At 40.1% G+C, this 72,089-nt stretch overlaps 1 protein-coding gene across 1 annotated transcript; it reads left to right on the forward strand.

Moving 5' to 3' along the window:
- Window positions 1-8,576: 8,576 nt before the first annotated feature.
- Window positions 8,577-36,467, forward strand: TES (testin LIM domain protein). Its single transcript, XM_030960515.1, has 7 exons — window positions 8,577-8,711; window positions 19,438-19,523; window positions 28,048-28,300; window positions 29,447-29,782; window positions 32,970-33,185; window positions 33,700-33,858; window positions 35,047-36,467. The coding sequence occupies exons 1-7, from the start codon at window positions 8,685-8,687 to the stop codon at window positions 35,236-35,238; spliced, it is 1,269 nt and encodes a 422-aa protein (XP_030816375.1). The 5' UTR covers window positions 8,577-8,684; the 3' UTR covers window positions 35,239-36,467.
- Window positions 36,468-72,089: the final 35,622 nt, after the last annotated feature.

Genomic DNA, 72,089 nt, shown 5'->3' on the forward strand with positions numbered 1-72,089 from the left:
AGAAGACAGGAATTCTAGAGTATGTCCTGAAACAACTAGCCCCCCATGCTTGCCTCTGCCTATTCATCTTAAAGGGCTAATCCCTAACCCCTTCTGGATATAATTTTGTCACAAAGCTCTCTCACAGCTATATTTAACAGTCCTCCCAATTCTGCTTCTGCAATGACTTCTCCCTTTCTCTCACTTTGAAGTTCCATGAGAACTTCTCTGCTACCAACTACACCATCATGCTCCTCTCCTTCTGCTCTCTCTCGTGTTTGATTTCTTCCACAGCCAGTTCAGGTCTCTAAATTCAGCTCACTAAGAGGACAGAAAATTAAATAATCACAAGATTAATGCATTTCTACTGGTTAGAGTTGAACTGGCTACTCAAGGAAAGTAATTAAATAATCACAAGATTAATATGTTTCTACTGGTTGCAGAGTTGAACTTGCTACTCAAGGAATCAGGCAAGAACCAGGAATGGCACAAGTAAGGTCATTAGACTGGGCAAAGGGCAGAAATTAAGGAAGAAGGAAAAATCAGAACTGCTGCTTTAGCCAGAAATGGATGTTAGATAGAACCAGATGTCTTCTCTCATTGCTCCTCAGCTACACAGCCACCTTTACTGAATTCTTTTAATCATGTAAAAATGTTTTTATTTCTCTCCAAAACACATTTGTTAATGGTATGCAAGTCATTATACCACTTAAAATCAATTTCACCATGTGGCAGTGTAAAGCTAAAAGCACAGGCAAACTGCTTGTAGGACAAGCCCTAAGAAAGACCAAATTCAGTAAGAAAATATAAGCATCCACCTGTGGTGGAACTTATGCCTCTGTAGACTCTTTGTCACAGGAAATAAAATCAGATTTTCTGAAAACTTTTGAAAAAAATTTTTATTAGTTGAAAAAGCAGTTTGCTCTGATTCTTGAGACATCAGCTGTAGTCCTGCATATTGAGCCACGCTTTTCACCTACTTCAAAGCTAGAAAACCTCTACACCAAAAGCTTCCAAGTCAAACAGCAGAATAAAATGGCCAAAGTGAATTATATGCCATGTATTTTCATTTTAAATGAAGGCACAGGTGTAGGAAAATTATCTCTGTGGCTGACTTATGACTCTCAGCTAGCATTCCCACGGCTGGATCAGAGCCTAAACTTGTATTTCAATAGAGGCAGCAAATGCTAGACTCATATCAAGGCCATATTATATTATGACATTGTTATATGAAGAATTAGAATGCAGCAGAAAGTCTTCCAGGACTGATAAAAACAGAAATGGCAAGCCCAAGCAGGGAGTTTACTTACTGTAGTTCAGATAATTGTCCTAATTTTGATTTTTCTTCCTGTATACCACATATACCATCTGAAATTACAAATCATGTCCCCTGAGCCTAGTCCTTTGACAACCTGTAAGTTACTGAATGATCTCAAGTGGGTACCTTTTTGGCTGGCCTAACAGTAGGTTTGATCAATAGAAAAAGCAAGAGTCTTTGATCTATCAAAGTGACAGTTTGGAGACCTATGACCCTAATGACAACTTCAGTCCATTTCATAGAAAAAATTTGTGCTTGCAGAACCAAGCCAGAAAATTCTTTTGATGACTCTGAAAGGAATCTGGTATGCAGAAAGTCTGGTCATCAGAGCCCTTTTCCTAAGACATTACAGGTTTGCTTTTCTCAAATTTGGGTGGCAAGTACCACAGGATACTGGATTATGAACAGACACATAAAGAATTCAATTATCTATTAATGTTCCTTAGCATCTGTAGTCATAAAAGCATGATCTCACATACTGTAACTACTTTCTTTCAATAGCATTAGACATCATCTCTTCAAGCATAGGCTGAAGTTATTAAATACAAATTATAGCAAAAGAGTTGCTCTGATTCTATCCAGATGGTACTTAAATTATCCTTCTCTAGACATATACAATCTTTATAAAAATTATTACTAATGGAAAATCTGAGAACCACAGAACCTTTGCTGGAGCTCTCCTGCATGGGAAAGAAGCCAAACAAGTGCTCATAACACTACATTTTCAGCAGAGCTGTGTAGGAAATTAGTTCCATTCCACAGTTTTTTGAGAGCAGAAATAAAAAATTGTCTCGCATTGCATTGGAACAAAACCAAGAATGTTCCAAGTGAGAAACATGACAGAAACAGCCTTATCCTTTATTGAACTAACTACTCCCAGAGTTGAAGTATTCCCCATGGTTACAGTCTTCTACTCTGACCTAGGCAAAGCAGCATCAGATATTGCACTTCTGCAACTCATGTAAATACCTTAGTCCTAATGAGATGCAATTTTTTTTTGTCTTCTCTACCATCATCAAAAATTCCACTCCTAGTATTTGAACTCCTGCAGAAAATTTTGATTTCAAAGAACTGCTCTGTTGTCATGACAAAATAAAAAGCTGTTTGCCTTAAAATTTCTAAATAACCATAGTTTTCAAAGTTTTGCCTCTGGATATTGAGAGACCTCTGACATAATTCACAACAACAACAACAACAAAAAATTATTGACTTAGATGAAGTCCATAGAGCTAATAGATAAACATCAGATTTTTGATTTCTCTTCAGATGGAAAATACAAGTATGTAGACAGCTGTTCCAAATCAAAGTATACGTGTTTCTTTTGCCCCAGGAATCCCAGATCTGGACACAATAAAGCATTATCAGTGAATAGAGGGGAAGGATCACCCCCCTCAACCTGCTGCCCAGGATATCCTATGTCTTCTTTGCTGCAAAGACAAGTTGCTAGTGCATGATCAACTTGGTGTCCACCAATACCATCATGTCCTTTTCTGCAAAGTTGCTTTTCAGTGGCTCACCCCTCAGCAGGTAATGGTGCCTGGGGTTGTTTCTCCCCAGCTGCAAGACTCTGCAATTCCTGTTGAATTTCAAGAGGTTTCTGTCAGCCCATTTCTCCAGCCTGTCCAGATCTCTCTAGATGGCAGTAGGACCCCCTGGTCTGTCACACCCACCTGTTTTGCATCATCAGCAAGCTTGCTGCGAATATGCTCTGCCCCATCACCCAGTAATGAGCTACTCACATCTACCAAGCCAGTTATCTCATGGATGCACCTCAGGATCATATCAGGTTGGTCAAGCATAACTTGGTAAATCCATGCTGAATACCTTCCTCCTTTACATGCCTGGAAATGATTTCTGGGATTAGCTGCTCCACCAAATGTCACAGGGATAAAGGGGAGGGTGAGTGGCCTGTAGTTCCCTTGGTCCTCCTTCTCCTGCTTCTTTTGAAGATAGGAGTGACATTTACTTGTCTGCAGTCTTCGGGCACTTCTCGCAGTCACCATGATGAATCCAAAATAACCAACTGGTCTCACAGTGGCATCATCCAGCTCCCTTGGCAGTTATGGATACCTCCCATTAGGACCTATAGACTTACATATGTCCAGCTTGCTTGTGTACGCCCCAACCTCACCTTCTCCCACCAAAGGTATGTCTTCCTTCTTCCAGTCTTTCCCACTGGTATCTGGGATATCTGAAGGCCAGTCTTATTAGTAAAGACTGAGGTGAAGATGGCAATGCCTTTTGTATGTCCCATGTCACCAGGGCCACTTCCCCATTCAGCAGCATGTCCACACTTCCCCGACTCTTCCTTTTGCTACTTGTGTACTCAAGAACTTTATCTTGCTTCTTTTGACATCCTTTTTCAGATTCAACTACAAGTGGGCTTTGGCTTTCATAGACATATCTTTGCACACCAGACAATGCCTCAGCATTCCTCTCAGGTTACCCATCCAGGTTTCCACCCTCTATAAACTCCCTTTATATGTTTGAGCTTTGCCAGGAACTCCTTTTTCTTCCATGAATGAAATATATATGGAAACTTACTATACAATAACCTTTTCAAAGAACAAGAAGTGCGTCTCTGGTTTTACTTAGTATTTTCGTGGTACCATACATTTAATTTCTTATAATTCATACTACCTTTTGAGTAGGTGTTTGAGAAGGTGTTGAGTAGGGTTTTTTGCCTAAGTAAATTTACTTCTATTAGAGATTTAATAATGCAGGAACCTTCTTCAGGTTGTAACTACACATGTTGTCACTGGGACTAAAAACCAGAGATGAAATAAAAGAATTAGCTCCCTTCTCCAATACATAATTTCTGAGTTATATCCAATAATTGACTTAGAAACCTAAAAGTGACGTTTAGTTTCTATGCTAGGTGACCTAAGGCACATAGAGGTCATAGAGCAGTCCCATAACTCAGAACAGGCTCCAAGCCATGAAGCATACTGAGCAAAAAAGAAATGATAAATCAGCAAACAGCTGTCTCCCAACTCAGATGAATTACCCATACTTGATAGAAAATATCTTTGCTTGTTAGGAAACAGAGACACCTTCTATCCCAATTCTTTCAAAGAAAAGAGCACAGCTTACTCTTTCCTTATAGAAGAGTTTTTTTCTTTTACTGTTTTCTCCCCTTCTCCTTATGCTCCTGAAACTGTCTACAAAGTGGACAAGTTCAAGTTCCACTTCTGGTTGAAGGAAGCTTTGATTTTCCCAGCAAGTGTCATAATCAAGCTACGCCACATTTTGCTTTGCCAATGTTTCAAGAACTGAAAAGTCACAGGGACAGTCAGGGAGAACAAGAAAGAGCATGACTGTAGCCTGTGTTAAGGGTTCTTTGGATAACAAACCCTCATTTGTCAAACTATAAGTTTACCCAACATCTGGCCAATGTAGGCCTTGGGACTGCTTAGCCACACAGACAGATCCACTCTGTCACTGCTTCAGTGAGCACTTTTTTTTTCTGTACAGTGGAACTACTCTAAAAGCATAGCTAATACAATGTAGCCAAAGTCTGGGAGCTAGTCCACAGTCCTAACAGATGGAAGCTGTAGTTTGATTCCCCATCATGCTGATGAAATTTTAAGACTTTGTATTCTGACTTGGGGGAAGGTTCAATATCTACTCAGGCTTTATAGAAAAAGTGGGGCAGAGCCTCTTCTTTTTATATTCTTTTAAAAAGGCAACAGCTGTTACCAAAAGCTTTACAAGGTTCTTAAATCTGCCTCTATTTCATGCATGGTTGGAAACTTCCTAACATGATAAGCCTCCATGTAGAGTGAAATACAGTGAAGTTTAGTTTCTAGAGTTACAATGGATGAAGCATGAAATAATTATCAAAATTACTGTGTCAATATTAACACTTGCAGTGTGTGAAATCTGAGACAATAAAAAGCAAAAGAATTAAAGTACAATGGAAAACCATGCATATGCTTACCCGGTAAGCAGATAATCAGTAATGCCTCCAGACTTACAATTTTTGATCTCTGCACCCAAATTCCTTTCTGGGTTTTTATCAGACCTGCCACAAGACATTTTATTTAACATTCCTTTGTTTTATTCAAATGGATACAAAAATACAAATATTTTTCCCTTCTCAAACTGAAATGCTTTTTTAAAACTAAATTAGTGTCTTAAGCCACTTTGAAGCAAGACAGATTCCTTATATTTATATCACACTTCAGATTGCATTTACAGAAAAAGGTCTTAAAAGCACAGTGTCATTTCTTCTAACATATAAAGCACTGAGAAAACAGCAAAACTAGAGGAATTTAACTGGAAGCTAGTCTCAAGTATTTGCTTGAAAAGTTTAAACAGAAGAACTGTATTAAATAACAGCTTTACTGGAAAAAAATTTTCAGCACTGCTCAGGTATGATACCTTCCATCTGAGGATGGACATATAAACCACCAATATAATCTACATATCTAATGTTTGGAGAAATGTAGTTACATTTATCATTATGGTATCTGAGTGCAAAGAAAATTGTAAAACCAGGAAAATTATCTGACAGACCATCCATTCCCTGCTGTCCTTGTTCCCAGAAATGTATATGGTAGAAGTATTAGCCTTTTCCCATCTTCTGCCTGCTGGCTTCATGAATGTTGCTGTGGGAAAGCTAGTGCTGGGATACATGGTGCTCTTTCCTTAGAAAATACTGATATTTAAAACAGGTATTGGATATTTCCAAGACAGTTATACTGAAACCCAGCTCTGTGCCCTGGCATATCAATGTTGTTCTCCTGGCAACTAAGTAGAAGAGTCTAACAGGATAATATTCACAGAATAGGGAATTATTTCTGCCAGGCAAATTAAAGCCATAGAAAACACAGAAAACAATTACAATCTCAAAATGCATTCTTTATTGGTCCCAGAGAAAGTGTGTTCCAACAGCAACCTGCTGGTTTGCAAACCAGAAGTTTTATATTACTGTCTGCATTTTTCATTAGATACACAAATTTGTAGGTTTCATATATGAATTTGCAGGTAGGAGAGGTGTTAAAAGATTACTATATTCTGGCACTAGATGACACAATTGAAATATGCACAAATCACAACCAGAGCATCTCCAACTCAAGAAGTTTAGGAAAAAAACAAGCAAATGAAATTATTATTAACTGAGCAGTGTTATAGCTTAGTAGGGAAAAAAATACATTATCAAAACCATTATTATGCAATTATACCCAGAGAGATAAGGATAAGCAAAGTACACTTAAATCATACAAGATTTTCTTTCACTTTTTTGTTTCCTAGAATGAAAACATGCTGCTACATCCACTCCCAAATGAAAAGCACACAATGATGACTATGATGGTTTCATTTCTCTGCTTAGTATGGTCAAAAATATCTATCTAGTCCCTGTAATTGCTGGCATTTGACAGCGCATTTACTGAACAGAAATAATCTCCTGCTTGCTCCTTTGACTGTAGTCTGAAGATGCCATGAGGCTTGATGGTACTCAAACTATAGGGTCCCAGGTACACCAACATCAACCACTCTTAACTTCCCCTTGTCTGTCAACCCCCAAACCACTAGAAATCAACCACTAAACCAAACAAAACAGAGTGAGAACCAGAAATGAAAACCAAAGTGTAAAACCCAACCAAACAAAATACTTGCAACAGTTCCTACTGTTCACCTCTGTAAGGGAGACACACACTAAGTACAGCAGCATTACTTGGTGGACTATCTTCTCTCATTTTTTCTAATGACACAGCTTGACACACTCTCTTAGTTTTTTACTGAACTTCTTGGTCAAGATCTGCTGCATAGATTTACCTATAGGAGCTGTTGGCCCATGGCATACATCACAATGCCAGTCCTAGCAGAAAAGTCAGTTTTGCTTTCATCTGCTAACAGACAACAAACAAACAAAAACATTTTTGCTTTGTTGCAAACTTCTTTCAACAAGTGGTGTCAGACAAAAAAAATAAATGCTGAAATATAAGTATCTCTGGCCTCTGGGGAAGAAACAAAATTTCTTAAGATCTACTCGAGAAAAGCTGCTAATTGTGGAGAGAAAACACTAGATTCTGGAAATGAATGAAAAAAATATCTATCAATTTTTTCACCATCACTTCCTAGCGTAGCTATAAAGTCTGTATGAATGTTTGCTACTTTTTCCAAAGATAAAAGAAATATGAAACATTAAAATATTTATCGAAGTATTCAGTCTTGCAAATGCTTCAATTTTTTGTCACTTTGCATTACGTATACATGATAGGCAAAATACAGTTTATCTTATCGGTGGCATCCCAGAACCAAACACACCCGTGCATACGTGTTGGAAGACTGGGATCAGAGTCTGACTTCTTCAGGGAAGGAGGTGGAGCCTGGGACCCAGCCCTTGCGGGCACGGCCCTGCCCAGGAAGTCGCTGGGAATCCGGGAGCAGTCTCGGCCCGGCGGGGCACGGTGGAACCTTGGCTGGCTCCTGCTCCTCCTCGAGTCAATAAAACCACAGAATTGTCAGGGTTGGTAGAGACCTCTGGAGATGATCTAGTCCAATTTCCCTGACAAGGCTGGGTCACGTAGAGAAAGTGGCACAGGAATGTGGCGATGTGGAATGTCTCCAGTGAGGGAGACTCCACGACCTCTCTGGGCTGCCTGTTCCAGGGCTCTGTCATCCACAAAGTGAGAAAGTTCTTCCTTACGTTGAGGTGAAACATTTTGTATTTTAGTTCATAGCCATTGCTCCTTGTTCTGTCACCGGACACCACTGAGAATAGCCTGACACGATCCAGCTGACAGCCGCCTTTGAGATATTTATGCATTAATGGGATCTCCTCTCAGCGCTCTCTAGACTAAACAGGCCCAGCTGCTGCAGTCTCTCCTCATAAAAGAGATGCTCCAGATCCCAAATGATCTTTGTGGCCCTCACCAGACCCTCTCCAGTAGCTCTTTATCTCTCCTGTGCTGAGGAGCCCGGAACCCAACCCAGCGCTCCAGATGTCGCCTCACTAGCGCCGAGCAGAGGGGCAGGACCACCTGGGGCCATACTCCTCCCGATGCACCCCAGGTTACCACTGGCGCTCCTGGCCTCAAGGGCACACTCGCATTATAGCCCAAGATTTCCTCTTTTCTCGTGCTTGGGGAGGCTCAGCATTTGCATGGGCGCGTACCCGAAGGCAAGAGCCGCACCGGCAGCGCCCCGCCGGCACCTCCCGCCGCACCGGGGCTGACTCACGGCCGGGCCGGGCCGGGCGGGGCCGGGCGGGGCGGCGCGGATTGGCTGCCGGGCCGGCGGCGGCCGGCGGGGATTGGCTGCCGCGCGGCCTTTGTTCGACTGCAGCCACTGCCGCAGGGCAGCGGAAGTTTGAGCGTGGCGGAGCGCGCGAGCGTAGACTCCTCCGTGGGAGCTGCCTCAGAGCCCGAGCCGCCCCGCCATGAGCCTGGAGAATAAAGTGAAGAAGGTAAGGGGGGCTGCCCGCCGGGCTATCTGCCGCGTACGCCGCTGTCCGCTCTCCGGGGAGCGGCGGACCCGCCTCGGCGCTGCAGCCCCCGCGGGGACTGCCCTGGGGTCGCCCCTGGGTGCCGGGTCAGCCCTTGCCGCCGCCCCGCGTTCCCGCCCGGGCCCCGTGGCAGCAGAGCCGCCTGCCGGTTATCCCGGTGCGCACACGGCCGGGCTGCCTCCCTGCTGCCGGCCCTAGGTAATCGCCGCAGCTGGTGCCCCAGGTGGGGGCGTACTGCTCTTCTGTCATGCAGGTGAAACATGTGTTCGGTCCCCGCAGTAAACCCCCGAGATCTGATAGTTGTTTTCATTTACGTGCTTTCATTACGTGTATGTAGTATGAAACTTAAATTACAAGCAGGCAAGTCGCTGTTTGTGGTTATGTTAGTGATTGATTGCAGACCTGTGATGTGACTGACTCCTTACAAGTGTGTTATCAGTGGTCCTGTGGATTACACCCTTGAGCGATAAGCCTGGGCTTGATTTTTCTTTATTTTTAAAGGTATATTGACTAGTTAGTTGCGTCAAACTGGCGAGAAACAAAAGATAAGTAAAAGAAAGCAATAGGTAATCCAATTGTATTGAATCTCTTTCTAAAACTAACCATTTAAAGCTTCCTATGCAAAACTGACTTCACGTGGGATACTCTTATAAATCTTTGCTTCTAGTTCTTTCACAAATTACATGTGGTGCTAAAGCACTGACTTTTTTAAAATTAAAAACTTATTTGTACTATCTGTTTTGATGCTATTTGATAAGGGGAAAAAAAGCTTTATACATGAGCATGGGTTAAATCAACACATAATCTCCATTGAGATGTGAAAAGTAGTCCTGTGAAATGAATGTTGTATGAATGTGTGGGGGGCTTATTCCTGTATTGTTTTATTTAAAGGTAGCAACTTGTTTTAAAATACACATATGCACTTTGTATAGCTGTGTGCTTTTCCAGCTTGCAGGCTAGGAACTGACCTGGGGGTGAAAGTAGTTGTGTAGTGTGGAAGGCTGCCTGTTAAGGCTGAATCCTAGCAATGGGTGGCCGTGAGTTACAGCCTGCTTCAAGAGATGTCACCGTGTGATAGTGTCACTTGGGTGAGGATCCTGCTTTGGAGGGACTGCCTATCTCAACCCCCAGTCATTACGCCAGCAGCATATGGGCAGGTGTAGCTAAGTACTATTGCTGTCTTTAGAAGCTGGTTGTGTGCACAGGGTTGTTCCCCTTCTGTGACTCCTTGAGTGCAATGAAAATAAGCTTCTTGAGTATATTTGCTTGTATTTTCTAAGCACAGTTTAATTTTAAACTTGATGGCATCATAGAGCTTGTTTGCTGGAAGCTTTGTGAGCTCCAGGAGGTGAAAGATGCATACTTGTGGAAGATTGAGCATTCTAATTCAGAATTTATTCATCTAAAAAGAAAAAAAATGGGGTGCGAAATGACTGATAAAATTCTGCTGATAACGGAGCCTTGGTTTGAGTGAACTTGTAGTTGCTGAACATCTGCTTGAAATTACTCTGTAATTATTGGGTAGTTGTGTGTGCTTTAAATTTATTTGACTATTTTGCCATATTTTTCTTGCTCATCTCTTACTTCTCTTCTTCATCAACTTTGAAGACTCCTGAAGACTTTTCTGACCCTACTCAAATAGACACACAAGCTAGTGCCACAAAAGAAACCAGCAAAGCTCTCTTATGAAAGCAATATTTCTATTCTGCTCTGCTTTAGTGTTAATATGCTGAGATGTCTATGATTTGAAAGCCATCACATTTTCTCTGCTTCTACTACATGTACATTCAGAAACCTGTGTCTGTTATTGTGCTGTCTCTCCTCCCTTGCTCACATCTTCTCATCTTCTTTTTCTTTGTAACTTGGATGAAGCTCATTTTCCAAGAGAACAGAAGACAGTCTCTGAAAGTCCCTACAGAGATAACTGGGAAGCTTTACTAGGTACCAGCAAGTTCAATACAAAATTCCTTTTTTTTGACTACCAAAATTTATTCAATCAAAACTTCTTAAATTTTGTACGCTGAATAGAATAACAGTTTCATGTCAGCTCTGGAATAACTGTGTGTCTTCCTTTTCTGTCCTTTAATTCCAATTCTCAACCTGTTTGTTTTATTATCTTTTTGCTTCTCTCTTTTTTTGGCAACTTCCTTCTTTCTTGAAAGGTGGAAGAACATTCTGAGAAGTGTCCAGTCAAGACTATCAGAACCAGTGAACTACTTGGCTTTTAGAAGAAACTTGTCCTGAGGTGAAGATGACTGTGTCAGATTTTTAGTCCATCAGCAGCAATGGGTTGCTTTCTGCATGCTGTGGTTCTCACCTGTCTTTGTCTTGCACCCTGGAGCAAAATAGCTTGAGTTCTCTTACAAAATGTACTTTATGTAACCTTTTATTTTGTAGTGACTTGTAGGTATTTGTTGCCTGGCAAATAACCTGCTAAATATTATGGAGTGGTGAGTGGTTAATCTGCCTGTTGGGCAGGAATTTCCTAAAGCACTGGGCAGAAGAAAGCAGGAATTGTCATGTCCCCAGATGAGTAATTCCATTGCATTTTTGAACTCTGAGTTTAGATGTTGGCTATTCTGTAGCCCTGGTGTTCAGCAGAGCAGAAGGAAATGAATGCCTGTTGGAGCAGCATGTGGTGTGGAGGCTCAGACACTCAGCTAATGCTGTAGAAAAGCTTTTTCCCCTACCCAAAACTGCTAATTCATAGCTGTCAGAGTAATATATTGGAATGCTTTCTGTTTCTGGGAAACCTGATAGATCAAGTTTCCAAGGTGACATTCCTAAGATCTCTCTAAGTGTCAGTAATCCATGAGTCCATTCTTCATTTTTGAAGAAACTTCTGTATTGTCTCTTTGGAAAGCTGCTATATACATTTATATCTACATGTCTGGGTTTGTATGAAGAAAAAAACACTCGGAGAAAGTCTGTTTTCATTGCTGATACTAGGTTTGGTGGGTTTTTTTCTCCAAATGTAGCAGTTCTATCATAGTCTGTCTGATTGGAGTTGCTTCCCTCTAGGACAAGACCACTAAGACTCCAACAATGTACCTGTTCTTCAGCAGGAAGAACTACTGCCTCACCTGCCACAATTTCTAACCCATCCTTTCAGCAGTGGATGCCTTACATACCTTCTGTCTTGTGACAGCAGTCCTGTTTAACATACCCTTCAGAAGGAACCTTAAGGGCACAGTTTCTTTGGCTCACGCTTTTAATTTAGCTTCTGCTTGGTTTCTTTCATGTGTTGTAGAACTCATCTTGCTGTCTTAATGAGTGGCCAAAGGAACCAGTACTACTGTGTAGCCAGATGTCTCCCTTGGTCTGAATCCTGGGCTCTGGACAGCCACAGCCTGTCAGAAACAGAAATTTCAGCATGAACTTTCTGCACTGAGCAATATATATGCAGAACATATGCAAATGTGTGGTCATGTAAATTTTGTAGTCAGTTCCCCATGCATTTTAGAGCTATTAAGTAACTGGCAAACATCTAGGCAGTGAACAGTGTCTTTTTGGCTGCCTTGTGAATACTAAGACTTTCCTGGTCTGTTACAATTTTCCTTTTGAATTTAGGGAAAACTGTACAGTTTTCTCCTTTTTCTCAGGGGAATTAGATTTGCTCTTGCATTTGAGGATCATGAATATAGTGTTTGTATAAAACTATTGCACAACAGAGCTGAAGGGTTAGAACGGGAGCTCCAGCTTGAAAAGTACTTGTGCAAAAAACAGACCACTGTTTCTCCCAAATACAATATATGCTGTGTTCTCAAACCTTGCTTTGAGGCTATAGGGAACATAAAGATTTAATGCTTTGTGTTGAATACTCTAGCAGAACTTTGTTCTAAGAGCCTGGATTCCTGCCCTGTCTGCCACCTCTGTGAACTTGGGAAAATGAATCAGTAGGTCACGGTCCTGCTTTTCAGCCATGCTGGCAGCACGGTCTCATGCTTCACTAGAGAAAATAAGAATCTGGCACTGAGTCTGTTCTATATAAACTTTCACAGTATAATACTTGCTTTATAAAAGGAACTTTGCTTGCAGTGGAGAAGGGGCAGGGAAGTTTGGGAGGAAGAGGTGCAACTTCTCTAGAGGGGAATTTGTGTGTGGTTATTTTTCGATGGCGTGAGACCTAGTTTGTTCTGTTACTGTTGGAAAACCAAACACTGAGTGTTTTAGACATTGCTAAGTCAACAATTGTATAGATCTTTGATAAGTGAATGGTGAATGAAGTATGTATAGGAGCAAAGTCAACTTTTCTGTGTTTTGCAAAGCATGATTTAGTAATGTCTGCTGGGCTGCACTTCCTGTTGAGGTCACTGTTTGTTTTGGTGTTACTGCTATGGAAACCCATTACAGTACATCTTTTTTGCTGTTTCATATGTATAGTAAGATCAAGGAAATTTTTTTTATTCAGGGGTGAGTTTTGCCTGAAAGTGGAAGAATGAAAACATTTATATAGATATGAGAGGAACTACTTCAGTTTTGTTCACAAGCTAACTGCTACCTGCATATGCTGTGAGGTTTGAGATTTTTTTTCCCCCAGCAAAGTTAAAAAATTATGTGATATGGCACAGCTGAACTAAACTTTTTGACTCTCACTATTTTTTTTTCCCATGGCAAAAGTACTTCCCAGGTGTCAGACTATAAAATATCATTAATGCCTGAATAGCAAGTCAAGAAATTCTTTGAATGCCGGACTGCATGATTTGTAAGATCAGATGAAAGCTTCTTTGATAAGGTATAATTATAAACCAAGTATTTTGCAGCAAGGAGGAAAATTAACTAACTTTGAGTTACAGTATTCTGTCAAAAAAGTAACAAAAATCTGATTCTGAAGTTGTTCCTGGAAAAAAAAGAGAGAACTGTTTCTATTTTTCTCTAAGTAATAGTAATGGTGAGTAGCAATTTTGAATGAAATTTTATTGGTAAAAGTTGCTTAAAAATACTTTTTTTACTTCAAGAAAGTATACTGAACATGTCATGCAAATTACTGTCTTCTTCCGAGCAGATGCAAAGTTTACAGTTTGAGGGTGTAGATGTAAATATCTATAATGTAGTATATTTTAAAATTGTATTTTACAATCTAAATAGATAAGTATTAGTTGTATTTATATAAATAAATATTTATTTATTTATATAAATAAAACATGCCTTTGTGTATTGATTGTATATATATATATATGTATGCATGCTTTTTTATAGGGATGTATATGTGTAAACCCCCCATATAAATAGTTTTTGCTGATGACAAAAGGTGGTGGGGTTCTTTTAGGTCCTGGCGGCCTTCAGGAAGAGCAGAGCTCTTAAGATAAAAGCATGTCACACCTGTTATCTAGCATCTCAAACTTGCTCAAATGAACAGGTTAAAGGAGTAAGGAGGCTTCTGTCATGACATTTCCAGAATATACCAGATCTAACTGTACTCCAGTACTGCTGTGTATGTGTTTCTGGTTTTGTTGGGGAGTTTTTTGTTGTTTTTAAAGTCTGTCTAACTCTTTATTTGTGCCTTGTTTTCAGTCTGAGGTTGTCTAGCTATAGCTTTTAAGAGCAGAAAAAAGCATGCACTTTTCTGCATGACTAAAGCTTCTAAAAATGAATGTGTAGGTTTTCAGGTCTGCTTCTCAAAACCTAATGTTAGAGGACACAACTGGGTAAGAGTGCTGATGTCAGAACAAAATACACGGAGTATTGTGAAAATGCCTCTGCAGTTCTGGATGATGGATAGTGTTGTATTGGAGGTTTACAGATTGTGTTATTGCGTGTGTCAGCTGCATTCAAACTTAGCTAGTGTAATGTTGGACTTTGTGAATAAACAACACTTGTTTTCTATCCAGCTGAGCTATCTTTGATAACTATTAGCCTTCTGAAGGTACACTATGTAACAGTGTCTTAAATATTTAAATTCTGAGATGTTTGATATTTAGTAGAAGATAACACAATAAAATAAATTCCTGTGACTTTTGTACTATCAGGCTACTGCAGCTCCTTGATTTATTCCTCTGCCTGTCCAGATCATCTTCCAAATATTTTTCTTGGATGCAACCACTTTTTGGTATCCTTCTTTGTGTGCAAAATGGACTTCTGTACCCAGGGTTCTTAATTCCAGTCAACTTTCCCCAAATCAAAAACACATATAAAAAAACCCCAAGGTCACAGTTGCCATCAATTTTAATAGATGTGTTAAAAACAAATGTAAAGTGATTTGTGGGATACTGCTCTTTGTTACAGATTTTTTTCCTTCTCATACAGTGTCAAAGTTTTTTAAGAGCATTGTCCAGATATTCATATGTCTTTTGTAGTGGTTTGTTCTCTTATCATTTTGGAATCATAAGAAGTATCATTGCTCTGTTTTTAAAGTTTAAATGCTGTAACCTATTTTAATTTTCTGTTTGTTGTGTTTCCCTGCTAGAGATGACTTCTGATAGTACAGAACATAGTGATATAGGATCAGATCTCAGCAATAGAGCATGCACAGCAGTGAGATTTCTTAGGTTTTTTTCAGGGTTTTTTTTTGTTTGTCCTTCTTGCTTTACCTTCTCTGAAAGTGCCTAAAGCACCTTAAGATGTACTAGAAATCTCTTGTTCTCTACAGGTGCTTTCCCACTCAAACACCCAAATAGATCAGTAGTTAACTAATCTTCAAACCAGAACATTCCTAGGATTTTAGGGTAAATCTAAGAATAGCTTTTGCATGGATCACTTCAATTCTATGCTTGGAGCACCTTCAAGCACAGGAGAAAGCTCTGCAAAAAGGATAGTGAAGAGGATTTAGTTCTGATCTGGGGCCCCCTGTTAATTGTTGCAATCCATTAATGACAGCATTCTCACTGTATAGCCACGTCCTTTCAAATTCTGGAGGGATCTGTAGCACTGGAAGGGGTTTTGATCTTTTGCAGAGGCCGAGTACAAATATTGTGTCTTAGTGTCTGTGGCAGGGTGAAGCTCACCTGTCTGGTGGTACAGGAGTCCTCTTGGAGTGAGGAAGGAAAAGCAGCTGGAGCCTGAGTTAATTCTGGTCTCGTGGTGGGACTGAGGAGATAAATGTTCAATAAACTTAAGAATAAATCCTTCTGATAAGCCATGTTTAAAATATTTCTTAGGAACTGCTGTTTCTCTTACACTTCTGAACAAACTCTTAGACACTTGAATATGATCATTTGAGTTTTTAAGATGATAGTAAGCTTCTGTGCATGACTCTCTCCTTACTGTAAGGCAGCCAGCTTTTGTCACTAGACTCCAGTGTGAACTGAAATGGGCAGTCTTTCACTAATTGTCACTTGGCTGTAACCACTTAAAGCTTTTTGCCCTTGGGTGCTATGTAATCTTGAAAGCAGCATGTAGTGGATGATCTCAATCATAATCATATCATTTTCTGTATTCAGGCTGTTTAAATCAATACTGGGTGTTTTGGTAGTACCAGATGGGTTTGGTTAGCTTTTGCTGTAAAATGAAAATTGATGGTGGTAGACAGACAGAAACCTCCTTCTGGCAGGATTCAGCTGGCCTATCTGTGCCATTTCTTCCATAACTCCATTTATGGGGAAAATGGGTTCCCTGCTGTTCCAGACATGTATTACCTCTGCAGTGCTCAGCCTACTCTGTATCTCTGGGTGTTTCTGCTTGCAGCTGGCCATGTTCTGCAAAAGACATGGAGATAGATATGGATAGCTCTAAAGAAGCACCACACTGAAGTTTTAGGCTTTCTGAATTTCCTAAATTACAACTGAATTGGCTCCTGAAGAACAAAATCATTTCTGAGGCTGATGCTTTCCTAGAGCTGAAGGATGTCCTGTTACAGGACCCTGGAGAAATATGTGTAATGCACTGACTTGTGGATAACAATAGCCTGCAGTGCTTTTGAGTTTGGCTGTTTTATATCTTAATTTTTGGCAAGCAGCCATATAGTTTCTCTGTCAGAACAAAGGCTGAGGCTGTGTGTGCATCTGAAATCACATCTAGTTTGGTTTTTAGTGTGCCTTTCAGTCTTAAGCTAAACCTTTTCCATAAGGTGCCCAGACATTGTGTATAGAAAGGTAATTCCCTTCTTTCTGTTTCACAGCAAACTGAAAAACCTGTTTCAAACAAGTCTCTCTCATTTGCTAATTCACTTTATTTGTCCTGAGCTGCACAAGCATTTACATAATGGTGTGCTCTTTATTTCTGAGGAGGGAATATAGAATGCTGTATTTCTAAAGAAATCTGTACTAAGACTGCTGGTTGTGAAAGTGCAAGTAGGCTGGCTGGTTGTTGTCTCTGTAGTTTGGAGAGTATGTTCTGGGTGGAGCATTTAGATAGCACATATTTCCTCTCCTCAATTTGTTTCTGAAGAGGTTTTTTTTTTTAGCTTAAAAAAAACCCTTAAATGTTAGGAGGCTTGGAAATGATAGTTAAAATGGTTTTTGCAATTTTTTTATATTTCCTACTGAATTTCAGATGCTGCTTTGGAAATTCTTGAAATGCCAAGCTTATTTCTCAGTAGTGTAAAACCATATAACTGTTGTCACTGTTACAAGTGATCCTATGTTTCTAAATCTTCTAATTGCAGTTTATGATTGCGTTTATGATTATTTTCCTTTCTTCTCTTCCACCCTTTTTGAAGGGAGGGAGAGCCTGAGCATAAAAATGCCAGTTTGTAACTGAAGTAGCAGCAAGAGAGAATGGGTTAATGTTGTCTTTTTTGGGGGGGGAGGGGGGAGTTCTGTTTATTTATTAGGGCAGTGCAACCATATTTGATGTTTAATAACTTTTTAGAGAGGATTACTTTGAAAACAGGAAAAACAACACCAAATTAAAAACAACCTGTCTCTCCCTCCTCCCCCCTGTGCCCCCAAAAAAAAAAAAGTTGTTTTGTGTTGCTTTAGCTTCCTTTTTCCCTTTGGAAAACATCCTGGCCAACATCTTATTCTCTTTGAGTGTGAATTGGGAAGAGTGCTTAGTTTTTTTGTGATGTGGGGGTGGGTATCTGTGTGTATATGGGATCTCTGGATTCCAGATAAGAAGTGTCCTGTAAATGCCCATCTTCATTGAAGGTGAACTTTTATTAACCAATTAGCTTATCAAAAGTGTAGCTGACGAAGAACCTAATCTTCAAAGTTATGCTTATTTTACATATCTACTGGGAGGTTTCAGGTTAGCACCTCATGTGAGCTTCATGAGCCCTTAGGTCGATGAAGATGTCACCATGATCACAGCCAGCTTGTATTTCATCTTCCAGATACAGAAGAAATAATGTCGTGTCCTTCTGTCTATCCCTGCAGTAGCTTAATAGCTGCCAGCATACTTCCTTCTTCTAAATAGCTCGCAATCTTCAGTGTATTTTCCTCAGGGATGCCTGATGATTGTTGAGGCAGTGATCCTTTTAATTACAAAGTAACTGAAAACATAATATTCCCTGCATTTTACCATGTGTTCTGTATTAAACAAGTGGTTTGTGAATAATCTGTTTTTTATTTTGGACAGAGACCAAGTTGAAAAGTTGACCTGGTTTATATCCTTGTACATACAACAACAGTAGTATGATTTCTCTCAGTAAATGGCAAAATTAATAATAAAACTCTATCACCACGTGTAATTAACTTTGGCATTGTGTTGTTGCCAGAACTAAAGTTAGTACCAGAACTTGTCATTTCTAGCTCAGTTTCCATTCATGGTAAAAGCTAAACTGCAGGTGAACTGTTTCTACCTACAGCTAGTTGGGAGCGCTCCTCCTACTGCATGGGATGTGGGGATGGGTTCCTCTCTGCATGTTGGACATGAGCCTGCTTATCCAGCTGGGGCCACATTTCCATGGTCCTTCATCTGTCTGATTTGAGAGCTGTGTTCCTCACTTAATTTTACTGTGTAATATGAATGCATAAGTTACCATGCTTCATATTGTTAATCACCTCAAACTTACAAGTGGCTGTTACTTGGTTAAATTTGCTTATATGTTGATATATTGTGTGAATATTTTTCCTCTGCACTGTTGTCTATATCCTCTGATATTTCGTCTGCATTGTAAATTGGTTATCCATCCTTTTGAAATGCTTTACATATTGCTTCTGGTCATTGATTTTGCTAACTGTGCTGTTTCTCTTTCCTCTCAGAAAGTCAGCTGGTATGAGTCCAGCTGAAATGTAATTGTGAAAGGGATATGCTACTCTCAGTCGCTATCAGAGTAGCCTCAAATATACTTGGAAATATTAGACAAACCACTTAGTTGTTTCCTTTATTCGAGATTAGTGCAAATAAATCTGGGGTCTGTTTATTTCTTGGTCTCCTGTATTTTGCCAAGTCATATACTGTAAATCACTTTCTCCAGATAGCTGGATTAAATGTCCTTCGACTTGAGGTCTTCTGGCCTCACTTACTCTGATTTCACAGCCTTAGACCTAAGGAAATGCTGCCAAGAATCTGCTTCTTCTCTTGTGTGAAGTTGGTAGAGCAAGCTGGGCTGGGGAGAAAAGTCACCAGAAAAGTACTAAGGCTACCTCTGGCTGCTGAGCTCAGTCCTGTGCAGAGGCTTGTGTGACCACTGCTATTTACATAGATACACTAGGAATGTTGTCCACAAATGCTGTCCTTATGTCAGCTTAGTCAAATGTTTAATCTTTTGCTTTAGCTGATGATTGCCGATTATAAAGGCATCAGTAAAATCATTCATGCACCATAATACTTGAAACTGACTGTAGTCATCTTCCTCTGTACACAGATGGGCTTGGGCCATGAGGAAGGGTTTGGTGCCCCCTGCTTAAAATGCAAGGAAAAGTGTGAAGGATTTGAGCTTCATTACTGGAGGTAAGTGACACCAAATATATCCTGAGCTGTGACTCAGCACTGCAGACCTTGACATATATATGCAAATGTCTAAGTAACCATTTTTGTTCTCTCTGTGTCTCAATTAAACTGTTAAGAGGTTTTTAAAAAGCTGACAGGGTTCAGGGCCAGAAATTCTCCAATGCATTACAACAGAGTATCTAATTACTTGTGAACATGCATTTTATCTGCCCTGAAGTGAATGGTGGTACTTCTACAGCAGCATTTGCTTTAGCTGACTAAACAATTGAAGTAGATTTGAAAAAATATGTCTAGCCTTACTATAAGAGACATGACAGGGAAGAAGTGTGTTTTATTTCTGTAATAAAATGTTTTTTCATCTCCTGACCAAACACATAAGCTTTGATCTGACATGCTATGTAAAATTAATTAGAAAATATTTGAAACTTTGTACACACCCACCACTTATTTAGATGGGGAGGAGGTGTCACTTGTGTGTGTCACATAAATTCAAATAAGTTAGATAATACTGAGCCTTGGATGGTATACTGTTCCTAAATCAGTGAGTTGATGATAGCAGTAAATAGCCTGTCATTACTTTTGCAGAAACCTTCTATTTCATTAAGACCTTTCTTGCTTTACTGAAAGAAGATGTATATATGTATATTAATGCATTTATATATCACTGGCCCAGTTCACTCATAATACTGGGTGTGCTCTAAGATGTAGCTTAGTAATTCTGATTTTTTTAGGAGAAAGGTCCCTCTCAAAGGGAAAAGCCTGAAAAAAACAGAAAAATAGCTGTTAATAGCACTAGCACATGCTATCAATGAAAATTAATGCATTTAACCAATGCTAACTAGCTAGAGTGAAAGTTGCATTTGCAGTAGAATTTAGTTTTGTCTTATAAGGTAGCCTTTTTACACCAGCTGTAGTGACATCAGCTGCTGATAAAGCCTAGGCGATTTTACATCTTCACCCAAATATTTGACTGCAGATGAGACTGTTTAGAAAATAATCAGGCAAATGAAAACAAAACACACCAAAAATGTACTATAAGTTGATACATAATCAAGAAGCTATATTCTTATCTGTAATATGTAGCTATAGAAACAACTTACAAATAATGACACAGATCAATAAGTGTTTATGCACTAGTAGGTAAACGTGATCATCTAAAGATAAAAGAATTTATGGAAGGACTTTTTCAATACCCACTGCATCACTGAGGGGTCGTGTGTACAAGTAATTGTAAAATAAACCAGAATTACTGTAAGTCATGCAATAAAAGACAATTTTTAGAAGTGCAGCAATTAATAGTGTTTATCCATTGTTAGATGAAAAATTGTATTACTTTCTACTGAAAGCTCTTTTGTTTATAGTCACTGTGGCAGATGAGGAAATTACAAGTGGGGAAGGAAAAACTCCAGTTAACTTTCTCTACTTTTTTTTTACTTAGTTGCCAATATTGCACTTTGTAATTGCTAGGTTATTCTATAACATGAAATAATCTGGAATAAAAAGAAATAAAATGGCTAAAGTGGTTTATTTACATCATAGTATGATTCCAAAGTTAAAAGGTGTCTGCTTCTGTGTGGGTATTTGGTGTTTTTTGCCTGTGTTTATCCATATTGCACTGTCTTCCTGTCATTAGGGCTCATTGTGCCAGGTCCTGAAAACATAGCTCATCAGAACATATCCATATAGGATAGACCAGATAAATAAGGTGGCTGGAAGTAGTCTGAGAAGCTTCATCTAAGTGTCAGACAAATGTGGCACATACCTCTGAAACAGTCGAAAAGTTAGCCGTTGAGAGAATTCAAGAATGGGTTGGAAAATAGCTGTTTCTCCAGCAGACAATACTGCTACTGGGGACAGTAAGAGTGTGAATCTGAAGTCTTAATTCAGTTCTTTGTAAATAGTTTTCAAAGGGAAAAATATATTAATATGCTTTGCATGATGCATATATTTTCGTAGGCCACCACTTAAATGGAACACATTGCATCCCAAATATCTGTTTACTTAGTTGTTAGTCATTAGATCTGAAACTCTGTTTTAAGTAGGAACAAACTGTAGGACAAGTGCACGGAATATTTTCTTTATAACGTGAATAATCAAAATCAGTTCAATTGCTACTAGTTCACTCAGTTAATTGGTACTTGTCTGTAAAAGATAAATGTTGAAGTAAAAACTGCAATTAGAGAACAGTTACACATTGGGAGAATAACTGGGGGTAAGGAATTGACCCTGGTCAGCAGCCAAACATCCAAACAGCTGCTCACTCCCTGTCCCAGACATCAGGGTGGGAGACAAAAAAGGAGAAACAAAAGTGAGGAGACTCATGGGTTGAAATAGTCAGTTTCATAGGTGAAGTGGTGGGTGAGCAAGTGCTGCAAAGGGAATCACTGGCCATCTCCTACCAGTACACTGATGCCCACCAGTCTCCAAGCTGTAACTGCTTAGGAAGTCAGAAACCCTGACTTCATCCCCTATTTCTGATTTATCGCTTACTGTGATGTTGTATAGCATTTAAACCCCACTGACCAGCTTGAGTCAGATGTGCCCCTCCCAGCTTCTCCACTGGCTGAGGTGGGGTGGGGGCAGAGTTCAAAAAAGGCGAAGCCTGGACTTTGTGCCAGAAGTGCCCAGTACTAGCAAGTCCTGTCAAGGCTGTTTTAGCTAGAGCCCCAAAGCACAGCTCTGTAAAGGCATTATGAAGACAGTGACCTCCATAGGAGCCAGATGCAGGCCGGCAAGCGGGGCGGTAGCTGCGGCGTGTGCCGGGCGTGGTTCTGCTGCGGGCTGTGCAAGGCTGACACTGCCCTCTCCTGGGGATGGCCGAGGAGCTTCAGCACATCGCACAGCTCTTGGTCTGGTAGATGAAAGTGCTGTTCCTCAAAGAGCCAACATGTAATTTCTTTTTGTACTTCCCTACAAAAGACCCTCAATTTTTCCTCTGGGGAGCCAGATTGTAAAGTGCACAAAAAACCCAAGTGTACCTATTGAGTGGCAGGGCTTTACAAGGAGTTTCTACATCCTTCTTCTCTATACTGGGAGTATTTGGAATGTATCTCTCCTGGGGTGGAACATAGTGTTTTAAGACATTTGTGCTGTAAATCTTGACACACTGTATGGGCAGGTTTTTAGGTGCAAAACTATAAATTGAGGCTAGTATTGAAATGGTGGTAAACCAACCCTTCAGTAAAATTTATTCCTAAATTTTGAAGTTCTGATAGTCTCAGTGTTGTGAGCTGAATACAAAATGAATAAAATGAGAGATGTGGTCTACAATGGTAGTTGAATGGTTAACAATTGGCTGATTTTATCTTAGTGAGTTAATAGCTTTTGCTTTTAAAATTGTCATCAGAATCATGTTTCTGTCCAAGTGTAACAGTAGCAGAAGGTGGAGAAGGTCTTTTTAATTTAGGTGTTAGATTTATTCAGGCTGCAAAACAACCCCCACACATGTCCAGTGGGTCAGGCTGAATGTAAGGGATTGCTACTCAGTTAGTTACATATTACTCTTTGGGAATGTATTTCCCTCTAGAGGGAGCTATGGGACTGGAGTGAGAAGTTGCTAAAAACAGGAAAGAAGGTTCTGATTTTTCTTGGTCGCATATATACCAGAAAGTTGTAACTGTCACCTATCTGACTTCCCAAGATGTTAAAATGAACCTCTGAAAACAAGACTCTTAAACTTGGGAATGAACTTTTTCATCCTGTGGCTTCTCTGCACAGATACAGTACATGGAAGGCAGGGAGAGCCCTAAGTTGGCCCTAAGATTTTCTGATACTACAGCTGGCAGGGAAGCATTGAGACACAGTTCAAAGCAGTGGCAATTACTTATAGCTGCATTAATAGCAAGAAAACATAACAGAAGGAATCATAAAATCGTAGACTTGGATGACGAAGCAAAGTGCTTTCTCAGTAATTTCGTTGATGACGCAAAGCTGGGAGGAGTGGCTGATACACCAGAGTCCTGTGCAGCCCTTCTGGAGGATTTTGACAAGTTGGAGAGATGGATGGAGGAGAACCATCTAAAATGCAACAAAGGCAAATACAGGGTCCTGCACCTGGGGAAGAATAATGCCATGCACCAGCACAGGCTGAAGGCTGACCTGCTAGAAAGCAGCTCTGTGGAGAAGGACCTGGGTATCCTGTGGAATGCAAGCTCTCCCTGAGCAGTATGCCCTAGGGGCCAAGAAGGCCAATGGTGTCCTGGGGTGCATTCTGCATGTGGAGTGCTGTATCCTGTTCTGTGCTCCTCAGTACAAGAGAGATCTGGAGCTCCTGGAATGGGTTCAGTGGAGGGCAGCAAAGATGCTAAGGAGCTGGAGCATCTTGGAGCATCTCTCTCAAGAGGAAAGGCTGAGAGAGCTGGGCCTGTTCAGCCTTGAGAAGTGAGGGGACCTCATCAACGTCTATCAGTATCTCAAGGGAGGGTGTCAGAAGGATCAAGCTATGCTTGGCTTGGTGGTACCAAGCAATAAGACAAAGGGCAATGGGCAGAAACTGCTGCACTGGAAGTTCCACCTGAATATGAGGAAGAACTTCTTTACTGTGCAGGTGTCAGCACTGGAACAGGTTGCCCAGAGAGGCTGTGGAGTCTCCCTCACTGGAGATATTCAGACCATCTGGATTTCTGATTCTGTAATAGGAGGAGGTTAGTTGTTGTGCATGGAGGGCACAAGCCTCGGGACTTGCCAGGTCTTTGAGGATTTCTCTATGCTTGCAGCTACTGCCTCCTGTCACTAGGAGCCAGCATAGGAAGGATGATGAGCCATCTTATTTTTCCTCTCCATACACCAAAATATAGGCAATCAGGAGGAGGGTTTACATTTGATTTTGGAGAAGGAACTAAAAGTCTTCAATCCTTTGTGTCAGTAGACATTCAGGACACAGGAATTCATCACTAGAGAGAATGGAATCTCCATAGCTTTCTTCCTTGTTTTTTGTAACTACTGAAGACTTGCTAGCAAGGCATTATCTAATAGACCTGTCTTTACAATGATATGCAACTTTTTATTCCATAGATTTTGACGTTTCCTCCCTACCTGCCATGTTTTCAGTGGGAAAAGCTTTTCAAATTGCTGAGATTGGGGGAGGGGACAACATTGCTCTGCTTTGCTGAGGTCCTGAGAGCTGTGAAGACATAAGCAGGAGTCTCTAACACCTCCTTACTATATACTGGATTCTGTATACTAGATACTCCAAAATATACAGTCAGAAAAACTTACCAGCCAGTCTATTCTAAAGAGAATTCATTGGCCATATACCTTCTTCGGAGGGGACAGTGAGTGATTAATGAGCAGGATTGTGCTGTGGCAACTAGTGAAAGAAGTTAGGACTAAATTGTGAATAGTACTATTCAGGAACAGTTATGTATGTAAATACCAACTGGATATCTTTGAGTGCTGGAAATTATTCAAGAAGAAAGATTATAAATCAGGACAGGATACTTTTTTGGGCTGTTAGCAGCTGTATGGACATCTTCATGTGGCTGAGATTCAGGGGAAGCGTTGGGGAGCATGGGAGATGGCAGCAGCCATGGGGATTTTCCTTTGATTTACTGAGATATGCTGACATCAGTTGTGACTCAGCATTCTCCACATTCTTTCTGTATTGTTTTGTCCTGTATTCAGAGGCATAATGGTACACAAGTTCTAACACCAAGGCCACTATTACACTTGTAACATAGCCCCTGTAACAGCTTCTTGCAAACTGTTAGCAAAGAATTATTCGCTTAATTTTGAATGAGCAAGAACATAAAACTAAAATGTACACAGTCAAATTCTTAATTTCAGTGGATTCCTGGTGGGGAAGATTAGCAAGTACCTCATTATTTTCAATGCAGGTATAAAGCACAGTAGTTCTATGCCAGTTTTCACAGTGAGTCCCAGGAAAGACCTAAAGACAAATTGTGTGCTTTCACTTCCTCACCACTACTTCTTTATGAGGAAAGCAAAAAAAAAAATCTCTCACAGATACTGCAGTCAGTGAAATGTTAAGCCTTCAAGGTGGGACCAAGAAATAATAACAGCAGCTGAGTCAGGGTGATCATCTAATGGAAAGTAGAAACAGGATCTCTAAGCTTTTCTGAATTCTGAAGGGATGCTGTTAGGAGAAAAATAGGCAATTTCGTGACGTAACATGAGCAAAAATAAGGTGCTCTTGTGGCTTTTCCAGCGCTCATGGAAGTCTTAGGATGAATTCCACCACAGCTTGTGGAGGGTGGTCTGGTCTCTCACTGCTGTCAGTGCTGCTTTACTGTGGTTGGATGCTGTAGTGGGGTAGAGTGCCCAGCCTGTGTCACACAGGCAATACAGCAATATGAGCTGTTCTTACTGAGGTCTGTCTTGCAAGCAGAGCAGTTCTAGACAGCATGATTGTACTTCAATTGTGTAAGTCTTTGCAAGGAGCCCAAGAATGTCTGGTCTTCACCAGTGTTATTAAATCACATCCTATCAAGACACAAGTCTAAAACGGGGGGTTACTGTTGCTAAAGATTTAAGTTGTAAGAGTAAATAAAGTGTTTAGTGTCATTGTTTGGATGGACAAACTGCTTCAATTCCAGTGGTATGTGTGCTTTGAGGCATAAAGCTGCATGGTGATCATGATGTAAATCACTAAATCTGCAAAAAGCAAGGTCTGATTCAGTCACCTGGTATCAGATCTCAAAAAAGATATGACTGAGAATTGGTATTAAGGTATAATCACATGCATGCCATAAAAGATGAACAAAGTGAATATGAATTGCTCTATTAGTATATTAAATAGTCTCCAAATATTAGCTATGTAAAGGACTTGTGTAGACAGATGTTGAAGATCTTGCAAAATTTAATGTTTCAAGTGCTTGAGATGCATAGTAAAGTTTTTAAGCTTAGTGGGAAATGCTAGTTCATGCTTGAATGTTTTGGTAAACTGGGAGATTGCAAAGTGAATAGTGTATAGTAGCTATTCAGGTAAGTATCAGATTTGAAATTCTGCACATCTTTCCTGTTGTGGAAATGAGTTGGAAACTGTCAGACAGTCTACATCTCAATTAGTGATCTCTTTAGGTATTTGTGTTGCAAAGTGAAGTCCCTTCTGCTTAACATTCTTATTTTGAATGAGTGGCTCATTTTTAGAGTTCAGGTATTTTTATTTGAAGTGGGCTTTAAAACTTAAATTACCACAATGTATGTTTTCTGTGTATCCAGATGACCAGTGCAGCATCCACCACACACTGAAATGTTATTACCCCACATCCTAAATTGGTGTCCATATAGAGAGCATATGTTTGGGGCTGGCTGTGTGTCACTTCAGGTTGCCAATTAAAGGTCCTTCTTCCTTTCCCATTACATCAGAGGCTTGCTGTAGTCATGGCATGTTCTTGTTGTGTTCCTGTGACATATCTTGTGGTACTTAACTTGCCTTCAAGACTGTATAAAGCAAGATGCAGAACAATGTTAGAGTTTGATGAGTTTTGGCAGGCAGGGTTCAGAAGCATTTTATAGCTAAAGTTTATTCTATTTGTTTTATGAAGGATAAATAATGGGATAAAGCACTGCTCATTCCTCTTCAAACTCCAGAGATCCAGAAGGTTGATATGTTTTCTTACACTGTAATAAGAACCTTTAGTTAACATCTAATTTTCACTGATTTCTGGCTGACTGCTTTGAACTGACGTTCTGGAGACACTGTTAATAAATAATGAACTGGCTTGTCTAATCCTAGGTTCTGTTCATTATATGTGAATTGTTTAATTATGCTTAAGGTAACAAATTACTTTCTAATATTCGTTAGCCAAAGCAGTTGAAATATGTTGTATATGAAAGAATGTAATTTATATCCAAGGAAGTAGATCTACTTCTACCTTTTAAGGCTGTTTTCTGTGAAAAGTCTCTCTACAGCTTGTGCCAGAGTACCTCTGACTTGGTTCAAAGCTGTTTTGAAAGGCTTTATCCATATAAGCCTTTAGCTTTTCTTTCATCTTCTCTTTAAATTCTGTGCTTTGAACAGAACTTGGTGCAATTATACTTTTCATATGTCTGTATGCATTTTCTTCCTTTCTTGGAAATACTTGTTTCCAGGCAATAGCAACCCGGTGATAACCAAATATCATGCATACAGTGAAATACATATGAAGAAAATAGTATATTGCATGTAACTTTGAATGTATGAAGAGCAGCTGAAAAACTAAAATCTCAAGCAAATTATAGCTGAGGGAATCATGTTGATGCATTGAGTTATCTTATAATAAATCTGGTAGGTGACTGATAATGGATATGTGTTTAATCAGTATTGAGATGCAACTGAAGAGATGACATAGCTTCATATTAAAAATGCATTAGTGTAGTTGACTGATATCTATCTGATAACAGTATCTGTAAATAAACAATGTAAATAATACAACAGGACACATAAAGGAGGTGTTTGACATATTACAGAAAAAGTGTATATTTCCTAAAAGCACTGAGAACAAAGGTTTGGGTTCCTGGTGATGTTACTACACACCTAGATGGTGTGAGATTGTAATTTTGTTGCTGTTTCCATGAATTTCAGGAAAATATGCCGCAACTGCAAATGTGGCCAGGAGGAGCATGATATCCCTTCAAGCAGTGAGGAAGATCGGAAAGTAGGGAAACTCTTAGAGGATACAAAATACACAACCCTCATTGCAAAGCTGAAGAATGATAACATTCCCTTGTATAAACGCAATGTGATGATACTGACCAGCCCAGTGCCTGCCAAGAAGAACATAACCATCGATACTGTGACTTATGAATGGGCTCCTCCTGTTCAGAATCAGACACTTGTAAGTCCAACTCACATTTTTTCATGTTCAAGTCAAGAGTTGGTGGGAGATAAGCTAGTAGAGCTTACTGGAAGGATAACTTTGCCTCTTGTAGTCTTCCTTTCTTCCTCCTCAAAAGTGAAAATATTATGCCTGTTTAATGAGTCTTGCATCTGTCATCTTGCTTTATGGAAGTTTGTCTGTAGAAATTCTTCAAAACCTGGGGAGGTGAAGTTGTTTTTAATACACAGGATTAACAGTTATCTACTACGTCCCTGGAGTCCAGTTTCTGTAACCCGCTCTCTTTCTGCTTTTTTTTCTTTTTTTTTTTTTCGTTTTTTAATAAAGTTGAAACATTTGCATGGAGTGTAGGCTTAAAGGAAAAAAAAAACAATACCCAACACCACATCAATTTATATAATTGTTTAAAGTTAAGGGGAACACTTAGTCTTGCTTATGGCTTTTACTGTATATGGCAAGAGCAAGGTCAGTGTTGACATCTAAAAGAGCAGCTCTCTTCCAGTATATTTTCAGCTGAAGTAGATGAGATGGTAGATAGCCTTCTGAGGATCTTGCTTCACTTTTCAAACTTTGATTACTAATTTATTGTACCAAAATGTTGTGCAAGCCATGCCAGAATGACATTATCTCAAATTATTCCTTTTCAGTGAATTAATCAAGCCTTGTGCATCTAAGACTTATTTAACATTCAGTTACCAATTTGATTTTTAGCCTTGTCATTGCTTTATTTAAACTAGAGATTTTTTTTCCCTTAATTTAACTGGAGTTATTTCTTCAATGGGCTGTATGCCCCAAGCAGATTATTTCAGTTTTTACTTTTCTAAGACTATACTCATGATCAGTATTCATAGGTAGAGACAAGGTGCTGTGTAAATGTTATTTATTCAGAGAAGTAATAACTCTTTTCTGTATGTTGTAAAAGGCTTAAAAAGGAGTCTTTCTCTTACTCTGGGAAGAAGCCAGTTAATGCATCTGCTGTATTTTATCTCCATTACTTTTTCAGGACCTTAATGTTTATGGAAAAAAAACTTTTTTTGACAAATTTGACTGTCGCTAAAAACAGTAGAGGTTAGTTTAGTTGTGTTTGCTTATGAGAATGGGTGTGTAGCTGAAGTGCCATCTGATGTGTGATTCCTGCTGATTCAGGCTAAGCAGTACATGCAGATGCTACCCAAGGAGAAGCAGCCCGTGGCTGGCTCGGAAGGCGCGCAGTACAGGAAGAAGCAGCTGGCAAAGCAGCTGCCTGCTCACGATCAGGACCCTTCCAAGTGCCACGAGCTTTCCCCCAGTGAAGTGAGGCATATGGAACAATTCGTGAAGAAGTACAAAAGAGAGGCACTTGGTGTAGGAGATGTCAAGCTCCCTGGGGATGTGGAAGTGAGAGCTCCTGATGAGAATAACTTGAAAAATGGTGGTGGCAGAGGTACCTCATCTGCTGTTGGAACAATGGAGACGTCCCCAAATCAGAAAGCATCTCAATATGTAAGTATAAGAATGGAAAGATAAAGCAAGAGGGTATATTATCATCTGAGTGTTCTTTTTGGTCATTTTAGCCCAATTAAATTGTTTGTTAATTTGGAATAGCAAAAATCTGGGGAGAGAAAGAAGGAACTGGAAAATGTTGTGAATGTCTGCATAGAGCCATGGTTTCTGACAGTATTTAATTCGTTGCAGCAAATAACTTACTAGGTGACGCTTTCATCCTCAGTGCACAAACATGTTAGCTTGGAGATAGAATATTAGGGTGGGTTTTACAGAATAACAATCGAAAAGTTTGTATCATCTTTTGGACTAATTGTTACATTCTTCTCCTCTTGAAGAGTTAGTTTAATTTTAGAAGCTTGTTTTCTCCTCTTTTTTGGAAGAGCACTGAAATTACCCACTTGACAAATTGTGTTTAAAGTGAAATTAAATTAAGGAATAATAAAGTAACATGTCTCCATCTTGTGTCCAACAAGTTGAACCATACAATGGCTTTTTTGACTAGCCTTCTTTTCATATTCAGCTCCATTTTCTTATCTTTTTTTTTTCCCCCTTTGGCATCTGATTTCTCCTTGTAATAGCCCAACAAAAAACAAAGTATATAAAACTACCCAGTTTTCATTGATATTTTAAAAAATTGTATCCTTAATCAAGTATTTCTGGCATAACTACTGCTGTGCATATCTCAGCTACCAATTACAAATTCAAAATAGGGGTAGGATTACTGAAGGAACATTAAATCAGTTTAGTGGAGGTAGACATTACTTAGGAGTGTCAAAGGCTCTACTGTAAGTTGATTTCTAGAAATGTTGCTATTATGTGTATGAATCATTAAAACTATTTGTCTGTGGGTTGCTTAGAGAACATTAATAGATGGAGAAAAAGGTTTGTTTAACACTGTAGAATTTGACTTTTGGTATTATTGGGGGGTGTGATGTGTTTTTTGTTGTTTGTTTCTGAACTGACAGTATATATGACTACTGGTGTGAAATATAAAATCAGCACTTAGGTTTTAGCTTTGGACATGGCCACTTACCCTAAAAATTTTCAAGCTGTGTCATTTGGTTACCTGTAGCTATTTGCCTTTTTTCTTGGTACCTGTCTTGTTATGAACAATCTAAGAAACAAGTTATTTTACCATGACTTAATTAGGTTACTGTCATTTTGTCTTATATCACCCTTTCCTGCTGGTTTACTTCAGTTTCACAGCAGCAATTCTTAACTTCTCTCCTCAAGGAAGACCTACAGAAATGCACATCTTGCATTGTACCCTGCTGGCCAACTGCCTTGGACTATAATAAGTCAGTAGCAGGAGGCACTCTGTCCTCATGAGTAATTGTATCAGAAGGTGCTTTGTTTTTTACATTACACCTGTTTATCACTTCCAGACTTTTCTTACTCCAGTACCCCTGAGTTCACCCCAAGTGAACATTTGGGTTTCTTACCTGTTTTTAGGTACTGACTTTACACTGGGTTAAATAATCAGGATTTAGATACATTATTTTTAAGTATTTGGGGGGGGTGTCTTATTTTTGCAACAAGACTTTGTTTCAGCTGTATGATTTAGCATTATCTCAACTGCTTTTTAACAGTTCGGCATAAATTGATACAGATGAGCTCTTAAATACTTAGCAGAAGAATGCCATCCATGTCTACAGTTTTTTTATTGGTTCTTCATTTTTGCTCATTACAAGATTTTCTTGTACATTGTTTTTCAGACTGAGTTTGAAAGTTGTATTCCTGTAGCTGTGGTAAAAAGAATCTCTTGAAAAATTAATTTTCATTATAGGAATAGCCTGCACTTCTTTGAAACCTGATAAAAAATTAAAAAGCAAGCCAAACAGCACTAACAACCAACTCTCCACTATTAATGTAAATATACCTATAGTAATTGTCTCTGTGTTTACAAATATAAAGCCTTTTCACCATGACTGAAAGCTGAATTAAAGAAAAATATGTACTTAGCATATTTTCATCTTGTAAAGAAGGAAATTTTTCTGTACCTTTTAACCACCAAAGCTGGAGATGTTGTAAGTGGTAGGCAGGTGAATCACATTGCCTAGACTTGGGTCTAGGCAGCTACTTAACCTTCCTCCAGTGGGCATCTCTTGGAGTATGAGGTCTAAAGTAGAAAGGTCAGAAACTTTTATATACATGTTTATTTAAACTTTCCCTTTCATTAAGTTCCCTACATTCTGCATTCTGTTTCAGTTCCAAGTTGTTCTTCTTCTTTTGGTGGCTTTCTATCTATCTTTTGAAATTGTCAGGCATCTGGGATCCGATCAATATGCCTTGTAGCCAAGGCACTTTATATATATTTTATTTTTATATGCACACACAAAGCCATTTGTGGCTGATGTGAGTCATAGAGGAAAACCTTCCCAGGATGTTCAGCCCAGTCCACAGACCAGCTGGAGTGCAGGAAATGCCAAACCGGTGATTAAACTGTAGATAAAAAAATTTTGCTTCAGTAACATAAATCATCTGATTTTTTTACTTGATGGCACAACCCTCTCTGTAGGCAGGTGTAGGACAGATTGTGAAGTCTCTGGAACTATTTGTAGTGTAGCTCTGTATGTACACTTTGTAGTTTGTCCATAGTCACTCTCTTGTCCTAAAATCATTAATTACAGGCTGTTGGACAGCAGCCATGAGTAACTAGCATCCCTAGAACACGGCTTTAAACAGAATCCATTTGAAATATTCACTAATTTTTTATTTTCCTCACCAGTGATGCAGATATGGCTTGGTCTTCTCATGACCCATAAGTACAGCCATTTCCTTGTCATGCATTCTAGTCATAGTTGGTTAGCTTGGATGGAGGATCATCATTCTGTCCTTATTCCTAAGCATGTAAAGTTTACAGAGCATAACATGAATTTTAATTGCCTGTTGTTTTCTTTAAACACTGGACTGCAATTGCAGAATGTGAATACAGCAAAGTACAACAATCCTTTTAAGGAGCACTAATGCTATGACAGTGGAATGTGCATCATCTTGAATGGCTTAGTTGAACCTAAACTATGGTACAGATATATCCTGAACCACTGCTGTCTACTCGTGGGATTAAACTAATGCTTTAATTTCAGTCTGGAAAGATGGAATTTATTAAATATATTCATAGTATGTAATTTTTATAAATATAGCTCTCAAAGACTTAATTAACTTGGTAATAACCTCTTTCCAGTCCTGCTACCGCTGCAAACTGAACATGAAGGAAGGTGACCCAGCTGTCTATGCAGAACGTGCTGGATATGACAAATTGTGGCATCCGGGTTGTTTTGTCTGTTGCACCTGTGGTGAACTTCTGGTGGACATGATTTACTTCTGGAAGAATGGTAACCTGTATTGTGGAAGACATTACTGTGATAGTGAAAGACCCCGCTGTGCTGGATGTGATGAGGTAGGAAATATCCTAGTCCTTTCTTCTAGCACAAAAGTTTGTTCTCCTGATAAGTGTTTAGGAGTTTTACTAAAACATTTCAGTGCAGGAAGATGATATGCTTTCACCTGTATAGTTGGTATTTTAGTTACAAAGAACTGAAACCAATATGGACATTGCACATCCAGGAAAACCCATAGTTTGCTTTGGATTTGGTGGTGATTTTGCACAATCTGTAGGGACATAGGATGTGATATGTGAGGGCAAATTCTCCAACAAGTCACACTTATGCAGTTGTTGCCTTATCAGGGACACTAGGGGCCAAACTGACCCTGGGCAGCACCAGGGAGCTGCCCTCCTGGGGCCTCTGGCTTCTCTGAGCTCTTGGGAGCAGATTTTGGGAAACAAACAATGGTGGAACCACTGGGAATTCCCTGCAAATCACAAAACATCCAGAGGCTAGGTTTATTAAAAGGTACACTGTTCAAATGAATGCACTTGTTGACTTGTACACTTGTTTGTGTCTTCCTCCTAGCTAATATTCAGCAATGAATATACTCTGGCAGAAGGGCAGAACTGGCATCTGAAACACTTCTGCTGCTTTGACTGTGATTGTGTTCTGGCTGGTATAACCTATATAACAGTGAATGACAAGCCAGTCTGCAAATCCTGCTACATGAAGAATCATGCTGTGGTAAGGTCCTTACAGATGTCTTGGTGTTGTGAAGGAAGGGAACATGTCTGTGGAGCTTCAGACTTTTACTTTTTCTCCATCTGGGAGTATGTGAAGAGTATAAATTGAATATTTAGGCTTGAGTCAGTCATCTTCTTCCCCTTCAGGAATAAATAAACCAAAACCCACAACTTTAGGCAGGCAAATGTTTTGTGACTTCATAAACTTGAACAAAAGCCGCTGCTGGGGTGGAGGCGGGGAGCCTGTTGGACAAACACCTTGAACTTAGCCAGTGGTGAAGCAGGATTTGGTAACAGGAGTAAAGTAGGTGAAGATGAGCGATGCTGCTAAATGTTTATCAATTGTAGTTCATTGAGCCTGGTGGGAATCAACTTCAGCTGCTGCTAAAGGCCTGTAGTTAAATACTGCAATCTAGGCACTTTGGTTTCATTTATTTCTACCCACACATGTTAAAAAGGAGAGTGATTGACAGGATGAAGCTAGAAGTTTGGAAAAGAATGGTAGTTCTTGATTTGTGGCTATGCTGGAAACTAATCTGAGATGATGGTCCATTTATATCTATAAGTTAGCTCACTACTAGCTGGGGGCTCAGTCTAATGTGCACTTAGGTAATTTATATGGTGAATGGAGAAAAAAATGGTCATCTCTAGTTGACAGTTAATAATATTCTGAGGTTGGTGTGAGGAATTTTTTTTTTGGAGAGGCTTTTTTTTTCCTCTTAAGTTTCTCAATCTAAATTATAATTTGTGAACCAGATTTTAAGATAAATTGCATTCAAGACATTCTAATAACCCTTGATTATTTGGCATAACCAAAGAGCTGTCAATGCACAGGAAGATTTGTAACTAATCTCTTCACATATTTAGGTTAATATATAAATATCTGTGCCATTTGACATAAAAGATTTTTATGATGATTTGGGTATTGGGAAGTCCTAACCATCATAACTGTCTAAGCTTAGTCCCTGCAGCAAATAACTTGTGTGTTCATTTTATTCTGTGCCCTCAGCTGAATTCCAATAAAGAAAAAAAATTCCAGTAAAGAAAAAATATCAAAAGCTGGAGACTTTTTTTAAAGGCTTCTTTTAACACCTGTCTCTCTCCTCCAAAAACATTTAAGAGTTCCAGGTTTTATTGCACTTGAAGAGAGCATGTGTGTGCTTCATTTCAGTGTTTTATTTCTCACCAGATCTGCCAAGGCTGTCACAATGCCATAGATCCAGAGGTTCAGCGTGTAAGCTACAACAACTTCAACTGGCATGCTAAGCGGGAATGTTTCCTGTGCTCCTGTTGCAGCAAGTGTCTCATTGGCCAGAAGTTCATATCTATGGAAGGGATGCTTTTCTGCTCAGTGGCATGTAAGGAAAAGATGATGTCCTAAAAGAAGACATGCGCAGAACTAATCAAGTATTGCTGTGTTCCAAAGGCTCTTGCATTTCTACTGTAAAATATATAGTGTCAGGGCATTTAAAATTATTGAAAGTATTAAATAGCATTTCCCAAAGATTTTTTTTAATGTCTGAAGCTTCCTATGTAATCCTCACTTCTTACCTATAATAATATTTTCTCTTTTGGAATACTGTTTCTGAATCTTACTTCAAATTGCTTCATATCACAGAAATGTAAGAAGAAATGTGTTACAAACTCTATACATTCTAAGGGAGCTCTTCACTGTGAAGAATCTTTCTGCTGTATCTTGTCTAATGCAACAAGAAAATGTGAAGATGCTTTATCTTGTTTTGTATGATAAATGTAACTCTTCCATCTCTGGTTTCACTAATTTATCATTTTTATAGTTTTTCTGCTTTCATCAAGCACTTTAGACAAAATGATCAGTTTTACTGACATGTACAGCTTTGTTTTCCTGACTTCAAGTATGCAGAGTGAATGACACTTAAAAAAAATTTGCCTTCAATAATTTCTTTGGGTTTGACACATGAGTTCTTGGGGAATGGTGACTTCTCATGTCTAGCTTTGAAAGTAACTCCACCAGTAGAAAATTGTTGGCTCATGTTTCTTTTTTGCAACTGTTCATGCCTGGAAAAGCTTTAATTTTACAAATACTAAAGTTATGTTGTAGATTGGGGGTGGGGGGTGTTGGTGTTAGAAAATAAGAGCAGGTCTTGCTTAGATTTAAAAAAAAAATTGCCAGAAGTAGTGGCAATTTTAGCCTTTCAGAACTGGCTTCTGTTTTATATCATGAATGTTCCTTTCCTAAGTTGTGCCTTCTATCAAGAGGGATGTGGCACATAGTACTGTATGCATTTCCAAGAATGTATTTCTGCAAATGGATCCTGCTTTTGATTTCCAAGTTCTGAACCAAAGCATGAAGAAGTCTTTCCCAGAAAACTTCCAGTATTTCAGTGAAAAAATTCACAGCTGTGTATTAGCTTTGCTTACTAGATAAACCAAATGTGTGGCTCTTCCTTTTATTTAATAATTATAGACCTACAGTGAAGCTTCTTAGATATCTCTGTGCCAAACACTAAATGGGGAGTCTTTGGCCTAAAAAATAATAAAATAATTAATTGTTAAAGAAAAGTCTATGCAATTCTTATGTTTGGTTCTTGTAAGTTTTATGGTGATTGTATTGTAACACCTATAAATAAAATTAGTGGTTTTCACTTTAAATTGTCTACTAATTTTGTTCTTGTACAGTGTCCTTCAGGGGAGGCGAGGAGGAAGGGAAATGTTCCCTTACTTACCTTGGACATTATTTCCTAAAAACTGAAGACCTGCATTATTGTGCAGTGGTTACTGTCTTGTGTAACATTGTTAATGTGCCTATAGGTGCAAAACCGTGGGTCTTGTTCCAACAAATGCACAACTTCAGAACTTGGTGTTATTTTTTGTTCATATAAACTATTTTGAGACATTGGATGGGAAGTTTTGAATTCATACAAGTGAGGTAATGTGTTGAGAAAATAAAGTGCACTGTGATCCCTTGAGTCCTGCGAAAATAAAACACACTGAGATACACTGGGATTTTTATATGTTGTCTTAAGTTGTAAACTTTACATCCATGTTCTTGAAGCCTGTACAGCTTTTCTCAGAGATCCTCAGGAAGTACAAAAAGTATATGTATTTGAGCTCATGCCAATGACCTGTATCCTTGCCAGATTTGGAGGTTTAAACAAAGTAACACCAGAATGTCTCAGAGAAGGTTTTTCCATGTAAGTGCTACTTAACCTGCACCAGATTATGTACTTCCTGTACAGGAAATGCTGTGAGAATGGTGTCTGGGGGAGGGATAAGGTCTTATTTAATGATTATCCATAAGGTAGCTTAATAGTGACTGGGTTTTATGTGTCTTGAGTACATCTGTCCTCACTCACTCACTAACATCTCTTCTGAAAGATGCAGCTGACTTTTATAAAGAACTGTGAAAAGATCTTTTGCAACTTTCCTTGCCCTTCCTTTGCCACACTGTGTAACAGCTTTCTCATGAATGTGATTATTTGGACTGTTAGCAGTCATACTTTTCACTTTAAATCTTGTTTTGAACAGTTTTGTTTATTAAAATTTATTATTGTATAACCTTCATTTACAAAGCTGAGCAGGAGATACCTCAGGGGTTACTTATTCCATCAAGACACAATTGCTAAGGAAATTTATGCCAAACCAAACAATTTCAATAGTCCATCAACTAGGACTAACTTTTTCCAGGCCTCTTCTGAAGCATGTTGTCTTGCTGGCTTTAGCTGGCACTCCTCTTGATCCCTCTGGCTTCCCTCCCTGGAACCTGATGCATCTAGGTGTTTCTCCTATGGGGTATCCAAAGTTTAATTTCTGTTCATGCAGTAGTTAGAAAGGATCATGTCTTGAGAACATCAGGTGTAATGTACCGGTGATGCAGAGAGTGGGCAAAGATGCTGCTGTGTGACTTCACAATAGGTCAGGGATGATTAGGAGTGCTGAGCTGTTCTTGTAATGAACTAGGAAGGAATTTATGTTCCTGCAGATAATGCTTTTGGTGTTAGCTGAAAGATATGTCAACATACTGGAGCGCGAAAGCAAGCATTAAAGAGATTTCATTCTGTCACTGTCATAATAAAAATATTGGCAGTAAAGTGTTGGGGTTTTTTCTCTTGCATTTTTTGGCTATTTTATTAGAAGTCCCTTTGGGCCTATTTATCTTAATAAGCTAAGAATAGAAGCTGGAAGATTTTGCATACTTCAGTAATAAAAATATATACTTTCCAGATTAAATTTTGACCTCTCTTGAATGTTGAAGTTCTTTGCTGAAGAATAGAACTTTGTTGGTACGAAAGAGTTATAAGCAGTCATTTTAACAGCTAAATCTTTTTACTTAAGGAAGAGCTATCCTGTGGATCTGTAAAATTGAGGGTGGTAAAAGCTTTGCAAAAAATTTGAAAGAGCAAAGCTAAGGAAGCACATTTTTGATTAATAATGTATTTGTACATGGTAGGAATAATTTTTTACTGAGATTTGGATTACATTTCAACCATACATTAGTATGGTTATACATATGCTAGAAACAAAAGAAAAACAGGTCTTATATGTCTTTTATACCTCTGGAAATCTAAGGTTTATGTACTTAAAGACATGCTAAAGAGCAATCAACACAGCGACTTCCCATTTGCTTCCAGAATCATAGGTTTTGAATCTGAACAGAATTAATGGTGTGAAGCAAAATTATCTGAGTTGGTAGTAGTGATGACCATTAGCACAGCAGTGTTTGCTTGCAGAACTAGAAGTACTTGGACACTCCAGACCCTCTGTTCTCAGAACTGGTGAGGTGGGCGTGGCAGAATGGTAACATTTTGCTCTATAGCTCTGATAAATTTCACATGGGTTTGGGATCTAGAGCTAGGAATGGGTGGCAGGAAGGAGGCTGGCAGTCCATGAAGGGGGCAGCAATTCACCTAGCAGCAAGCTCTCCAAGGGACCAGGGACACAAAGGCTGTACTGAGAGCAGGATGAGGGGAGCTAGTGTGTGTAGCAGTTCAAGGGCAGAAATTCGGAGTTCAGGTAGGGTGTCCTCAGGTCCTGGGCATGCTCTCCCAGTACAGCAGTGTCCCATACCTTGTTGAATCTCAGTGGAAAGCCATCTTAAAAATCACCTCCACAAGAGCAGTCCTCTGGGTCCCAAGTAGTCCTCCTTTCTCAGCCCAAGCAAAACACTGACAGAGAAGATTCTAGTCTGATTCACATCAATATATATGAAGGTTTTTGTGTGGTGAAAAAGGGTAGGAGAGGCCAGGAGAAAATCTTTTACTAGGCCTCTACACCTCTCTATGTGTCAGGACTGTGGAATGCCCTGTTTTATCCTAGAACTGACAGGAGCACACTCCAACTGCTCGTCACATGTCCATCAGTCTCCATTGAATGCAAATGTTATTTTCTTTTATCAGTGTGAAGCACAGGGAAGGTTTGTTCACCTTCTTTTGTGTCTCTGAATGAGTGAAGTGTTTGCTTCCAGAAGTGAGAAGTCTTGATTCAAGGCTGTCCTCAAGCATTTTTTCTCCAAATTCTCCCACTCACCTTCTGGGAGAATGTCCCAGCCATCAAGCTGTGGTGTCAGCTCCAAGTAGGCATCCTTCATATCATCCATTAAAGGTAGGCCAAAGCAATTAAGAATTTCATATTCAACCTAAATTACACATGATACTATATGTAGCCAGCACTACACACAGTACAAAAGCTAATGATTTTTAATGTTAACTGGAAAACACCATTGAAGTTGTATTGCTATGCTGTTAGCACTCAGCAGTGAGTAGGATCACACACAAGTGGATTTGGTGATTTTTGTCTTGCAAAGAGCTGCTTATTAATGGTATAAAGTTGGAGCCTCTTTGCATTCATTGCATCTACTAAATTATTGGTTCAAAGTGTTGAGGATGAAAAAGTCTATGGGCCAGGGCCTTCTACCTCTGCCTTTTCTCCATCCTTCAGCCAAAAAGTAAATTGAGTTTGTTAACTAAGCATAAGGCCAAAAAATGGTAATTAGTAGAATCTGTACTGCCAAAGAGGCTCTAGAAGTAAGTGCTAAATGGAAAACATATCATCTAATTATCATCAAGTACTGAAAATAACGTGTTCATTTTTTCCATGTCCTCATTAACATAAAATGATGGGTAAAGGAGCTTTAGGGACCTAAAGTCCAAAACCATCTGAGCCAGGACTAGGCTCTCAGACTGTAGACTGCCACCCTGTGTTCACTGCCTCACTCACAAAAACTGAGCCAGATAGGTTTTACCTCTGGCAAGCACCAAGGCAATACCTGCTTCAGGGTGCCACCACCAGAGCTGCAATGTGACTGCTATGATCACGAAAAAGTGTTACAGATCAGTTTCCCCCTTTGCCTCCCCCCTAAACAAGTGAAAAAAATAAGAGGATGTTTCTGCTACAAATTAAGCCCAGCATTGTTCAGATTTGGATTCATGCCCAGCATTGTCATAGAAAACTTTTGCACCCAGTTTATGAGAAACTAGTCAAGCTTCATAAATTTGTTAACTTTTCATTTGTTAAAAAAAAAATGGTGTCACAATAAAGCATCGAGGCTATTTATTGGTTGCCCTGAGTGAGTTGTTTACATGAGTCAAGAGTTGATTTTTGTGTTGGCAGTAAGTGAATTCTTGGAAGCAGCCACCTGATGTTCCTCGGTTCCCCAGCAGATGCCGTCTGTGCTGCGCTCAGCGCACGGGCTGCTGCATCCGCAGGGCAGGGCTCTGGGAAACAGCAGGAAAATCAGTTTTGAACTGAAAGACATGTTCTGAAGGCTTTAAGGAGTAAGCTGAGGACAGGGCTCTAAGTCTAGAAGGCAGTGTAGAACTGGAAAACAGCATGACCAGGAATTTGGATGGGAGAAAGAGGCTCAGAGGAGCTATTTTAGAATTAACATGAGCAGAGTGGGAAAATAGAGGGAAAACATGTAATAAGCCAGGGCATAATCCTGAATCATGGAAGCACTGTGAAATAGTTTTGACTTACTATTAAAAGGTAAAAACCATGGAGTGCTGAAGTTCAATTGCTCTGGAAAAGGAAAATTTATGATGCTGTTTAATTGCTATGGGTAGAAATCAGGCCATGAGGGTAAGAAACAGGCTGCAATAATCAAGACTGTGAGATAAGAAGAAGAGGACTTCAAGATGACAGGTGCTGAGGAGAGGTGGTTCTTCAGCCCTGATGAGGCATATCTGGAGTGCTGCGTCCAGTTTTGGTCTCCTCAGTACAAGACAGACCTGGAGCTTCTGGAGTGGATTCAGCAGAGGACAACAAAACTGATTGAGGAGCTGAAGCATCTCTTATGATGAAAGTCAGAGGGAGCTGGACCTTTTCAGCCTTGAGAAGAGACAGCTGAGTGGGGACATCCTCAATGTCTATCAGTATTGACGGGAGGGAGGGTGTCAAGGGCACGGGAGCCAGGCTCTGCTCAGTGGTGCTGGGCACAAAAAGCAACAGGCAGAAACTGATGCTCAGGAATTGCATCCTATATTCACCCGAATATAAGAAAGAACTCTACTGTGCAGGTGCCAGTTCAATCCTCTGCTGAAGGCAGGATAAAATTGTTGGGTATATTGCTACTCGGGGCCTTGTCCAGCCAAGTCATAGTCACAACCTGTTTATTCCAATGACAATTGTAATTTAGTTCTGTTTATCTCCTGGCCTGCTCTGGTTTTCACTGACACACATCACTGAAAAGGTACCTACCAGCTGCCATTTCTCTCTCCAACTCAAATCATTGCTCCATAACATCTTCCTTACAACAGCCAAAGTATTTCCAAGTACCTGAACCAAAGCAGCTTAGCTCCCAGAGGTTTTGTGACTAATTGACAATCTAATTGTACTATATTAATTTGCAGCAAGAGTTTCTCCTTTAGAGACTTCAAAGAATCTAATTGGGAAACCATACTTATAAATGTATTTATGACTTTTATCATCATCTTCATTTACTGTGTAGCAGACACTCCATACAGGCAAGAACTCTGAGGGTTTCTGTGGCTTAATACATTCTCTGACTAATGCATTTCCCATGATTTGGGAATTCATTAGATCTTACTTGCCCATGTGAAATTTACGTTGTCTATTAAGAGGCTGAGGCTCAGCAGAGGTTCAGCATTAACGGACAAAACTTGTTTTGCAAGCTTTTTGAAACTTTTAGGAACTTAATATTAGATGTCTATCCCCCTGCCAAGTTTGGCTAAGGTTACAGGAGAAGAGGCTCCTCTGTCTCACCCACAGACCGCCTACATGGCAAACACATCTGCACGACAGTCTGAAGAGTCTTTCCAAAAGTACCTTAACTAACACTTCAGTGTGGTCTGCACCCATTTCTATCTGACACTAGCAAGCTTCAGAACAGGCAGAAAAATCCACGCTCAGCATTTGCAGCATTTGCTACTGGTGTGTTTTGGTGGTGTGACCCTCTGTTCAGCCTTATGGTTCTAACCTTTACTGCATTTCAAGTTCTGGACCCAAAAATTCTGACAGACAAGATTCAGGTACTGACACCTTTTAGTTATTTTGTGTAGAAATTTGACTCAATGGAAGCTATTCAAGCTCATCTTGCCTCAGTTGGACACACATTCATCAAAGAAAATATGGAAAAAAGTCAACAACATAGCCTAAAGTTCCAGCTGAAACAAGCTGGGAGGTATTTTTAATTAGTAAGTTTGGTGGTGTATTCAGGAGACAAATCAAGAATAATCAGTAAGAATAAAATCAGCAAACAGTTCATCAGTTCTTAGAAAACATTTTAATGACCTTTCAGAATAGGGAGCCAGAACATTGTGGGCAGAATACAAACAGCATCTCTCTCATTCCAGGAATTCAATGCACTTTTTTTCACTTCAAAAACTCTCAATATGATAGGCATTCAGAAGTTTTTCAGGCCACTTTTGTGGACTTGCATCTATTCCATGTTTTCTTTTTTTTTATTTTGGTTAGGTTTTTTTAATGTGTTAGGGAAATTATCTCTAAAACTGAATATTCCTCTACAGATACCTTAATTACAGCAAACAGACAGGTTCTTAGCCCACCCTAATTTAACTACAATGCATGGGAAGTATCAATATACACTGCTTGGAATCCTTTTTATCTTTTTACCTCTTTCTAAAAGCACAAGGAATCAGCATAGTTTAGCAGACTGCAGAGTATGACTGCGAAGCAGAAACATCCAATATCTAATTCCAGTCACTGGCTGAATGCAACAGACATTGTCTAAATTCTTTGGGCATTCTGTTCCTCCATTCCCATCCTATGTGGATGGCTGTAGCAGCAACTTCACGGGGATATTTTGAGACCTTGTTCACTCTAACCAGTAAAGTTTATTGAATCTGTAAACTGTATAACTGCAGTGCAGTTCTATAAATGTTCTTAACAGTCTTTTCTGAAATACCTTTTCTTTTCATTTTGAAATTCCCATACAAAACTGCCAAACAGAATCTGGGCTTTATATTTAGGAAGCCTGTAATCATTCCATGAAGTTCAAGAAATCTGGCAGTGATCTGGAATACTTCGGAGGTAATGGAAGGTTACCAGGAGTAACGCAGAAGTGCCTTGTATGGTAGTGGAGAGTAGAACTAGCAGATATTATGATAATACAGCACAGCTCTTGTCTTTGGGGTTGGCCTTGGTTGTATAGCTCTGCCTGCATCTGAAATGCATGGCAGGGTAAACATCACACAGAGATTCTCTTAAACATTTGTAAAGAGTTCAGCAATTTTGAGAAACGGGGTGGAGCCTGCAGATGGCTAAAAAAAGAAGCATTATTCTCACGCTTGCTGAACTCACTGTCCCAAGCCCAGTTCTGATCCTAATGTAAACCACTGCCACTTGCCTTCAGGCACAGTTGTACAACGTGTGTCTGACCAGACTTGGAAGGCACACACTGTTCCAGAGAGGGCTGTGCTGAACCAGCCTGACCCAAATGTGATACCCCAAAGTGAGGATTTCTTCCTACTTAGCAAGAAAAGGTGCAGTATTGAGTATATTGTGGGTGGCTTGGAAGAGAAGAAACTTTTTTTACTGAAAACTAGTTCTGGAAAGCAGAAATCCTGAGCTATCATCTTGAGGCTGGGTTTTCTTTATCTCACTGCTAATCACTTAGAGAAAGTGAAATCTTTTCTAGTTCTGTGGTTTAATTTTTTTTTAATTAGAATGGCAGCACCAATGTTTCTGGAACCTTCTGAAGTCAATTAATAGTTTTAAAATAACTTGCAGATGAAAGGTAGTAAATGTTTACTTCAGGTGACTGTGTTCTCAACATTCCAGTTTCACAGAAGTCAATATGGAAATTTGCTTGGCCCACAATATCTGGCTATTACACCTAGGCCTTGAGGCTCTAGTTGCATGTTACCACTCAGCTCCCCTGCTCTGAATCTTGGCTCAAGGTGTGGTATCTTTTATTTTGGAAACACCCTGATGCTGTTATTGCTGGTAAATTTAGTTCTCAGTTCAGCCAATTGAACTTGAATACTGAGTTAACTGCAGCTATTTATTTACTTATCAGAAGACAACATTAAAATAAAGAACCAAATAAAATCAAAAAGAATCAAATAAAAGTTTAAAAAAGCCCAACATCCTTTAATCCAACATAATCCCAAATGGCCTCATTAGGACTGCCTGATTAGAAGTGCTATTTGCTATAGCAGCACTATACTAGTCTGCGCTCCTAATCACTCAGAGAACATCTATGGGTGGGCAATCTCATTAGTGCAGGAAAAGGTTGTATCAGGAGGTGTTCCATCTTTCAAACTGATAAGAACAGGTCCCTACTGACAGAAGTCTGTGGAAAGGGAATAGGATGTGGAATTTTAGGCTCCCATTTCAGAGGAGCCTGCCAGCAGTCCTCATACGTGGTGGTACACAGGTCTCAGTCCCATTAGCAGAGGTAATAGGAAGACAGAGCTCTTTGGGAGGGGTTCTCTAGGGACTCCAGTAACAGGAGAGGAATTAGAAGCCTCTGAGGAATGTCAGAGTCCCACCCCATCAGCTAACCCATATCCTTCACTTTACATTCATAGCCATAGGGCTGACATCCACAAGTGAGGCAACACTGAGTCATCAGTCATCCAAACTAGCAAATTACTTTCACAGGATTCCCCACATCTATAAAGCAGACAAGAAATGCGGAGTGTTATTTTTTGGTCGAGCACGGTCCTTTCACCCCAGGCCAGCGACGTTGCCTCTTCTATTGTTAATAGAGACTCCTACAGGAAGCCTCTCTGAGGGAAGGTACAGAAGTGAGACCTGGCCAGCTGCCTGCTCATACCAATCTGCAGCCAGTTCAGCTGACTGAGGGAATCATAGGATGATCACAGTTGGAAGAGATCTTAAAGATTTTCCAGTCTAACCATTCACCCAGCACTACCACTGTAAACACTAACCCACATCACCCAGTGCCAGATGCAGATGCCTCTTAAACATCTCCAGGTGTGGTTAGTCAAGCACCTCCCTGGACAACTTATTCCAATCACCCCAACAGTGATTTTTTTTTCTAACATCTAATCTGAATCTCCCATCTCATCTTAAGGCAATTTCCTCTCACTGAAGGCACAGTAGAAGAGACCAGCCCCCACCTCACCACAGCCTGCCTTCAGGTAAATTTGGAAGGTGATGAGCTGCTCCCTGCATCCTCAAGGCTAAACAAACCCAGTTCCCTCAGCCACTCCTCATAAAACATGTTTTCTAGACCTTTCACCTTATTGGCCTTCCCTGGACAGGCTCCAGTGTCTCCATGACCTTTTTGAAGTGAGAGGCCCAAAACTGAGCTGTACTCAAGATGTGGCATCACCAATGCTGAGTACAGGAGGGAAGGTCTCAGGTTTTGGAGGGGCTCTTGTCTTTTGGGGCACTGTGTTTTTAACCCAGCCAGCAACCAAGCCCTGCACAGCTGCTCACTCACTGCTCCACCACCAGGACTGGGGGTAAAATCAAAAGGATAAAAGCTGGAATAGTCGTGAATTGAGATAGAGACAGTTTAATAGGGAAAGCAAAAGCCATGCACACAGGCAAAGCAAAACAAGGAATTAAGTCACTGCTTCCCATGGGCAAGCAGGTGTTCCACCATCTCCAGGAGAGCAGAGCCCCATCACACCTAATGATGACTTGGGATGTTAAATGCCATCACTCCAAACATCCCCCCTTTCCCCTTCATCCTCCCACTTTAAATACAGAACATTACATTGTATGGTACTGTATGGAATATTGTTTTGGTCAGTTTGAATCACTTGCCCTGGCTGTGCCATCTCCCAACTTGCCATGCACCCCCAATCTTCTCACCAGCACTGCTCAGCAATAACAAAAACTTCTTGATATTATCAGGACTGTTTTCAGCAGAAATCTAAACCACAGCCCCTCAGTCCACTATACCTCAGCTCAAACCTGCACACAGGCTTAAGTCAGAAAATGTTGTGAGGGAAGAATTTGCTTTAATAAGGACAAAAGGCAAAAAGTCCATTGTCCAGAGTATCTGCATGCAGCTGACACTTCCTTTAGTTAAAATAAAAAAGCTTTCTAGATGTTCATATTATCAGGACTGTGCAGCAGCTTACTTTGAGCATAACTGAGGCTGCATGCACAATATGCCTACAAAAGTAGCATGGGACAATTTATAGTTAAGCAATGATGTAAAGTCTGGAGAATAATAATAGAAAACAGAATTGGAAAGAAAACAAAAGTTATTTCCTTTGGAAAATGTTGCTTTTGAGTCTCCAAATTATCTCTTAATCCACCAAACTGTGCTAGGTGTTGTCTTAGAAGGAGCTATTAGAAGATTTGCATTTAACTTTAGTAAGCACGTAAGAATAAGGTAACTTCTTTAGACTAATAAATGATGCCTCACATTAGCAAATAGCTCAAGGGAGTAATTTCTCTTCCCCTTTGTGTAAAAAATTGGTTCATCCTTTACAAAATTTCCTTTTTTCTGGAGCACATCACTAGCACACTGACCAGTCAACATCTGCCAACGTAAGCAGACATTTCACTTCCCACCAGGGGTGAAAGAGGGGAGATTTAGGCCACCATCTCAGACAGGACTTTTCTCAGAGTTATTTGCAGTAGGCTCACAAAATATGTGAGTCCATCTTGAATAAGCAGCAATGGTAAACATATATTGTGGCAACTAGAGTCAGAGAAGAAAATGCAAAGTTCTGTTTTATATTAGCTGCAAATAAGTATGTAATAGGCTTCAAACTATGAAATGTTTTCTTTCCTTTGTTTTGACTAGATTTGTAATAAGTCAAACAATATAATAAAAGTCAGAGCAGAGCTGCTAAAGCCAATCTTCTCTTTGGCCTAAAACAACAGTAATGCAGGCAAGAGAAGTATTTTACTCTTTCAGTCATTTTGGAAACTAAAGTGGATGGCTAATTGAGTCAAAGTTTAATTTCCTGAATATTTGTCAAAAATTCAACATTTGTTTTTGCCGGATGATAGTGTGCTATACTCGCCATGTTCAAAGTCAAGGCATAACATTGTTTAGTTGCTTCTGTTTTATCTTTGTGATATGAACACGAATAGTCTCTATGAGTTAGCTTCTCACAGTCAAACTGCAACACAGTTTATGCAAGCCACTTATCTGGATTGTTGTGAAATGGTGCTGTAAAATATGGTAAATACTGCATGACAAACATTTTTGCGTTGCTTAGACACAAGGCTTCAGTGAAAGCAGGGTTTGCTTGCCAACTTGCAGGGGAGTCAAATGGGCCCAAAAAGGTGCTCTCTGTTCCTGCAATATCTAATTTTTCCATGTGTACTTTATAACTTGCCAGGAAACAACCAGGCAATAATGTTGCAATTAAATAGCAAAATAGGTAACATTGGAGGTTATGGGCAGCTGATGCTGATGTTCCCACTGTTCCTTTGAGTGTCTCTTCCCACTGACTGTAATTGAATCTGGATTCCTAAACTTGCATTTCCTTAATTGCACCTAAGGTAGATGCCTAAAGCAAGCATAGCATACCACTAAGTAAATGTAGTAATTGTGTGTTAAATCTATTCCCACTTCAGTGTCTGTACTTTTCCCTTTTCCTGCTTTTTTTAAGATAACAAAAGAAAATAACTTTCAGATGCTTAGTATTCAGCCAGATGTGAGGTATGCAAGCTCTTTTTCCTACACCTTCACTTCCCTCTGGTAAAGGCAGATTAGACAAGTTGTAAACAAATCCTTTCAAATCTGGTCCTTATATTTTAAAGCTGTAACTGCTAATTAGAGCAATGTCACTGATAGGAATTTCAAGTGCTCAACACCCTTAGAGATACAGTATTTAATCCTGCAAACTGATGAGCACTCTTGACCTGACCCAACACTACACTTGAAAAGATATATGGCACTTTTTTTACATAAGACTGCTATTAAATGCTTTGCTGCATTGGGAGAAAATAGATAAAGGCAAGATAAAGTTCATGTCACCTAATTTTAGCCATTTAACATAAGATGTCAATCTGAAGCTCATCATCAAAACTCAGCCTGGTTCTAAAGAGAGGAGGTAAAAGCATCTCCAGAGGGTGATTCTATTTCAGACATTGATTTATGAATGACTGAATTTCTCCCACTCATTCCTCTCTTTCTCTCTCTCGGTAGCCCTTTGGCTTAGAGTACACATTTAACTTTCTGAGAGTCAAAGTAATTCAGTCTAATTACCTATCCATTTCTGCAGAATTTGTAATGATTTCCTTTAGTCTATGTATCAGCTTAAAATATTGATATAATCTGAATGCAAATATAAGGTCTGTGTCCCTCTGTTATTACATGTAAGCAGGAAGAGAAAATAAATGCTACCAGCCTCTTGAACTCTTTTTTTTACAATATTACACAAGAATTAAATCCCTTGGGCACAAAATTGTCAGAGAGAAATAATTTATTCTTTTCTTATTTCTTACTGTATCTGCAGATTGCTGTCACACCCACAGTGATAAATTTATACCCAGTTCTCTGATGGAAAGAATTCAGGCAGTGAGAAGTAACTGCCTGTTAGGAGTGGAGCTCTTATCTATATGTGGAGTCTTAGCTAAAAATGAATTAATAACTTGTTGAGGAAAAAAAGCAAAGCATTTCCATTCTTATCTCTTAGAAAGTTTTTTTAACAAGTGGATCACAACTAAAGCTAAAGATCATCAAAAGGCAGCCACACAGCACTGTGGAAAACTCTGTAGTTGAGGTTTGCCAAAGACCTCCTTGTGTGGTCTTGAGATCCTCTGAATGCTGATAAAAACCATAAAAAACTGTGGTAATATCTCAGTGCACTTAGAATGGAAAGGAACAAATGGAAAGCTTGATCAGAAACATCTAGAATGAGTGAAATGTGGATAGGAGATGTAAACTTTTGCACAGTACCTGGCTTAATTTTAATTTCCATGTGGCATAAATAAATAAAACTTTATCACAAGCTTGACACAACATATTTTTGAGTGCAGTGAAGGCATTTTAATGATATGTTCTCACAAGCTCAAGTGAACACATCCTAATTGTCTGTCAGTGGCTGGATGTGCATGTGCTCCCAGCCCATTGCAAACAGGCAGTTTACCAGCCTTTGTGGGTGACTGCTTATAAACCCACTCTCCTTTGCTTTTCAACAGGCCAGGAACACACTTGGACCAGTCAGTCTCTAACAGATCACGGAAATCCAGTCATATCTTGAAATCAGGAAGGCAAATTGAATTAGTAAAGGAGCCTGAAGAGCTACTGATTCTTTCACCAGTGGATTTGGTGGGGGGGGGGGAAATAATAAGATTTTCCCTTTTACTACATTTTTCTTTTTTCAGATGGCAAATAATTGTATTACAGTGTAAGTCTGAGCCACAGTTTGATTAAATTTTTGTGATTTTTTCCCACAATTTTGGGCTATATTTGTACTAATCATTTACTAATCATTGAAATTCACACATATTTCTTCTTAACAAATTATTACAGAGGGGCTGATTTACAAACTATTCCAAACTATTTACATCACCTCCAGGTCTTTCTTTTTATCACACAGAAATGCATTTTTTTAAATAAAGTTACTCATGTGCCTTTGTTTTCAAGGCCTGTGTTTCTCATCTGATAGCTTATGTATCTAATTTGAGCTTATGTGCATACTTGACACTTTTTCATTTATATGACATTCATATGTTTCAATGTATTAATTGATGCCAATTTAAATAAAATTTTCTTGTTGGGAGAAGTGACAAAATTGAAGCATACTCATTGAAAACCATACTGTACTAATTCTCAAAGGAGATGCACTGCCCTGCAGTGTGGTCAGCCTGTATGGACCCAGAGAGGTCGCTGGGGCTCTTGTGAATGCAGGAGTCAGTGTGGGATGCAGGGCTGGGGCAGAAATATCTGTTTGCTTTACCTAGAAAATGGATTTGAAATATTCCTGGGAGGGCTTTCAGGAACTGCCCAGATGAATGTGTTCCATCTTGAAGATGGATAATGCTGATAACACACAGATGTTGTTTATTTGTAGAAACCCATTTCTTAGATTTTAGAAATGTCAGGGGTATACTGAGTGAGGAAAAAAGTTTCCAGTGGGGTGCAGCCTGCCCTTGGCAACAAGGCATTTGATCCCTTCCATGAGCGACAGTCCCAGCAACTGACTCACAGAGAGTCCAAAGCAGACAGAACCATGCAGAACTGCTTCATTTGCAGGGCCGAGAGATTCTGGGAAAGGCATCTTTGGAAACTACTTAATAGCCACAAAGCCCACATAGCATCTAAGCAAACTTCCAACAGCTCATGGGTGAGACCTTCAGCTGCTGTCAGAACATGTTCCCCATAACGTTATGGCCTTGGATCAGTGGTAGAAGGCCACAAGCAGCCCCATTTACACCAACAACCTGATTCCAGCAGTGACCACAAGTCAGTGTCTAAGGAAGGGTGTGACAACAAGGAAAAAGAAGATATATCACTGAAATTCATTCTCACCCTTGAGTAATTTTCAAATAAAAGTAAACCCTAAGAGCAATATCAGTATGTTGTAGGCTTCAGTTTGGTTTTGTTGGGTGTTTTTTAATTTGGTGCTATTTACTGATTTCTTACCCATGGGCTTGTCCAGTTTCCTTTTAATGCTCTGTAAACTTTTACCATTCACAGAACCCTGTGGCAAGCAGTTCCCAAGCTGAACTATTTCATGAAGAACAATAATCGTGTTCATTGTTTCTCATCAATGTCCCTTAACCTAGAGACAAAAACATGGACAATTGTGGCAGTCCATTGAGATTTTTCACAGGGACATTCATTAAGAAAGTACTAAGTTCTGCAGCTGTTTTATCACAGTTGGGTCTTGGGGGAATTTGTTGTGTTTTATTTGGTGATGCCACTTGTGTCACCTCCTGAGGAGTAGCTGGGGTCAGTTCCCAGCACTCCTGCAGGCTGCCTCTGCCCTCTTGGGTCTGTGACCTTTATCTGTATAACCAAGTGTTGAAAGTACTGGCAGTTTAATCCCTTAAGCTTAATTTCCACACTTAACAATAGTTTGCTTCCCCCACCCTTTGCTTATCTGGTATGTACACACAGAATGGTTCACTGGAAGTGAGTCTGCTTTTTTCTTAGTATACAGAGACCCCAAATCCAGAGGAAGGACAAATAAACTTTTAGGTTGACTTTGAAATTGAAATACTTAAATGAAAAAGAAAAACAATCTGTCTTCTTTCTATTCTGCATCTGATTATGAACTCTAAAGGTCTTTCTTCACCTTATGTGGATTAGATTTTTTTATTGACCAATATTAGAGCCTCTCACATGGCACAAGAAAAATCAGGGAAAAGAAGGCTTGAAGAACACTAAAAATCTTGAAAGCTATAATCAAATAATAAATATCACTTACCACAATGGCTTTATCTTAACAGAAAAATGGCATGTTATTTTTCTGTTTTATTTTTGACAGTTGCTGGTCTCAGGAGGATTATGCCTCTGAGGAAAAGTAACTGGAAGAATAAAGTACACTTGTGTGTCTGCAAGTAATTTTCTCCTTGGTCTAATTGTATTCATGATGATTTTATTGCAAGATAGCTCACACTGTGAAATTCAAGAGCATTTGCTTTGGGAGTATTTCAGGTGAAGTCACACTAAAATTGTGGTCACAGTGGTGTGTCAAGGTATTATCAGGGTCAGAGTAAAGAATCTTGGAATGTGCCATAAGTACATTCTTCAAGATAAGCACTTCTTTATGTCTTCTCTTAAGTCAATAACACTATAGCTTTGAGAATGAATTGGGGTCTATTCAAAGATGCATTGACTTCCAACAGAAATTAAATCAATCTTCTTTCATGTCAAATAATGCATCTCTGAATTCAGACCAACAAACATGGTTTCCATCATTTTATCTTTCTCTTAAGAGATAAAAACAGAGTGATGAAAGAGCTGTCAAGATATCACTGACGCACCTTCCACTGAAACCATTCCCCACAGGTGATTGTTTATCCTGTCTGCAGATCCCAGTGAGGAAGAACCTGCAGCATCCCTTGGTCATCTGATGTCATTCATTGACCATACACTGCTAAGCAAAGCACGCTGTTTGCTGACAAACTCTCTCAGTTTGGTAATTTGGAGATCTGCTAATTAAGGAAGAAGATCTTTCTTAAGAAAGAAATTGTTAATGGAAGCTCTTGTTGTAATGCCTCCAACCCAGCTAAACCGATTGGGCAGTCATGCTTTATTTAAAACTAATGCACATCTTTTCCCTTCTCATACTTGAAGACTTTTAATACCCTAGAAAGTGCTGATTTGAAAGAAGCATGAGTTACTTTGCAATGTACCTTTTCAAGTACTTAGCTTGAGGAACTAGTGTTTTCCTAACTTTTCTCCCTAGCATACCCTTCCTTAGCTGAGACTCTTAACAAACCAGCACATTTATAACCTTCACAGCGTGGCAGCGCAGAAATGCAGCGAGGACAAGAAGCTGTCTCCTCATGGGTGCAATGCTCAGAGCCCCACCAGCAGCAGGAGGCCAGTGTCCCCTCATGGTTTGGGCGCTGCCAGCCCACCCTGCAGGGCCCCCTTGCAGCTTCCCTCGGCACCGAGGCTTTTCGCAGCATGTGAAACCTTCTGCTGGCTGAATGCAGAAGGGAAAAACGTTTAGAAATAGCCAGCTTACAAAACTATGTAACAAATGCAGCTCTAGTGAGCAATAATGTTTGTTGGCATTCCCGGAACATATTGCAGATCATTTACAGGTCTCAGCAAAATTCCTACAGAGCGCCAGGCCCAGGAGTGAATTAGTGCGCTTCATGCTGGTGAAGCCATTTTCTTTAAACAAAATACAAAGTTTAGGAACAGCAGGAACTTTCCAAACTGTTCTTTCTCCTTATCTGGATAAGGAGCAGTAACCAATTTATAATTTCTGGTAGTTATGCTTAGCTTATTCTAATTTCTTTCAGCTCAAATATCATTGAGCAATATCTAAATGTATTTTAGGTCTGTTACCCAAATAGCTGTCCTTGAGTTGCTTACCAGAGTCCCTGACTGCCATTGGAATTTTTTTTTCTTGTAATTTGCATAAGATATGGCAGTAATCTGGCAGGATGTACTCTATCCAATAGCCAGGCATGTTGCAAAAGCCTCTTGTTATTTTTGTCCAGCTTAGCAAAGTTATTCGAGGAACTTTCAGTGCCTCAATGTTAAATGGTTATCTAGGTATCTGGTAAAAGGGAACAATGTTTCCTGACTGATTCTAAAGCATATAGATTCTACTTTATTTGTCATAAATAGCTTGCTTCTGCTCATGTAAAACAGTTCTTCAGATTAACTGCAATAATAATGTGGCATGCAGCTACAGTCCGAGCAGCCAGCCAACCAGAGCATGATTCTTTATCATAGTTTTGCATTGTTCTGCTAACTGCATGATGCCAAAAAATAATAATAATAAAGAGAAATCCTTTGTTCCCTTTCACTAACCTAGAAGGTCACAAAACAGACAGTTCCTTCTTGATTACACTAAATAAATAAAAGTCTGATTCATAGAGGGGAAACAATCATCTGCCAACTGCCAAACCCTATAAAGGGTAAATCTGTTTTTACTTTGTGAGCCAGATTGATGAGTCACCGAGGCTATGACTACTACCAGCAAGAATTAAAATGTACCCAAAAATATAACCTCCCTTTGTGCTGCACAAGGGTACCTCAACAGCTCCAGAGCAGGGACCACCCCAACATTTGCTCTCCAGGGCCAGGGGCCCTCCCTGTCACAGCTACTGACATAGCTTTATTCACAGGCATAAACTCACTAAGGGAGATGAATAATTAGGTTCTTCATTTGGGAAATCAGCCATTATGGAAATAAACACCCACCTCTCCTCCCTCCTCCCTGCCCCGGGCCAGCTGCCTTCAGAGCACACCATGGCAGAGGTTCCTCCGCAGCCCAGTGACGTGCACGGATGCTGACAGGAGGGCTCTCAGTAGGGAAACCCTGGCAAACCATCCAGAGAAAGACAGAGGTAAAGACTGGGGGGATTTTTTGGATCTTCTTGCAAAGTGTACTCTCCAAGAGGCTGGAGAAAATGGGATGAAATTAACTGGTCACTTCGTATTTTGAACATTATGTAGCAAAAATGTTAAAATAATGGCAACAAGAACAAAAAGGATTTGTTCATTCATTTCATATCTTTAAATGGGTGAATTTGCAAGTCCATTATAGTCACTGACAAAATTCCTGTTGATGGTAATTGTGCCAGAATTTCACCACCTGCACTTATCCTCTAAATACATGTTTTAGTAACTTATCAAAACCAATGCCGTAAGACTTTTGTTTTTTAAGTACAGCTCTTTCCACCAGGACACATCACAACTCAACAGAAAGAGTCTTCAAAGAGATAAGGTAAATCTTTGTCATTCCTTAATTCAGCTATATTTTACTTCAAAAATTAACTCCTGCATCCTCAGTCATGCATGCTCAGGGTACACAGATAATCCTTAGAAATTACACAAAAGAAGAGTCACCTAAAGTAAACTAAAATGAAATGAGGATAAAACAACTCTTGCCTATGGATGAAAGCAATTGTCAATTCTCAGGTAAACATCTGAATTGTCAGCCTGGCATTTGGGACCCTTTGCAGCAAGACCTATCATGGAAAATCATAGAAATCATTTTGGTGAGGATGTACCAATGAGAAAAATAGAAATAATGACACTGTATCCAAACACTGAATCATTAACAGGGAAGAATGCAAATACCTATGCTTTTTTTAGGCCTTACATGAATCTAAACAGCGGAATAGTTTCAACCTGTACCAGAGTGGAAGAGCTGCAATTTATATTCAAAGCTGGTTAGAGCAGGTACTTTTATATTCTCTACTGCACCATAATTGAATGGTGCAACCTTTGGAGAGCAAGGCTACAAGTGCTGAACTGGAAAATAGTAGCCTATTTTTATTGAATTTTATTTTGTTTTATTTAAAATTCCATATATTATTAATTTTTCTAATCCAACAAAATTTTTACTTTTATTTAAATATTTTAAATTAATTTTATTTTTATTGCCACTTAAAGCATGAGCCTTTTAAAGATAGTGGGGTTTTATGATTAAATTTTATCATTCAGCCCTTAGAAAAATTATATGCACAGCTCCATGCATTTGGTAGATTTGTCTTGAGATACTTTTCTTGGGAATCCAGAAACTTAATATTAAAGCTACTTTATATTTTTTTTAGTGCTTTGATCTTTAGACTGAGGGGGATGGAGTTAAAAACTAGATCATTCCATGTTTCTTCTACAATTTCAATCTTTCACCATTATTTCAATCTTTCACAATTATTGTAACAGTGACAATTGGATATGTAATTAAATATAAAGAAATATGCAAAAAAGCACAGAAACATATTTGGCCTATGCAGTCACAAACAGGAGGAGAAGTTCAGATACCAAATCCACCTGTCTTGCCAGCATCAGTTTAGATATAAATAGCTACTTTTTTTTCCTGGTAGTTCCATCAGAACAAATCAGCATAAATCCCTTGGGAGAGTAGGGTTATAAGCTGCAGTCATATTCCTGTCTATGAAACCTCTGAATAATACATGTAATTTGTGACTCATATGCCAAGAATCCCAATTCAATGTATCTATCAGCAGTACTAAGAGCTCTATTTTTTTTATAAATGAATGAAATGCTATTTTATATATATCTATAAAAATGGGGAAGGAAAGCCAGTGAAATGGAAATACTGTGGAGTCTGAAAATCCTTCCCTAACCTTGTGCAAGTGGCTAATTTTGCTGTATCTCAGTTTTCCAGACACAATAAGCTCATAATCATTCTCTGCCTTGGAGAAGTGTTGTGATGGCAAATCATGTTTATCTGAGAGGTTTATATATACAATGATGAAGGCAGCCATAAAAATAAGTAGGCTGATAAAAGTGATTCACTGGCTGAAATAAAATGATGCTTGTTAAATTAATTTCAAATTTCATTTTCTCATCTGTGTATAGAGACCTATAGTATGGGAAATAAACCATGGCTTTATTGCTGAGGAGTTGACCTGAAAACAAACCTTTTTCTGGTTTCCATTATTCTGTTCATCTTAGTTGATCTCAATCACTTGATTTAATTTTTCTATGTCTCTTTGGAAATTTCAAAGTTATTTCCACCCCATCCTCTCCTCCCAAACTAAATATCTGGACAGATGTGTGGGCACACACTGCTCAGAGAGCTGGGTGACAGAGCAGGATGGTGCATGACAAGGCTGTGAGTCTTTAAAGGAGCAGGGCTGTGCCCCAGGCTCAGAGTGTTTGCAGGGGCAAGATCACAGATGCATAGAGGAATCTGACTTGAACTCAGAAAAGGCCTGGGAATGGGGAGAGATAAAGCCGAAAATGCCAGTAACAGAGAAAGCTGTGTCCAGTCTTACAGCTTTGTATGAATGGTGACATACTTCTATGTCACAGCTGAGACAGCCACAAAACACAGAGCATCACCAAACAATTTCAGAAAGCTTTAAGCATTCACCCATACAGAATAACACCCAACCACACCAGAAGGCTTCAGGTGTCTGCCCACACAGAGCAACATCACACCACTTGAGAAGGCTGCAAGCATCTGCCCTTCTTGTTCTTTAGCCCAACCTTGTATACCCCTCACGTTCATGCATTGCACCTGTGTGCCCTCTGTTCCCTTTGGTGGTTGGTCAGTGCCCCTGGGCACTCCATGGCTCATTGCTGTCAATGCTGCTCACCTGCTGCTCACAGCTGCACCCACTGGGGATGAGGCTGGGCAGCAGCCCCACTCCCAATTACCACAAACTGCGTGCCTACACTTCTATGTTATTTACAATGAGGAATAAACTATATTATTTACTTTATATAAGTAGAAATAGAACTTCTTTGGCTACTACTTGTTTCAGATATCAGAAGCCTCCAAAGAGCTGCACTGTAAATCCAGATAATGCACAAAGCTGGAGGCCTTCAAGCTCTATGCTGAACTTGGCACCTGAATAACACTGATTTCTGCGGCTCAGGAGCCCCCAGCTTCCACTAAGAAGAAGCAAACAGAAAGCAGAACATGCAACCAATGTCTAAATGAGAAGAGCAGGAGAGCACTGTGGATCAAGGGAAGCTGAGCAGTGATCTCTGCATCCAATAACCACAGAAGCGGCCTAAAGGGTAATATAAGCAGAATAATGGTTACTGCAGCAGATATAAAGGAAAAAGAAAAAATAAATGGAGACACACACAAAAAAAAAGAAAAAATACTCCCCCACTGAAATTGTGCCAAACAAAATTTAGCTAGATTAGTCTTCTGTCTGCAGAACTGTAAATTGCACCTCTGTATGTGTGACACAGCAAGGCCCCAGAAACCTTAATAAAGCCAATAATCAGAGAGGAGAGCTTGGAGTAACATTCACAGTGCTAAGAGTATAAAAAGTACAGCTAGCACTGAATGACTGACTGCTTGGCTTGATGGCACGTGGTTTTGTCCAGGCCAAGAAAGACTGTAAAGGTGACAAGCTTTTATGTTCTTGCAGCTTTATGCAGGGATGCTATAGAGACTTTGAGAGCTGCCTCCAAGACAGAGGGCAAGGTGCAGGGAGGCAGCAACAGAAATGCTATTGTGCATATAACAGCCAAAGCTGATGAGAAAAGTGCTGTCTTAGCATTCTGTGAATATCTCCCACAAAGTTAACAGCTCTTCCTACTATCTGGTCTCACTTAGGAAAAGGATAAACCAGGACAAAGCCTTGAAGTTCCTTTCTCTTTTTTCTTGCTTTTGTTTCTCCCTTGCCTTTGAACAGTATGTTGAGACAAGAGGAACCTTTTGGGATGCTTAGAAAATGAAATAGGCACAAAAAGGGGGAAACACAGTGTGGCCTATCATATTCCTGACTTAAGCAAATGAATTGGAAACAGGTACATTAGCTTTCTGAATTGTTCTGTATCATGAAGTTGTGAAATTGCATGGAAATGGAAAGAAAGGTAACAAAATGAAGAGTTTTCACACCTTCATTGAAGGGTCTAGCAGGAGAGAAAACCCCTATGTCCTTAATGGGTTCTTAAAAAATTAAATGCAAGCTCTTTCACAAGAAAAGAAGGTTCCTACACATGTAGTGAAGAGCACAGAGATCAGCATGACACCAAACTGTATCAAACTATTTCTATAAGCAACCATTACATGTGATTCATTTTTTGTAATGTAGCAGTAGTGGGATGAAAGTTAAAGAACATTTAGAGGAAAAATTGAGCTGTAGCTGTAGGCAAAGAGAATGGAAAAGAATATGGAGTATTCAAATCACAGTCTTCATGTGAGAAAACATGAGAACTGGAAACATTGCAAGGGCTTATTTGAATGGCCACTACCAGAGACATAATGCTGAAAAAGGACTGATTAATAAGGTTCAGATTAGGCCCTGGAACAAGGAGAGGGCAGTGGCAAGGAAAGAAAAAGGAAATTATAAAGTAAACAGAAGGAGCAGCAATAGCAGTGTTGAAGTACTAATAATTTTCCCTGAGCAATACTCAAGAGAAGAAAAGAAATTGAAATTAATTAAAGCCAATTTTGAATAATATGATGACAAACGCAATTACTGATAGCACAAAATAAGCTTACATATTACTGGTTTTATTGCTATTTTTAATTGGGCTGACTCCCATCAAGTGTATTTTCCTACTTGATATTGGATTTTTGTAGATTTGATCCACAATATAATTTTCAAGTCCAGATTATAGTGGCAGGGGAAGAAGAGCAGAAAGAAGATCAGATCCTGAGCATATTTCTGCTTTTCAGTCTGACAAGCACTTTTTAGAACGAAACCAGGTTCTGAACAAGGGCAAGCTACTGCTGGGGGAAGAAACCAGGTGACAGGTTTCTGCAGGGGAAACACAGACATTATTGGAGCCATATGTGTTCAAAAACCATGTCTGTACAGCAGAAATAGCCAGGATGAAAGAGGTGAGCAAGTGAGTAGAGTGTGACATAGGGGGAAAGGCCAGAAGAGGCTTCTTTTAGAGGGAAGTTGCACAGTTTAAAGTGAGAAAACTGTCCCCTCTTGTTCCTCACTGATTTCAGGATAACAGGATTTTTCATACATTCTTTGCAACCAGACCAGATTTCCATTATTAGGTACCTAACTTCCCAAGAGCAAAAACTAGAGAGGTCTCTAAATACGTAAAGTCTGGACCAATGTAATTTACTGGCCCAAATGCTGCATGCAATGCTGCAAAACATTGTGTAAACACATTAGAAGACCATCTAGATGGAATTTATTCTCTGCAAGGAACATCTCTCAGCTATGTGTGTTTTACAGTTTTAACAGTATCATGCCAGTTTTGAAGACTTATGCACAGTCTATAAATTCACGTGTGAGTGCTCAGCCTCTGCCCACTATAAACCATGGACCTATGCCAAAATCAGAGTAATAATCTGGAGTTCCTGATTAATGGGAATCATGTTTCAATGTTCTTTTTCATTTGTGTAAGCCACTGGTACAGGTGTGTGTAACTGCTCCAAAATACCAGAGGATGAGATCCCGGAAAAATTATTAGTTTACCAGTTCTTCAGTTTAAGGAATAAAGATTTCTGTCTTTAGTTGAAAAAGACAAGGGCTTATTTGCTGACGTTAACCAAGGTAAGATTCATGCAGCCCTGTCTGAAATCTAGTGTTCTTTGCAGAGGAGAACAACAAATCACTGGAGATGGATTATACATGAAAAGCCAGAGCCTTCACCCCATTATGAAAAGTGTTCTGAGGAATGAGCCTTGTCACAAGCACTTCACAGAAATCTCACCCTGCTGAAAAATGACACTGCCAGCCTTTTGCCACTCTTTGAAGAACTTTGTTCTTTATGTGTTTTATTTCAATAACCTCTAAATGTGAATAAAGCCATAGACACTCAGTCCGAGGCATACATTTGCCCGCGTATTGTGTGGAGAAGAGCAAAATTAGGTGCTGATCAAAAAAGGCAACATGGAGAGTGGAAGTAAATATTCTGCAAAGGAAGGACACTGCCTTGTGGGAATCCCAGCAACAGTTTTTATTCTTTGCCTTCATCTTCAAGTTATTATTTGATTTTTGTTGGAGGAAATTTTCCCCTCAGTCTCACCATGTGCTTTCTGTTCTGTTTCAGAACGAGAGATTCAAACCTTGGCGAAGAAGCACAAGGATAGTGCAAGAGCTTAGACAACAATGAAAACTTTTATTCTAGGACGAGACATAGAACAGGCTCAACTGCTTTAGTATTTGTTGTAAAACTCTGGCCTAAAAGTATTTTTCCTATTAGTCCATCTGGCAGCCTGCAGTAACAGTTCCTGCACCTTGGCTCAGCCAGCAAGGGTGAGTCAGCGACCCACAGAGCGAGGAGCTGAGCGTGCACCAAGAGCACTTGTAGCCAGAACTGAACTGAAACCAGGCAGAAAAGAAAAGCTGTTCACCTAACATGGTCTTCTCGTTTCAGCACATTTAAACATCCCTGTGGGAAAAGCTCTACCTGTGAGTCAGCAAAATGCCTTAAGCACAGTTCACTGGAGAATTCCTATTTAAGTAACAACTGAAAAATACACACAGGTATTAGAAAATAATATATATAAGAGTGATGGTGGAAATTCTGAGTTTAGAGACCAGAAGATGAGTGGAGAAGAATGGTTTTGTTCTCCTAACTGATAGGGTTATAAGCCTGCAGCCAACAAAGCCAGCCTTGGGATCAGTGAGGGCCCAAGCTGCTGGTGGTGGGACTAAATCCTGAGCTGTCTCCTGTGGTCTTTGGCTAGTGATGGGACAGTCATAAAGAAAACTTCTTTCAGCTCTATCTCAGCTGTCAGACAGTGAGCTCAGCTGGCAACCTGCATCCCCTGCACTTGTCTCTGACCACGGTTATTTGGTAAATTGTGTATTAGTCAGACCATGTTCTCCATGAGAACCAGCTGTTGCAGCTTCATTGCTGCCACTTGCACCAGCTTGGGATACAGCACTTATTTACAAAGTACCACTACTTTCAGAAATTTTAATAATCACCCCAGAAGGAGTTTCAATAGAATTACAAAAATTCCATGAGAAGATGAAAATTAATCTCAAGAGCCAGGTGTTGATGTGTGTTTCTTATGGAGAGATGCATTGTTTCTTGCCACGCGCCATAAAACTAGACTGTCCTCTAGATTGCAATGTATATATTTAAATGATGGTGTAATTTATGGCACAGAAATAAAAAAAATGGGACAAGTACTAACAGAGTCAGATGAATTAATGAAGCTCTAATAACAGGTTTCAGAAAAAAATTTAAGGAAAGGAACATCCTAGCAGTCCCTGAGGCCCCTTTCTTCCTCAGGATATTTCTTACAGGGCTCTGGCAACACCTCAGGTGCCCTTCAGCCTCTCCATTCATCATGATCAGCACAAAGGACCTGAGCACCTACTGACCAAGCCTTCCCTGAACACAGGGCAGTGCCTTCCTGGCTGGGGATTTGTGTGAGCAAAGCACTTGTGTTCTACTTCCACCCAAACCCCACCTCAAGGACACTGGATGGAGATGCAGAGGACAAAAGAGACAGCCAGTGCCCTAAGCACACCTATAAATCCTGGTCACACCAGAGGAGAGACAACATTTCTACTTTATCACCAAAGAGACTTGGTATTCTGAGAGATAAAATTTTTTTAGAACTCTGAAAGGGCAAACCCTGCAACATTTTCATTTTCCAATTTTTCATTAAATCTCCTCCACTTTCTGATCACATTCCAAATTATCAGAAACAAGAAGATATTAGTAAACAATATCTTTAACCAAAATGCAATTTCCTCTCATGTCAAAATGAAAGATAATCTGTGTAACTTCAGGGATTTGGAGGCCTTTCTATCAGAAAATGTCTTTTCCTCACATTAGCTAATTCAAGAGAACCTTCTAAATAGTCCTCCAGAGACAGCAGTTCCCTTTTATTGCATTCATCTGTCTTTTATGGCTTTGCTCTCATGAAAGATTAATAGCTGCAAAGGTCAAGGGTCAGTGTGAACATTTAGTCTGACCTGCATAGCATAGGCTATCAAATTTTACCCAGTAATTCTTGCTCCGAATCCCATTAATTGGAGATAAAGCACCATATATCTTTTAGTAAGAAATATTTTCTTGATTTAAGGGCTGCAAATTATGAGAAGCCAGCTCCATAAATTTGTTCCGTGGTTTATTTACCCTGACCTGCAAATTTTTTCTAGAGCTTATTAAGATCTTTTCAATGAAATATTTTACACTGGAGAAATTTGGGTACTATCAAAGGAGTGTAGTCCTTGAGCTTTATCTCACCATTTTAATTTCACAAAAGAAATAAAAAATAAACAGAACGTGTCGTATTCCTCAACACATTAGACTCTTTGTTCTGATTTGCTTTCTGCATGTTCTTCACTCCTTGGTATCAGGACACCTGGGGAACCAGGCTACTCATGTTACCTGTGTAGTGCTAGGCAGCGGAAATGCTTCTTGTGATGTCTCAGCCAGACCAGATGTTCTTGGACACACTGAGCTGGAAACCCCATCCTCATCACATGCATGTTCCCAAACACCAGCAAAACCCTATAATTTCTATCTGTCCTGTGATCCTACCTAAAAGAACCATAAATCCCATTTGTTCCTCCTGTGTTTGGACTGTGGCTCTGGCCTCAGGAAACTCATCCATTGCTTTCAAATAAACCACACAAAGTCAATTAATCTGGTTACAGGCTTGCAGGGCAATCCATTCACTTTCTGGAGAAGGGTTTGGTCTCAGCCTGCTGACGGATGGCAAAGCCTGAGAGCCTCTGGTGATGTACAGCCTGAGCTACAGAGATTAGTCTGACCTGCAAAACAGTGAAACACACAGACACTGAAGTGATGATAGTACTGTCACAGGTTTGGATTACTTTACATCCTTTCCCAACAGATTCCCTTTCCCATGGACTAAAATTCAGTAACAGGAATTTATCAGAGCACTCTGACATGGTTTTTTAACTAATTTCTTTCTTCTCTGTAATATAAACCATAAGCTTCTAGATATAAGAAGCTGAAAGTCTCAAAGGAAACTTTTTTCCAACAGATAATTTAGATTCTATAAGGTGAAGTTTCAAATAAAAATATATATTTTGCATCAAATCATTTTCAATAAAATTAGCATAATTTCCTCTTTTAAAATAGCATAATTTTTTGTGTATTTTTAAGATTTTTAATTTTATAAATAAATTTTTACACATAGTCAACAATACAAAATACTTTTTCAAAGGAATATACCAAGCAGCTTTGCACTAAAACATTCTTTTATTGAAAATTTTTTTAAATTTCTAGTTTGTGCAGCGATGTCAAAGTTCCAAATATTACAATCACAATTTCTGACCTCACTTTGACTATATTTACATATTGGTAGTAGGAATCTGGACAACATAAATCTCACAAACTATATCACTGTGGTAGAGGACAATGGAAGCCATTTCCTCAGATTCTTGCTCAGAGACTTTTTGGACAGACATGAGAACTCAAGCACACTCCTCACCTCTCCCCCTTGTAGAAGGATGCCAGGGAAGATGTTCTCCCAATCTTGTCACCTCTGCTCATTGGTTCAGCAGAGGGAGAATGAGCCCAGGTCCAAGTGCCCATGGTAACACAGGAAGCATCGGCAGAATGAGACACAGAACCTATGAGTTCAGGAACACAGGCACAAAATTAGAAAATCCACATTTAAAAATACCAATTTTAAGCAATGCTTCATTTTGGCATATGACATATGATATATGTATTTTTTTTCTTTCTCTGGTAATAAGACATTAGGAAACCAGAGATTTTGTGAAGTGCTGTGAAAACATAATAAATGAAAGTATCATGCCAAAAGCGTTCACAGCTCAATCCCATAGAGCAAAAGCAGATTACACATGATGACAGCAAGACTACAAGAGTGAGGTCTGGTGAGCCAGTAAACACATTTTGGTTACAGCCACGAGCACATACAACTTGTTTAACCTTTCAGTCACATTGGCTCCTCAGATGACTTTGAATGGGAATGTTCCTTTATGACAGAGGTGTCAATAGGAAGGAAACTATGTTCACTGTTTCTTAGACTGGAAGATAGGAGGTGATCCTTGCAGATGTCAAGCAATGATAACCAATGGTGAGCAAAACTGAACACTGAAATTAATCAATTCCCTGACATGCTGAAAATTGCTTGGACAGATCTCCCATTCAGCAGCAGATTTTTCCTTTTCTGTGTCTGATACTCCTAAGAGCTATTATACTGGGCACATTCTCACAGTCCATTGTTAATTTTGAATAGGAGTTACAAATACAAGTATTTTCAAGAACATCCTGTTTTTTGGCAGTTCAATTTTTTCCTTTTGTTAATGAGTTCTGTGGTTATTTTTACAGTGCTTATTGTCTCAACTTTTTAGCATCCTATTTGAAGACAGTAAATGGTTAGTCTTCATGGCCCATTCTAAAAACTTGTCATTCGTGTGTGTGGGATCTGGAATCCATAACATTCTGTTGGAAGAGCAAAAGCCTATGTAGCTGCCATCAATTTATTGAGAAGGCAGCGTTTGGCTGAACCAGAAAAATGCTCCTTTTGATTCTCAAAGTACCAGAGGGAAGGCTGCTTCACTCCAAAAACACAATTTTGAATTACAGTGCCTTGGCACAGGTCTTGGAGGAGGTTTAATAATGGGCTTCACATGGCAATAAGACACCAGAACCTTTTCTGAATATTTCACCTTACTGACACATGGTATTTTGCACAAATAATATCAGGGTAGCCCTGACACAGACCTGCTGGGCACAGCTGCAGGCACACAGTTTGTGGTAATTGGGAGTGGGGCTGCTGCCCAGTCTCATCCCCAATGGGTACAGCTGTGAGCAGCAGGTGAGCAGCACTGACAGCCATGAGCCATGGAGTGCCCAGGGGCACTGACCAACCACCAAAGGGAACAGAGGGCACACAGGTGCAATGCATCAACATGAGGGGTATAAAAGGTTGGGCTGAAGAACCAGAAGGGCAGATGCTTGCAGCCTTCTGAAGTGATGTGGTGTTGCTCTGTATGGGCTGACACCAATACCTGAAGCCTTCTGGTGTGGTTGGGTGTTATTCTGTATGGGTGAATGCTTAAAGCTTTCTGAAATTGTATGATGACGCTCTGGGTCTTGTGGCTGTCTGGACTGTAACTTGTGCTGTGACACATAGACTAGGGATGTTGCAGTAAAGTCTGCTCTCATTTATTCAGTTTGATTTTGGGAATTTTTTATATCATTTCCTACAAACCTGGCTTTCTAATGTAATCCAAGAATTTGAAGTGAGGAGGTGAGGGTGCTGTTGAAATGTATTGTTCATCCATGGAAATCACTGCTTTAGTCACAAAGATGACAATTAGAAATCAAAACTAACTGTGTGACTTACATATCTTACCAGTTTATCACAATCATTTAGGAGATAACTGTTTGACATTTTTTCTCTAATATCCAGATCAGTATTACGCTTGTCCTGAGTCAAATACCATTTTGTAAGTGCAATAGTGACAGCCTATAAAAAAACCACCATTTTCTTAGTCTTTCTTTTATGATACTTAGACTGATACCATCCACAAGATTTTTACTTCTACTGCTGCAACTTAGAGCACTAAATAGCAGCACTGGCTCAAAGCTTGATGATGCTTCTCTGGGCTGTGCCTTGGACTGTTTCTATTTAAGGCGGCATCATACCCTCATTTGCAATTTCTTGTACAAAGAAATACTATTCAAAAGTTGTTCCACTCTTTTCAGTTGACTTTTAATGTGTTTTTAGATCTGTAGGAGTACTGGACACTGGGTTGTTAAACACCTACATATAAAATAATGAGGCTCCATGCAACACTCGATTTGAGAATATTTGTTGAATCGCAGCAATAGTATAAAAAACCCCTCTACTTAAGCACAACAATTTTGTTTGTTTGTTCAGCCTCGAGAAGGCCCCATTATTATCTTCAGAGCCTTCACAGGGTGAAGTGGGGGGGCAGGTACCAATCTCTTCACTCTCATGACCAGTGACAGGACTCAAGGAAAAGGCATGAAGCTGAGTCAGGTGAGGTTTAAATTGGATATCCACAAAAGGTTTGCACACAGAGGGTGGTTGAGTACTGGAACTGGGTCCCCAGAGCAGTGGTCACAGCACCAAGCCCAACAGAGCTCAGAAGTATTTGGACAATGCTCTCAGACACATGGTGTGACTCTTGGGGCTGTTCTGTGCAGGGCCCGTAGTTCAACTTTGATGATTCTTGTGTGTCCTCTCCAACTCAGCATCTTCTGTAGTTCTATGGTATCTGACAAGCAGGCAATTTGGTCAACAGATCTCTATCTTGTAGAAGGCATTTAATCTGTTTCCAGTCCATGAAGACACAGGTTCTGAATGATACGGCCACCGACTGGATAATAACCACACACATCTTCTCTGTTGGTTTAGGGTTTAAATTTTCTAGAGCTGAAAGTGGCAGGAGGATGATTATTCATACACATGACACAGAAGGCTCCTCATGGCAGGTTAGTTCAATCCACTACAAAATTACTTATTTTCTATTTTTTTCCCTGAGAAAAACACTAGCCTTTAAAAAACAGCATGTTTTTGCCACACATGGGCATAAACATCTTACTGAAAGACATTCCTGGTACTAAGAGGCCAAACACAACAAGAGCCAAAAGAAGAAGGTCAGACAAGTCAAAAGAAAAATGTAACTTTTGAAAAAATAGCCTAAAATCAGGACACATAATTATTTAAAGAAGTCATCACATCAAGTGATAAATTATCTGTCTGTTCACATCTGTAATCAAGACTGTAATCCCTTTCAGTACATGCTTCAGCCAAAGACAAGCTGTAGGATCGGCTGCAAAACAATGAGACAAAACACTTCAGCCTGTGTTAAGGGGGACAGTTTTTCCAGGGCTTTCTTCTGTCCCTGAATACTCATTATTCCTTAAAAATCTGCTCAGTCTTTTAGTTTAATATTTTGTAATTTTAAACAGAAAGGTGCTTGTTCAAAATTTTGGGTACCAGCCATCACTCATAAACAATATTGCACAATAAATAAATAAAACACCCAATTTAAATGCAACCAAGTAAAGCTATAAACTAATGTCTCATCCTTTTTTGACTTTATGAATACAGTTGTTTATTTGCCTTGTGCTCATGTCTCTTGGGTTGGTAATACAGCACTGTTTAACACCTAGTTGGTGACATGACAGTGGGATTGAGAGCCTGTTCAGTAAATTTGCTGATGACACCGAGCTGTGTGGTGCTATTGACATGCTGGAGGGAAAGGATGCTGTGCAGGGAGGCCTGGATAGGCTGGAGAGGTGCTCCCATGTGAAGACCATGAAGATCAACAAGGCCAAGTGTCAGGGTTGGTGCAATCCCAAGCACAAGTACAGGCTGAGCAGAGAAGGAATTGAGAGTAGTCCTGAGAAGGACTTGGGGGGGCTGATGGACAAGCAGCTGAGCATGACCCAGCAATGTGCAGCAGTTCAGAATGCCAACCATATCCTGGTCTGCATCAGAAGCATTGTGGCCAGCAGGTTGGGAATTCCGGGATTCTGTCCCACTGCTCCACTCAGGTGAGACCCCACCTGGAGTGCTGTATCCAGCTCTGGGGCCCCCAACTTAAAAAATATGTGGACCTGTCAGAGCAAGTCCAGAGGAGGCCACAAAGATAATCAGAGGGCTGGAAAATGAAAAGAGAGCAAGAGGGTTGGGACTGTTTAGCCTGAGGAAGAGAAAGCTCCAGAGAGACCTTAGAGCACTCTCCAGTATGTAAAAAGGGCCTTAGGAGAGATGGAGAGGGACTTTTCACAAGGGCATGTAGTGATTGGACAGGAGGAATGGCTTTGGACTGAAAGAGGGGAGGTTTAGATTCCGTATTAGGAAGAAATTCTTCATGAGGGTGGTTAGGTACTGGAACAGGTTTCCAAGAGAAATCGTGGATTCCCAGTTCCTGGAAGAGTCAAGGCCGGGCTGGATGGGACTTTGAGCAACCTAGCCCAGTGAGTGGCATCCCTGCTCAGGGCAAGTGGGTTGGAACTAGATGGTGCTTAAGGTCCCTGACAACTCAAACCCTTCCATGCTTCTATGATAAATATTTTTTTCCATTTTCCTAACTTTCATAGGGTTTCTTCTCTATTGAATGACTTTTGCTTGCTGTAGTAAGTGGTGGTTATCTCTTCCTGCTTAATTTCTGCACATGGCAGCTTCATATAGAAAGGATTCTATTCCCTTGCCATGGGACTGGCAGTATACAAGTCATATTTTTTCTCCATCATAGTTTGCAGTTGGGAAAATCAATCCAAACTGACTCCTAACAAACTGAATATGGGTGATTGCTCCTGACATCAGTGCTTCCATGTCAGCTTTTTTTATTTTTTTTACATTTATCTGGAGAGTCCTAGCTTGCAGAACTACATAGTTTGTCCATAAGACACTGAATTCAATTTTAAGAGGAGGTTTAGGGCCAGAGAGGTCTTACAACTTGACCTAAAGGCTGAAAATGACAGCTGGGAAAAAATCCAAAAACAAAACAAAACAAAAAAAACAAACAAACAAACAAACAAAAAACCAAAAAAACCAAAACAAAACAAAAAAGAAAACAACAAACAAGCACTGCTTCAGTTTCACACCAGTCTGATGCTTTTTGCTGCTTAACTCACATTTTTCTAAGTCCAAGTATAGACAATACCTTACATTGTGCTTTCTGATGGGGTCCTAGTTAAGAAAAATGTCTGATTTTGCACTGGTCTCTTCTCCTCAGTGTCTTTTTGACTACAGACTACACAAGTGCTTTTTGAGTGTGAAAAACATAGCTCTTTGTGGGCAGGAGGTAGATTGAAGCAATGATGAGCAAAGGATAAATTCTCGTCTTTATATATCCAGGCCATTTATGGAGAAGCAAACAGAAATGCTGAGGCATATGGCAGGAACCAAGGCTGTCCTGGCTGGGAGGGGTGCTGCAAAGAGCACAGGGTACATTGCTTCCTCTGTGGCTGCATGGTGGGGGCTGGAACAGTCCATGTCATCCTGCCAGGACAAATCCTCCAGAAGCAGGCAGCTGTAGGCATGCAGTCCCTGCTCCTGCTGGACACTAGCACAGCTGGGCAGGCACAGAATCAGCCTCCAAGTTCTGCTCCCTAAGAGGGGATCTCTGGGCAAAGGCAGGGATGTGTTTGCCCAGCTGATCATTGTCTTCACAGAGACAATGTGATTTTATAAACAATGTGTATATCTGTTAGACTGGTTGTGGCAGTGAGACATTTCCTATTCCTTTTCTACTTGCTCCCCTGAACAGATTTTTGTTGTTGCTGCTGTTACTGATTGGATAGGAGCTCAGTAAATAAATATGAGCTTGTGACTCAAGCTCTACTAGCCCTCTGCAATGGGAAATAGGAGCTCTGAGCACTGAAGGGTCTATCACTCCTCCAACAGTCAGGACAGCCTCTTAGTCACAGTAACTAATGGTATTTTTGACCACAGCCCTGCTTTTTATAAATGCATCTGGGCTGTTTATCCCAGGCTAATCCCACCCTGGATCTGAGGAGTGCTACAGTCCAGCTACATGCTGCTAATCCTCCAAGGGAAAGTGTCCCTACAAGTGATGAGATGACTCCTCACACCAGTTTCTAACACTAGTGAATGAGATGGCTTCAGGGAACTTTACAATGCTGTATCCCCTGGGACACCGCAGGGACAGCCTGTGCAGGATGAATCAGCGCCATACGTCAAGCGCTGTTTGTGTGTTTCAGAGTAACCAGGCAAAGTCTTTTAACTTTCCATCCTACAGCCCGAGCAGTACTTTCCTGAATGTCAGCCAGGAAAATTTTGTAGATTTGGCAGTAGGACTGTGGGAAGCCTGGTTGAAGACCAGCCCAGAGTGCCGGAGCAGAGGCTTTATATAAAGAGAGAGAATCCAAACACCTTCCTTTGTTTCAGGCTACAAATGAATACAAATGGAGCCCTGAGATTGCAATCAGGCTCCATTGTATAAGCACAGGCCTTTCCATTACTCCATTACAGCTTTTTGGCATGTAGAGCTTCATTATTTTTCAGCTGGAAAACTAATTAAAATGAATTCTTTCTTATTTATCGGAGTGTTAATGCCTCAGTTCTCAAGTCTCTGCTGGCTTCCAGCCATTTAATTTTGGTCCCTAGGGCAAAGCCTGACAAATTAAGATAAAGCCATTACTTAATGTTCCCCTCCTGAGAGAAAACAAGAAGTATTTCCTGTTCTTATTAGTTGCACAAAGTCAATTTCCATGGTAAAATTTCAGCGTGATGAGAGCTTTTGCACCCAACATCTCTCTCCTCCAGTGCTCTCCCCTCAGCTGCAGTGGCTGAGGCAGGGAGCGTTGCCAGGCTCCACCTGGGCTTTCCTCAACACCCTGAAAACCACGAGGTGAACACAGGCTTTGCTCAGGTGCTTGCCCTTTGCCATTTGGAACCACCCTCCCCAGTACCTCCAAGGTATTTTGTTTCAAGAGTGCTGTGCTTTACCTCCAAGGAGAAGCCAGCCCCGGGGATCCTGGCCATGCCAAATGGGTTAGTCAGAGCTGTGGTATGGGCACTGCCCAGTTCAAGTGCATTCAAAGCTGCCAAAATCTGCCTTCTTTTTTTCCCCTCAGTGTATATATCACAAAAGTTCACGCACTTTTCCAGCGGTGTGTTGACTTAACCGGGACCTGTCCACCCCAGCTTGGGAGCCTGGTGCAACAGGTAACAAACAGCTCTTCCCATGGCAACACAGCTCCGTGCCTGCGCACCAGGGCACAGGGAGACTCCAGAGAGCAAACGAGGTGCTGAGCCTCAGCTCGGGAAAGCAGCCAGGATGATGCAAAAAGTTTGGAGGGGAAGCAGAAAAACAAACAGAAAGGGAACCCAGCAAAGTATCGCAGTTGTGAGGGGACAGGCAGAGAGCAGCAGCACCACTGCATTTCCCTCCCTGTCAGTGTCCCTGGTACACACCTCACACCTCTTGGCCACCAGAGCTCTGCCCCTCATTGCTCTTCAATGCTCTCTTTATAATATTCTTACATTTAAACAAAGCTGACACCATTGAAGCCCAACTCCACAGCAGAAGTTCACCCAAATATTTTCATAAAGCCAGCTTGTTTAGGGAAAGTCTTGGCCAGACAAGGACACAGCTTGCTGAGTGCTGTTAGATTGCAGTATCCAAGATGTGTTGCCATGTTTGGGGCTGAGAGCAGATATTGCAAAATGTCTGTTGACTCCCTGGTACAGCACAGGGCTGGCACACTGGGCCAGGCTGTGCCAGCGCCCTGGAGGAATGAATTTATTCTGTGACTCCCTGCGGGGTTGGGACACCTTGCTTCACAGGCCATGCTGGTGCAAGCCCTCACAAGGAGCCAGAAGCATCTCATGCAAGTGCCAGCACACCTCTGCTGTGCTGATTGTGCCAGGGCCAGCACCTCCAAGCCATGCAGGGGCAGGCTCTGCCATTCAGCCTTCTCCCATCTGAGTCGAAGCCAGATCCTGCTGCCGGGCCGGGACTGCCCGGAGGGGGCAGGAAAACACAGCCCTGAGATGCCCCAGCCAGGGCCACCATTGGGGCTGTCAGGTCCCCAGCGCTGAGTGCAGGAGGGGGAGGCGGGGAGGAGATGGCTGCTCCACAGCAGCTTGGATTCCGGAGCGGACAGCGCTGGAAGCTCCGTGCTCCCGCATTCCTGGGGCAGGCACAAACAAAAACATCCTCGAGGGCAGATGTTTGGAAAGGAAGCAAAGCACGCAGCTCCACTTCTGCTAACTTATGCCAGACCAGAAAAGCAGCTGAGTGAGGCATGCAAGGAACAAAACCTATTCATCAAAGACCTTCACAGTGCCCCAGTGAACAGCCATACACACC

Source organism: Camarhynchus parvulus, chromosome 1A (genome assembly GCF_901933205.1).
Source record: "Camarhynchus parvulus chromosome 1A, STF_HiC, whole genome shotgun sequence".
Taxonomy (NCBI): Eukaryota; Metazoa; Chordata; class Aves; order Passeriformes; family Thraupidae; genus Camarhynchus; species Camarhynchus parvulus.

Bases quoted from the DNA above. Each gene is read 5' to 3' on its own strand.
- TES (XM_030960515.1), top strand. From the start codon at position 8,685: ATGAGCCTGGAGAATAAAGTGAAGAAG. The intron at 28,301-29,446 runs GTAAGTCCAACT...CTGCTGATTCAG, and splicing joins CTGTTCAGAATCAGACACTT to GCTAAGCAGTACATGCAGAT. The intron at 33,186-33,699 runs GTAGGAAATATC...TCTTCCTCCTAG, and splicing joins GCTGTGCTGGATGTGATGAG to CTAATATTCAGCAATGAATA.